This window comes from Hydra vulgaris, chromosome 05 (genome assembly GCF_038396675.1).
Source record: "Hydra vulgaris chromosome 05, alternate assembly HydraT2T_AEP".
NCBI lineage: Eukaryota > Metazoa > Cnidaria > Hydrozoa > Anthoathecata > Hydridae > Hydra > Hydra vulgaris.
The window spans coordinates 25,674,365-25,746,453 of record NC_088924.1 but is presented as its reverse complement, the minus strand read 5'-3'; the positions used below and the strand labels follow the sequence as shown (position 1 = coordinate 25,746,453).

At 28.9% G+C, this 72,089-nt stretch overlaps 5 protein-coding genes across 5 annotated transcripts in view; 1 reads left to right on the top strand and 4 right to left on the bottom strand.

The window, feature by feature from the left end:
- LOC136080720 (glutamine--fructose-6-phosphate aminotransferase [isomerizing] 2-like) overlaps positions 1 to 4,540 on the bottom strand; it is a 4,687-nt gene extending 147 nt beyond the window's left edge. Inside the window, exons 1-12 of the mRNA XM_065797736.1 lie at positions 4,209 to 4,540; positions 3,900 to 4,086; positions 3,696 to 3,798; positions 3,287 to 3,357; positions 2,994 to 3,080; positions 2,481 to 2,674; positions 2,251 to 2,371; positions 953 to 1,225; positions 737 to 864; positions 456 to 584; positions 175 to 375; positions 1 to 65 (exon numbers count right to left, since the gene is read on the bottom strand). The exon at positions 1 to 65 is cut by the window's left edge and continues 147 nt beyond it. Coding sequence (XP_065653808.1) covers positions 21 to 65; positions 175 to 375; positions 456 to 584; positions 737 to 864; positions 953 to 1,225; positions 2,251 to 2,371; positions 2,481 to 2,674; positions 2,994 to 3,080; positions 3,287 to 3,357; positions 3,696 to 3,724 — 1,278 coding nt within the window. The 5' untranslated portion in view covers positions 3,725 to 3,798; positions 3,900 to 4,086; positions 4,209 to 4,540 and the 3' untranslated portion in view covers positions 1 to 20. The remainder of the gene's footprint in view (positions 66 to 174; positions 376 to 455; positions 585 to 736; positions 865 to 952; positions 1,226 to 2,250; positions 2,372 to 2,480; positions 2,675 to 2,993; positions 3,081 to 3,286; positions 3,358 to 3,695; positions 3,799 to 3,899; positions 4,087 to 4,208) is intronic.
- A 10,580-nt stretch (positions 4,541 to 15,120) lies between these two features.
- On the bottom strand, positions 15,121 to 15,582 carry LOC136080291 (uncharacterized). Its single transcript, XM_065796909.1, has one exon. It carries the CDS (start codon positions 15,580 to 15,582, stop codon positions 15,121 to 15,123), a length of 462 nt encoding a protein of 153 aa, XP_065652981.1.
- A 13,892-nt stretch (positions 15,583 to 29,474) lies between these two features.
- LOC136080290 (endoglucanase-like) lies at positions 29,475 to 29,846 on the bottom strand. The gene has a single exon (XM_065796908.1). It carries the CDS (start codon positions 29,844 to 29,846, stop codon positions 29,475 to 29,477), a length of 372 nt encoding a protein of 123 aa, XP_065652980.1.
- A 26,931-nt stretch (positions 29,847 to 56,777) lies between these two features.
- On the bottom strand, positions 56,778 to 63,038 carry LOC136071919 (glutamine--fructose-6-phosphate aminotransferase [isomerizing] 2-like). The gene is made up of 18 exons (XM_065797735.1): positions 62,874 to 63,038; positions 62,540 to 62,647; positions 62,419 to 62,461; positions 62,282 to 62,328; positions 61,985 to 62,110; positions 61,746 to 61,804; positions 60,405 to 60,551; positions 60,098 to 60,281; positions 59,911 to 60,013; positions 59,719 to 59,789; positions 59,476 to 59,562; positions 59,032 to 59,225; positions 58,810 to 58,930; positions 57,927 to 58,199; positions 57,714 to 57,841; positions 57,450 to 57,578; positions 57,168 to 57,368; positions 56,778 to 57,067 (listed from the first exon to the last, which is right to left on the bottom strand). Exons 1-18 carry the CDS (start codon positions 62,878 to 62,880, stop codon positions 57,023 to 57,025), a joined length of 2,073 nt encoding a protein of 690 aa, XP_065653807.1. The 5' UTR covers positions 62,881 to 63,038; the 3' UTR covers positions 56,778 to 57,022.
- Positions 63,039 to 68,389: 5,351 nt separating this feature from the next.
- On the top strand, positions 68,390 to 70,727 carry LOC136080289 (uncharacterized). Its single transcript, XM_065796906.1, has 3 exons — positions 68,390 to 68,529; positions 69,018 to 69,333; positions 70,632 to 70,727. Exons 1-3 carry the CDS (start codon positions 68,390 to 68,392, stop codon positions 70,725 to 70,727), a joined length of 552 nt encoding a protein of 183 aa, XP_065652978.1.
- The last annotated feature ends 1,362 nt before the right edge of the window (positions 70,728 to 72,089 follow it).

Genomic DNA, 72,089 nt, shown 5'->3' with positions numbered 1-72,089 from the left:
AGAACAATCTGGATGATAACCTATTCCACGGTGACAGACTTTGCTAAATTACGTGGACAATCAACCTAAAAATTAATATAATATTCAAAACTGAGGGGATAATTACATAAACAAAAACAAAAAACAATAAATAGTTTGAGTCAAAAAGCAAAATATAAACATTAAAAAACATACGTCATAACCACGTAAAACGGCAAGATGAAATGAAAGTAGTTGCAAAGGAATAACTGTTAGAATACCAGACAAACAATCAGGCACTTGCGGTATTTCTAAACTGTTGTAACCCAGAATACTCGTTTCCTTGTCATTCTTTGAACAAATAATAATTGGACGCCCTTTCCTTGCAAGAACTTGTTGCAGGGCATTCATGCATTTCTAAAACACGAAATATTAGTCTAACATTAAAGCAAAAACATTTTTGTAAAAAACTAAAACAAAGAAAGAAAAAAAACTACATCATGAGTTTTGTCTTTAAGAGCAATCATAATCACAGGCATATCTTTATCAACAAGAGCTAATGGACCATGTTTTAATTCTCCAGCAAGAATGCCTTCGGAATGCATATATGTAATTTCTTTAATTTTCTATAAGAAATATATATATATATATATATATATATATATATATATATATATATATATATATATATATATATATATACATACATAATACATAAAATAAAAGACAAAGAATATTAAATAAAGAAGGCCAAAGAATGTTTAAAAGTTGATCCTACCAATGCTCCTTCCAAACAAGTCGCAAACTGAAAGCCTTTACCCATTACTAATAAACTTTTTTCATCTTTAATTGTCTTAGCAATTTCTTCTATTTTATGATCAAGTTTGAGTACTTCCGAAATATATTCTAAACAATAGTAAACTTGTTTTATGTAATCTTAATGAATTTTAAATGAAAAAATCTGCTTTGAAAGTACCGCCATACCAAAAAGTACTTGGAAAGACTTTTAATGCTTGAATTATTTCTTTACAACGGTCCTGCTTTGATGTTCTATCTTCAGCCATCATCACAGCAAACAAAACAAGTGCCAAAAATTGACTAGTATAAGCTTTAGTGCTAGCAACCCCTATCTCTGGACCAGCATTGATGTGGACACCACACATAGTTTCTCGTGATATACTACTTCCAACTGTATTGGTTATACCAACAACTAATGCACCACGACTTTTACAGTAATGAAGTGCCATAAGTGTATCTGCAGTTTCACCTAACAAGAACAAGTAACAACAAAATTGTTAAATTCCATTTATTATCACTATTTAAGAATTTTGATACAACAGTAGAATTAAGTTAAGTAAAGCCTCATAGGCAATAGACATATTGTCCAACATAGAAAATGCCCTAACTAAACAAAGTTCTTGGTATGTCAAACGTTTCGAAAACATCAGATTAATAAAGATTTTGAGACTTTTAAAATTTTTTTAATATAATACAATATAGTATAGAACTACAAAATCTTATGTTAAATAGAATATTACTACATATTATATACAGAAAAAGTTTCAAATTAATTTTTGTTTTATTGACTCGCAAAACTTTCTTTATATAAACATCAAAAAATTGACAACGATATCAATTGTCTTGTAAAGTTCATCAGTTGTTGGTTTTGTCACCTTTAAGTAACTAAAACACCATTGTCAACTGTTCTTTGTAAGTAAAATTCCACTTTTTAATGCTCTGATTTGTTCTTTTTTTCCATCGATCAATACACCTCAATAATTGTTACATCAAATTCTTTAGCAAAATACAAAGCTTTGACTTTAAAACCGGTTTTAAACACAAGAATAATTTGATTTCAAACATTTAAAAGCCACATCTAACATACTTTGAATAAATCCAAAAAGACCTAATAGTATTGTTACAGAGCACCACAAAAGGGTAATTAATTAGGAGGTTCATACTTTCTTCCTTACTAGTTAGAGCTGGCATTGAACCTCATAAATAGGGTCAGAACCGGTATCTGACCTCTGAACTCTTAATTTTGAAGCAAGTCATTATTATTACATAAACGTTTCGAAGGGAAGAAAAATAGTAAATACTAGCAGATGGATTATATTAACCGGCATTATAGAAGATAACAGGACAGACAAAATTTAAGTTAATGAAAATCTGTCCATCTTAGTAAATACCAGACTAATACCAGGTTTGAGTTAGGTAGATTCTACTGTATTTAAAATTCATATGACCATATACTTTTTTATATGACTAAAATACAATTTTTTTAATTTTTACCTGACTGACTTATGAAAAAGCAGACATCGTCACGAAATATTGGTGTATTTCGATCTAAGAAATCGCTAGCTAGCTCAACCATAACTGGAAGTTCTGTTAACTCCTCCATCAACTGACGAGTCTAAACAAAGATCCAAAGTTTAAAAATGTGGTCATTTGTTACTATATGAAGATGAACAAAACAATTATAACTCAATTAAAAATTATAATCAAAAGAAAAAAGATCATACAGCAACAGCACTATGATAACTTGTTCCACATGCAATGAATATAAGTCGTCTGCATCTTTTAATGTAACCCATGTGTGATACCAATCCACCAAGTAAAACACTGTTATTTTGAAAGTTTACTCTTCCTCTCATTGTGTTGTAGACACTTTCTGGTTGCTCCATTATTTCCTTTTGCATAAAAGATGAATAACTACCTAAAAAAATTTAAATATTATTTAAATGCATTGACAAGCTGTTTGTATTTAAATAAAGCAGACAATATTAGTATCAAAAATTAAACAAGAAATTTTTTCAATTAAAAACTTATATTTATCAATGTTTATAATAAATTTCAAACCAAAAAATTCCAAAATGTTAAAAACAGACAATTAGAAATGAAAAAATTATACATAGTGCTAATAAAATGATGAATATACATTTGAAAATGAATACATATGAATATACTAATGAAAAAAATATACATAGTGCTAATAAAAAAATAAAAAACAAACATAGACCTAAATCTGCAGTTACCTCTCATTATTTCTTGGATCTCTAGTTGTAATGTTTGCACATCTCTTGTTGATGAAGTTTTATTGTTCATGCGTGCAATTTGTAAATCTAAAACAAAACTTTAAAGAAATAAAAAAAAATAGGCTCCAAAACAAGGTAGGAATAAGGCTCCATGCTCCAAGACCTTCCCTATGATTTCTAATTCCTTAAATGAACCAAAAATGGTCCCTTAATAAACTCAAACAACTAAAATAAGCAACTTTCAAATTGAAAACTTAAATATTTTTTTGCAAGAAAATAGAGAAATCCAATACTTCCATCTTTGACCCAAGCCAAATCTTCATCTTCCAAAAAAATAACTCTTTTTGTATGTTCTATTATTGCACTAGAATAAATGAGAACAATCAAAAAAGAATACATTGCCAATACTTGAGTTAATAATAGTATAAACAAAAAAATACATATATATATATATATATATATATATATATATATATATATATATATATATATATATATACACACACACATATATATATATATATATATATATATATATATATTTATATATATATATATATATATATATATATATATATATATATATACACACACATATATATATATATATATATATATATATATATATATATATATATATATATATAAACACACATATATATATATACACACATATATATATATATATAATTTTAATTATACCTTGCGTCTGATGCAAAAAAATACTCCATTGCTGCATTTTCAGCAACAAAAAAGTGCTCACCCTCTGGGTAAGAGATGTATGAGGTGTTGTCACCAACAGAACCTAAATAGTTTTAATTTGTAAGATATTTCTTCAGAAACTATATCAGTAAATACGATAGATTAAACTCTATGTACTATATTAGATTGTATTATTTTACTTACCATTACACTGCTTTTCAGTGTAATTAGCCTTTTCACTATTAAATTGTCGTGTTGACAAGACAGGAATTTGATCAACGTTTATTGGTTTATCACTTTTCACACCAATAAGAAGTGGGCTCCCACGACGAGTTGCTATGCATTGGTTCGGAAAGATAGAGCTTTTGAAGACAAGAGCATACGCTCCTTCCTGAATGGTAATTCAGGTCAATATTTTAAACAACAACAATAACTGTTGAAAACATTAGTACTAAGGTCTTTTAAATAACAGTACTATCGGTTTGAATTAACAAAAAACTAAACAACAAATACCAGTTGGCGTACAGTCCTCTCTACAAGTTCAGGAAAGCTAAGCTTTATTGATGTATGTGATTCTTGATCACGATCAAATAAATATTTTATTAATTTAGCAATAACTTCTGTATCGGTTTGAGATTCAAGAGTGTAACCTTTTTTAGCCTGAATCAGAAGATATTATTCAATATAACTTACAAAATATCTATAAATATCTGTATCTACTAATAGTAGTAAAAACCGTGTGCAATTTGGTAAGCAAATAAGGTTACCAAAAAGTTGTGAATATACGATATAGTGGTCTACTATAGCGTATATACGTCTACTATAGCGTATATACGCTATAGTAGACCACTATATCGTATATTCATGAATATACGTATATTGATATCATTTTGGTAACGTGTTTTGCTTACCAAGTTTCACTCGGTTTTCTCGAAAACAGAAGAAATAAACAAAATATAATAAAAACGATTGCTGCCCTAACTAAAACCCTTAGTAAATGTAGCTGCACTTCTTTGCATGTTCTACCTATTTAGTCAGTTGATATATGACCTGTTTATCTTTCATGAAAATTTTTACATAACAATAAAAAAAAATGTAAATAAAAGTTTTTAATATAGCATTTTTTAATTTTCTAGCTAGTATTATGGAGTACATTTACATTGTTAAAACGTAACTCTTTATTTCAGCAGCTGTCCACAGATTGCATCATGCGATAGGGGGTGGGGTTTTTTTAACCGGAATGGGGTTGGTTACTTTGTAACGATTTGTTTCATGGCAAGGGTGACACTCGATTTAGTGACGCAACTCTTTTTTTAGGTTCAATCCTAGAAAAACTCTTCCTTTGATCAAAAGCCAAACAAAAACCCTCAGTCGATGCATGTACACTCGACTGTTGCTATTCAATTTAACTTAGTTAGAATTGACTTTTTTAATTGACTTAAATTTTAGTAGAATAATGTAGACTCCGCTGCGTCTTCGGTATAATCATTCGATGATACAGCCGATTTATCTTCGACGAAGAAGTAATTAATGATAATATAATTATTAAATAAAAACAGTTAATACGCAACGACATAAAATTTTATAATGTTAATATAACCCACTGTGCCTATACCTATTTAAGTCCGTCGATTTATGTATCTACATTGATGCACTTATTCTGTGAAATTTAAAAAACAAAAGCCATAATCAATATAATTTTTAATAAAGCGCAATAATACTTAAAGCACAATTAACTAATTTGAAATAAAACATCAAATGTAAAAGTAAGGTTTTTTCAAGTCTAATTAAAACATCAAAAGTAAGGTTTTTTTAAGTCTCTTAAGGTCTCTTAAGGTTTTTTGAAACAGCTCCCTTGCAAGGCGCACCTCAAAATTTAAAAGTATTTACGTCCTCGGCTCTACGCCATATTATGTTAAATTATTAGATAAAATATTTTTGAGTTTCTCGCGTACAAATAAAATTTTTCATTGTGGATTCGTTATTAGTATGCGCGTAAAAATAATGTCTTTCAAAATAAAAGAAAATAATAATAACTCAAAGAAACTAAAAAAAATTAATATATTATTGCGCATAAAACCGCAAAATAAATTTTAAAGAGGATAGGGGGTTAAAAAATTGTTGAGTAATTTAAAAAGGGGTAAAGTTCAGTAGGGGAAGAAGGATTTAAAAAACTGTCTAAAATTGCGTGACGTTTTTTAAGGACAACCCTTTTTTATCTGAAGGATTTTCCCCTATTTACTTACATGGAAAAACCCTTCATTTTTAATTAAAAAATTAACGATATGAATAAAATTCACTCTTAAATTTTAACTAGCATATTCTCACCAAAAATTGGCTAATTTCTTTATAATTAGTAATAATTCCATTGTGAACCAGAACAAATTCTAAACGAAAAGCAATAGTTAATAACTTTACTATACTGCCACATCTTTTGTATGCTTTTTATACGTCTATTTAGTATAAAGTAATAACAACATTTTTGTTCTAGAACTTATATTGTTCTATTATTAGATAAACGTTGCTGAATTTTTTTCGTCTTACCGTTATTAGAGTCAGAACGATGAGGATGAGCATTAAGAGGACTTGGCACACCATGTGTCGCCCATCTAGTGTGGGAAATACCCAAATGTGTTGAAAACTCTTTTTCAAAATGCAGATTTTCATTGCCTAAAAAGTGTATCTGTTTAATCTATAAATAATTCTAATTTTTTCATAAAAGTTCAGTGTAAAACAAACAGTTATATTAAAAAAAAAAAAAAAAATAGATCCGCTTGAACACTGAGTAGTCCACGTACTAAATTTGTGCATTAAAAAAAAAGTAGTTTTAATTATTACCATATATATGTATTTAATTTTTTTTGTATATTCCTTATTATGAAGGTTGTATACCTATCTTATCAGCAAGATTTTGAACTTTGCCTTTAGTTTTGAATATTCTAAACATAAAGAAATTGTGTAAATTTAAAAAACACTAACATTTTGCAAACAAAACCACCAAAAATCAAAGCATGTTAACATTTTAAAAACTTTAACTTACAAAACTTTACAAATTGTGGTTTGATCAGAGTCTACTGCTATACCTAATAGAAGTATGAATATTGTTAAAACATCTCTATAACTAATATTTATTCCTTTGTTGAAAAATTATACAGAGCTTATATTCTATCGAAATATGTCAAGGTAAATTAAACTAATGTAACGTAGCCATAAAACAATTGAACACAAACAGAATGCTAATTATGAAGATAACATAAGATATTACAAAAAGTAACTTAATCTGCTGAATCTTATCCTCTATATTCAAGTCGGTGAAGCCCATTCACTAATATGTCCAAAATATACTTTCTATTTCGTGGCACGCCATAGTTGAGGTAAGCAAATATTCCTTAAATACTAAAATAAAAAGAAATGTCGAAAAGTTTATAGAGTTTAATTTCTTATTTAATCTTCTCTTATATTATCAATCTCATCATAATAATAAAATATTGTTTCATTTAGATACTTCAACAAGAAACGACAAAATAATCATTCTTTCTGTATGTAAATTAAACTTACAACTACGTAAATTACATGACACAATTATTAAAAGGTGCACTATTAAAAAAAAAAAAAAAATTAAAAATGACAAACATAATGACTTAATTCACACTCAAATGTACAAGCCTTAATGTTTACTCAATGTAATAAGTAATTGGAAGATAAGTTCAGTGTTAGACTTACCACACATTCTTAAGATCGCACTATCCTTTCGAATGCTGTTCACGTTTTGAGTAATTGTCAGCGCGCAACTTTATAATCGTTTTTACTGAAAGGCGTTAAAACAATTATTTAAAAAATTTCAAGTTGTGAAAATATTACGTGAGAAAAGTAACAGTAAGAATAGTAAGAAAATCAATAAAAAGTTCGCAAAGGAAATAATAATTTGAACAAAAGTGAAAGTATTTCGTAATATAGTAAATAGCGTAAACCACTTCAAATTAATTTGAAGTGGTTTACGCGTTTAAATAAAATTCAAATTTTTCAAGCTAAAAAATAGCGTTATGTTGTATATAAGCAAAAAGCTAACCATCAAAATATGATTGTTAAGGAAAAAAAAAGAAAAATTTTATGAAACTATCAAATATTTATAAAAATTTTTAATCTCTTTTTTTAGATAGGGGAAAGCCGGGAAGCCTTGGACAGCGGGTACCTCCTGTTACTTGATTTACAGGTTTAACTATAAAAGCTATGTGATTTTAAAACTATAATAACATTGTATGAGTAAAAATTTTATTTACTGGTTTAAAAATTGGTATTTGTGAATGAGGTACGATATGGTACCATACTATCATACCACATTGTTTGATGGGATGGGATGTTTTGAGGGTGGTTCCGAACAATTTAATTTATTTACATAGTAAAAATAAGCAATTTTTTGTATATAAATAATAATAAAACAACTTAATTCATGAACATATTAAAAATGAGCAATTTTTTATATATAAATAATAATAAAGCAACTTAATTCATTTACATATTAAAAATGAGTAATTTTTTATATATAAATAATAATACTCTTTATATTATACACAAACCCATAATAGTAACTAATTAAATATCAATAAAAAGACCTAAGATTTAAAAAATGTGTTTTTAAATGTTTTATGTGTATTAACTTACAAAGTATTTTTAATTGTAAAATGCTAATGTTTATCTTTTTAAAAAATGACTTTTTTTTTCTTTATATATCAGGGGCCGTCTTTAAAAGCAATTTTTTTTAGATGTGTTGAGAATAGTCCAATGCTAATTAATGATATATTATAATTGTGTCACGCGGGTAAAAAAGAGGTAAAACTATGGTTAAACTATGTGTACGGGGCTACCCTCCAATTTTGAAGCATGCCTTTTTTCCAAAAGTTTTTTTGTTATGTTTTGTTTGTTATTAAGGTATACAATATATATATATTTTTTTCCAATTTGATCTTTTGGCACTTTGTTTACTGTTAGTACATGTGTACAATCTTTTTTTTCCTTATGTGTCCGGGGCTACCCGACTTTCCCCAATGCATGTTTTATAGAAGAAAAGTTTGATAAAATCCTGTATAGTGTAAGCATTTTGAACGAGTTATAGTGTTTGTATGATAAAGTGCGTTCTTCCCTTTTTTAGGGTAACGTCATAAAGTATTTTGTCCTAATTAGGACATTTCCAATCGCCGCCAAAAGTGCCTTGTCAATGATTAACCACTATTAAAATGTCGGGAAGTTATCGGCTTGCCATATATAGCGGATGTCACTAATGATCCACTTAGTAACCGGGGAGCAAAACTCTAATGAACCGCTAAAAAATGTCTATATAGTTTCACTGCAAATCAACTAAAACAATAATTGCTGGGTTGCTATCTCAAACATTAAAAAATGTTGGATCCGTCACTCTATATATATATATATATATATATATATATATATATATATATATATATATATATATATATATATATATATATATATATATATATATATATATATATATATATATATATATATATATATACAGTATTGGACAAAACATTTGCAACCAACATCGAACAATGATAAAAAGTAATCCTAATATTACATGTCTTAAAAACGAAACGAACTATACTACCACAGCAAACAGTTCAGGAGTCTGGAGTCATAGCATGCCATGACATGAGCAATCAGCTGACAGGTGACAGCACACAGACAGAAATTCGTTGACAAGTGCCTTTTGCAGCGGACAAAGCAAGTGCAACTTTTTTGGTTTGTTTCATATTCTTAAGTCTGGTCCGTTTCAACGTCACGGAAATTTTTTAATAATTAAAGGAAGTATCCAAAAGTTTCCAGAAGTTTCCAGAAGCATGCAGAAGCTTCCAGAAGTTTCCAGCAGAAACATCTGGAAGCATCTAGTAGCATCCAGAAATATCCAGAAACATTTAGAAGCATCCAGACGCATCCAGAAGCTTTCAGAAGCATCGAAAAGAAGAATCTAGAATCTTCCAGAACAGGTTTACACAGGTTCATTTTACTATATAAGAGAAGTGTAAATCGACATGTAATTCAGTCAGTATATGAAAGTCAATCAGTCAGTATTATCAAGACAGTTTATCGAAGTGAGTTTTATCAAAGTGTTTTATCGAAGAACATCAATGCAAGAAGTGAAATACAACAAGTGTTTCATTATATCAATACAGTCCACATCCAACCAAGATGTTGTGTTCCACAGAGCATTATTGTATCATCACAAGGTAAATGTAACACGGTAAGCCTTGAGAAGCGTGATTATTTATTTTTATTATTTTTATGACTTCAAGTGCAAAAATGGCTCACAACAGTCTTTCAAGAAAGAAAATTATTAGCGATTACGTAAGTGGAATGTCACAAAAAAGTATTTGTGATAAATTTTGCGTGTAAAAATGGACCGTATCAAGACTATGTTCCAAATATCGTTCTACGGGGAAGTTGGCAGCAAATAACAAAGGTGGAAGACCGCGTTCCACCACTTCTAGAGAGGATTCTATGATCATCAGATCCGTCAAGAAGGATCCCAGGATATCACCAGTCGAGATACAAAATCAATTAGAGCTGCCTGTATCGGACCAAATAATCAGACAACGTACTGTTGAATCCGGATTGTTTTCTCGACGTCCTGCAAAGAAACCGCTGAATTCACTAAAAAACCAGAAGAAAAGACTCCTGTTTGCTACATCTCATATTGAATGGAATGTGCAGAAATAGCGAACTGTCCTGTTCAGTGATGAATCGAAGTTCAACATCATTGGGAGCGATGCTGGAGGTAATGTAATGGTCTGAGGGTGTTTTTCTGCAAACGGTCTAGGTCCAATACATCGAAACGATAGAATAATGCACCGTTTCATGTATAAAAATATCCTGAAAGATGTTATGTTACCTCATGCTGAATGGAATATGCCAATAAAATGGGTTTTTCAGCAAGACAACGATCCGAAATACACTGCAAAAGCAGTAAAGCAGTGGTTTCAAGACAACCACCTATTGGTGATGGATTGGCCGCCTCAATCTCTGGATCTCAACCCTATCGAGAACTTGTGGGAGATCGTCAATCGCAGAATTAATCGTGAAGTTGTTCGTAATAAGGATCAACTGTTTGAACACATTTAAAGGCCTGGGCAGCGATTCCACAAAGTTTCATTGATCACCTGATCGAATCTATGCCTCGAAGATGCAAGGCTGTGATCGACAACAAAGGATTCGCCACGAAATATTGATAGCGAAATACAGCTTGGTCAACATTTTGTCGAGTTGCACTTGTTTTGTCCTGAAAGAAATCAACTTTTTTTAATACTTTTGATTAATTTATTAATTTTCGTGTACAAATAATGAACTTTGTTATGAATAAAACTCGAAGAACTTTGTCTCTAAACACTTACATAGTTATTTCTCTAAGTTGAAAAAATGCAGCACTTATTTGGTTGCACTCGTTTTGTCCGATACTGTATATATATATATATATATATATATATATATATATATATATATATATATATATATATATATATATATATATATATATATATATATATATATATATATATATATATATATATATATATATATATATATATATATATATATATATATATATATATATACAGTTGCGGACAAAACTACGTGAACGATTGCAGATAGTTTTTTGAAACAAAAGTTTCCACACCTTAAAAAAAGTTTTTTCTCTAATACTATATATGATTGGATAGAGCGTTTTTTGCTCTATAAGATTGTGTAAACTGTATTCTTTAATAATACGTATAAAATCATACATGTATAAACGGTAAAATAATTTCGAAAATTTTGAGCAACAAAACCACGTGAACGATTTATAAAAGCGTCATTTTTGATGCAAATTATATTATATTCACATCGAAATCAGTGCTTTTAAAAATCGGTCATGTGGTTTTGGTATTCTAAGAACTTACAATCATTTAAATTTCTCAAGATTATTCTGTTTAACATCAAAAAATTAAAAAAATTAAACTATAATGGTTCGTCAAACTGATTCAAAAATTGAAAGCTTGGTTTTGCGTTTGCGCAAAGAAGAAAAATGGTCCATTGGGCAAATTGCAGCTCATGTGAAGATGTCAAAAGGTGGAATACATAAAATTATACACCGAGAAAAGAGCAAAAAGATCGTTAAGAAAGGTGGTCGTCCACGTATTACGGATAAGCGATAATATTCCTTTAATTTTATTTTTTTTTAATATTTAATCTTAATAATATTAATGTTAATGTTAATTTTAATGTTTAACATTTTATTTTTTAGTACTGATCGAAAAATTGTGCGAAAATCTCTTGAGAATCCACATTTGACAGCCCCTGAAATTCGTCTGCAAACAGCCATGGAAAACGTAAGCACACGAACGATTCAAAGGCGTTTAAACGAAGGAGGTCTTTATGGGCGCAGACCTGCAAAGAAACCATTCCTTAAGCCCAGGCACGTCAAAGATCGCCTACAGTTCGCTAAAGATCACTTAAACTGGACGGTTGAAAATTGGAAAACAATTTTGTGGTCGGATGAAAGTAAATTTAACATGGTTTGCAGCAACGGTCGAGGTTATTATAGGGGTCCAGTAGGTAAAAGATTTGCAAAAGAGTATACAATAGGAACTGTAAAATTTGGGGGTGGCAATATAATGGTTTGGGGGTGTTTCTCCTGGGCTGGAATTGGTCCGTTGTACCGTGTAAACGGTATAATGGACCAACTACAGTACAGGGAAATATCATCTAATCAAATGTTGCCACACGCCTTAGAAAAAATGCCTCACAATTGGGTTTATCAACATGATAATGACCCTAAACATACAGCTTTGACTGTAAAAAATTGGCTCATAAATAATAGCATAACGGTTTTGAAGTGGCCTGCCCAATCTCCCGACTTAAATCCAATCGAAAATTTATGGATTGAAGTTGAGCGACGCTTGGGAGGTCGCAAATTTCAAAAACCGGATGAACTTTTTCGAGCCGTACAGTATGAATGGGAGGCATTACCAAAACAGTTACTAGAAACTCTTGTAGAATCTAAGCCAAGACGGTGCAAGGCCGTTATCGATTCTAAAGGCTATGCAACTAAATATTAATGTTTGTTTTTTTTAGAATCTATTATTTGTTGATGTTAGTAAAATTATTCTTTTACGTTTGTATAATCGTTCACGTGGTTTTGTCGCGCAAAATATTTGATGCTTTTTGAACATTTAGATATGTTTAATTTTAAACAAATTATTAGAGAATACACTTTACACAGTCTTATAGAGCAAAAAACGCTCTATCCAACCATATATAGTATTAAACTATAAACTTATTTTAAGACATTGAAAATTTCATTAAAAAAACTGTTTGCAATCGTTCACGTAGTTTTGTCCGCAGCTGTATATATATATGTATATATATATATATATATATATATATATATATATATATATATATATATATATATATATATATATATATATATATATATATATATATATATATATATATATATATATATATATATATATATATATATATATATATATATATATATATATATATATATATATATGTGGCTTGCTTAAATTACACGGCCTGATTTGTTTCATTTTCCGTAAAAATCTAAGAAGCCAGTTTTTTACGGCTTATGTATAAAAGCTTGAGTTCTTGTTGTGGTTAAGAGTCGTATTTTCATTCTAAATGTTTTATTGTTGTAAAATAAAAACATTAAAACGTTGATATAACTGATTTTCTGCTTCAGTTTATTCCAATAACACAGAATACTGAGATAGCTATATAATACTTCAGATAGCTATATCAATATATATCAACATGTTACTAAAAATAACCTTACATTTTGCTAGAACTACCCACAACTCTCCATTTGTTTTACAAATCTTGCATTTTGGAAAATTTACTTCGTAAATTTTATAAAATTAAAAAAAAAATGCATTGTACATATTGTTTGGTTCAGAAGTACTAATAAGACACCAATTTATTAAAGATAATTGCTCTTTAAATAAGAGAAAGTTTTTATCGTTAATGAGTAGTTTTATAATAACTTGTTTTTGTAAAGGTAATAATTCAGTAGTTCTCTATTAATAGAGAAAAAAATGGAAAAATGATCAGATGAATCACTTTTACTCATTTTTTTTTTGAGCAACTTATTTGAGATATCGGTTGTAAAAATATTGTCTATTAGTGAAGCTGTTTTTATTGTTACCCTTGTAGGTTTATTTATTAAAAGAACTACTCCATTTTCAAAAAAATCGCAACAAATTTTGTTGTTGTTATTTATGTAATAGTCATAAAATTTTTAAGTTTAGATTTTTTCGCGAAGACCTATTTTTATGATATAATTAATTAAAGAATTATTAAAACCTTTAACTGGGCCTGATGGTGGGCAATAGCAGCAGCTTAAAATTATACTCCATCTGTTCTGAAATACTGTTCCAACTTGCATTTAACGAAAAGAATTATTGAAAATAAATTATGTTGTTAATTTTATTGATTTTTTACTATAAAATATATTTTATATATATTTTGTTAATATATTTTATATATTTATATTATATAAAATAATATACAGCGGTGGCCAAAAATTAAAGACCACTCATTTTTTTTTCAAAATTTATTTTTAACCTTAGTATAATTTTATTTGGGAAAAAGGTATCAAAAAAAGGAAAACATTTTTAGAAAGAATTTTTATTGTATTTTATATTTATTATAAAAGAACTTATAATTTTTTTACAAAATAATGTTAAAAAATTAAAAAACCGACTAGTAAAAAATTAAATGGGAAAAAAAATTGGACAAAATTTTAAGACCAGTTTCAAAAATATTTCAAAAAGCAATAAAAAAATAATTTAGAAACGTGTTGTTCCTCCATTTGTTTTCAAGCACTCTTGTACTTGTTCTGGCATTGAATTCATTAAAATTTTGATTACTTCATTAGGCACATTTTTCAAATGATGAGAGATAGAAGATTTCAAATCTTCCAAATTGTAAAGTTGTTCTTTACCAAGCTTGTGATCAAGCCACGACCATAAATTCTCTATTGGATTCAAGTCTGGACTATTGGCAGGCCATGGAAGCACTTGAATTTTATTAAAATTGAACCAATCGCTAACAACATGCGCTTTATGACACGGCGCATTATCTTGCGGGAAAATAAATCCATCTTGCAACTGCCATAAATCAATGCTAGAAATAAGCGAGTTTTCCAAAATTTCGATGTACCTTTCTTTGTTGAATCTACTATCGAATAAATGAAAAACGCCAACTCCACAGGCACTCATACAGGCCCAAATGCCTATTGAACCACTCCCATGTTTTGTTCGTTTCAAAATGCATGATTCATCGAACCGTTAGCTTGGAAGTCTACGCAACATTACGCGACTTTTTCTGTTGTCTACCTCAACGTTCATTTTATCACTAAAAACCACACGGCTCCACTGATCTGTTGACCAATTTTATGTAGTTTGCACCACTCTTTCCTGGCAAATTTTTGTTTTTTATTTAAGCGTGGTTTTTTTACAGCAGCACGCCATAAATAGTTTAAATTGTGGAGGACCCTTCGCACAGTTCTAGGGCTTGCTTTCAGACCATTTGACAGTGTCCATTTCGTAGACAAGTCTGTAGATGATGCTTGTCTGTTTTCTTTCATTAATCTCACTAACAAGCGAACATCACGGTCATTTGAAATTTTATTGCGTCCAGTACTATGACGATCATTAATTGACCGGGTCTCTTTGTATCGTTGAATTATGTTAATAATGCAAGAGTAAGACCTTCCAAGCTTTTCTGCTATTTGTCTGATGCTATAGCCTTCTTCTTTTAATACAAGAGCCGCGTATCTGTCTTTTTCTTCGATCTTTGCAAACATTTTTGCAGTATTTTTATATCCTTATTGCAATTCAAAAAATAAATGTTTATTTGATATCGAAACTCAGGTTTCGACATTTTATTTTATAGCCAACGTAATAAGCATTTAAGACAGTTAAAAAAAATAATGGATTATTATTTTTAATAAGTGCAAATTAAAGATTTGAAAGTGGTCGTTAAATTTTGTCCAATTTAGTTAAAGAAGATTTATAAGTACTCATCAGTTTTTTAATAAGTTAAACGATATTTAATTAGAATTAGATTAAAAAAATTATACCACTTTAATCCGTATGTTTTAATTAACAAGATATTAAAAAAAAAAAATTTAATATGTGAAATATTCAAAATTTTTGATTGTATGGAATTATTTAAAAATGTATACATAAATATACTCGCATAAATATTCTTAAATAAAAACGTATTGGTATTTAACTTGTTAATGGATAAAAATAATAAAATAGATAAAAATAAAAATACTGATAAAAACGAAATGCAATCAAATACAGAAGCTACAGAAATATCTGTGAAATTAGTTCGTGAAATATTCTCTGAGATGTTTAAGAAACAACAAAAAGACATTCTTAAACTTATAAGTGGAAATTTAAAAATTGCAAATGACAGAATCGATGGACTTTTGAAAGAAATTAAAGAAATTAAAGAAACGTGCAAAGCTTTGCAAGCTGAAAGTAATTTGAGGAAATTTGAAATGGGAAAAATAAATGACAGACTCTCAAAATTAGAACAGACTCAAAAAGATATTGAAAACAGTATCACTTTTACACAAGATACACAGGAAGAAAAAATTAATAAAATTGAAGAAAAAATTGTTACAAAAGTAGCATTTAATGCGGAAGAAAAAAATAAGCTGCGACAATTGGAAGATCGACTGAGAAGAAATAATTTGCGTCTCGAAGGAATAGCAGAAAGTGAAAATGAAAGTTGGAATGTATCTGAAGAAAAAGTTCTTAATATCTTTGAAAACAATCTAAATGTAAGTGGCGTAGTTATTGAAAGGGCACATAGAACCGGAAAAACTGGGCTAAGCAAACCAAGATCAATCGTGATAAAACTCCTGAACTATAAAGATAAAATTAGCATATTAAAGAATTCAAAAAAGTTAAAAGGAACAGGAATATTTATAAATGAGGACTACTCCTTTGATACCCTAACCATACGGAAAAATCTCTTTGAAGAAATGCGAACTCACAGGAACAACGGTAAATATTCTGTTGTTATTTATGATAAATTAGTAGTTAAAGATTTTAAAAAATCACATAAGAATGCTTAAAGTATATTTATTTATTATATTTTTATGTCTTAAATAATATTCTTAGTTTTTAATGTTAAAATGACGGAAGCCAACAGTTTTAATGTTTTTGACATATCAGAAAGGAAAAACGCACTAAACCGAATTAATGACAATGATAAAAACATGAACTTTTATGACGAAATTTCAGTAGATACGACTTATTACAATGTTGACGATGTTAAACATGTTCTTAATTCTTCATCATCTTATTTTTCATTATTACATATAAACATCAGAAGCATAAATAAAAACTTTGAAAATTTAAAATTGATGTTAAATAATATAAGTAACAAGTTTAGTATTATCTGTCTGACAGAAACTTGGTGTCATCGAGACGCGATAAATTCTAACTTTCAATTATCAGGGTATAAACCTATTCCTCAACCGAGAGAAAACGGCAATGGCGGGGGCGTATCTATTTTCGTCCAAAACTCATTGGTTTTTAAACATGTTGAAAACCTCAAAGTAAATGACGCTAATTGTGAGTCATTAACTATTGAAATAATTAATAAAACAAATAAAAATACATTTATAACTGCAATATATAGACCGCCAAACGGTAATTACAATCAATTTGAAAACCACTTAAACTATTTGCTACCAAAGCTTATTAAAAAAAATGTGTAGGGGAGATGGGGGCGCATTGATCGCCGGGCAGTATGATCTTTTGGCTTTTACTCGTTCATTTTTGCCTTACTAGAAGTGAGGTTGCAATTTAATTAACCATTATGCTTCCCTAATTGATTATTCGTAATATTTTTTCATAAGGTTATCAGCGTCAAAAAAAATAAAGAATATTTTGTTTTTCGTCATAAAAAGTGATTTTTTTAAATCGTACTATAATTCAAATATATTTTTATTTAGATGTCTGTATGGGTTAACAACAATTTTATTTTAAATTTGTAAGTGTTAGGTGTATAATATAATATATAATTTTTATTTGGCTGCAATTTATACAGTAGATATTGGTATCAATATGTTACCTATACCTATTGGGGTACATTGATCTTTGACTATGCGGGGCCCATTGATCGGAGGATCAAAGTGCCCCATAGAAGACGAAGTGCCCCATGTTTTTGTTTATAAGCAATACAGTTAAACGAATGGAATTGTATTTATAATTTAAAAAAAAACTATATATAAACAAACAATAGCTTTTAGCATTTCATTTTTTAAATCTACTTATGTTAAAGCTAGTAATAATAATACTATTATTTTATAATATCAAAAGAATAATATTTAACATAACAATTAAAAAATATTTAACATAATATTATTATGTTAAATATTAGCATTTATTAAAAACATATGTTTTTATTGATATATTTTTTTAGAGATCTTAAAATGGTTAGAAATAGAATTAAAAAAACAAATAAAGTTGCTATACCAAGTGAAACAATGAAAGTAGCTGTTAATAAAGTTTTAGAAGGAACACAACTGAATGTTGTAGCACGTCAGTTTAACATAGATAGAATGACTTTAAAAAGATATTGTCGTAAAAAGAGGCTTAATCCAAATGAAGCTTTCAAGCCTAACTACAACAATAGACAAGTTTTTACAGCAGAAGATGAAAAAAGTTTATCAAGTTATTTACTAATTGCATCAAAAATGAACTGTGGCCTTTCAACTAGGTCAACGCGATTATTGGCATATGAATTTGCTTTAAAAAACAATAAGATATGCCCATCATCATGGATCAAAAATAAAATTGCAGGCATTGATTGGTTGCAAGGTTTTATGAAAAGACAACCAGAGTTGTCTCTACGAACACCTGAAGCAACGAGCTTCGCTCGATCAACAGCTTTTAACAAACACACTGTAAGAGAGTTTTTTCAAAATCTTAAAACGGTAAGAAATCGATATAAATATAATCCTAACTGTATATATAATGTTGATGAAACTGGTTTAACAACCGTTCAAAAGCCGGTAAAGGTTTTAGCTGGTAGAGGAAGCAAACAAGTTGGAAGAATCACATCTGCAGAACGAGGAACATTGGTAACTGCATGTTGTGCCTCTAATGCTATCGGAAATTCCATTCCTCCATTATTTATTTTTCCTAGGGTAAAGTTTCATGATTACATGATAAAGGAAGGACCTCCTGGATGTGTGGGATTTGCAAATCCTTCTGGTTGGATGAACTCAGAAATTTTCATAGAATGGATTAAACATTTTGTTAAATATTCAAACTGTTCTCAGGAATCTCCAGTTTTGTTACTTCTCGACAGTCATGAAAGTCATATTTCTGTTAAAGGCTTGGAGCTTGCAATTCAACACGGAATTACAATGATAAGTTTTCCTCCCCATTGCAGCCATAAATTGCAGCCATTAGATAGAACTGTTTTTGGACCATCGAAAAGGTTTTACAATTCTGCATGTGATAATTGGATGGTTTCAAACCCAAGACCAATGACCATTTATGATATTGTTTCAATAGTTCGAGAACCGTATACAAAAGCTTTCTCACCATCTAATATACAGACAGGATTTAGAGTAGCTGGCATTGAGCCATTCAATTCTGAAATTTTCAAAGATGACGAATATTTACCATCATCAGTTACAGATAGAGCTGCTCCAGATACAGTTACTATCACTCCTGTCAACAACATGGAATCTGAAATGATACCAGCACATGTTAATCACATAGAGTCTGAAATATCTATAGTAAATATTGAAACAAGTATTTTAAACAAAGTGTCAACAAGTGTTGCTTCTATAATCTCACCTGAGGTTTTAAAACCTTACCCAAAAGTATCTGCCAGAAAAAAAAATGTTAAAAGTAGGCAGTTAAAAACAAAGATCTTGACTGATACTCCTGTCAGAAATGAAATTCGTTTGTCAAAAGAAAAGAAAATTTTGAAGCAAACCAAAAATCAACAAAAAGTCTCCACAAAAGATAAGAAAGAAACTAAGAATTACTTGCTTAGGAATAAAAAACAATGTAAACCAAAAGCTGCTTCACAACTTGACTTTCACAAATGATGAAATATTCTTAATCAAAATATTGTACTTTTAACAAGTTTTGTAAACTTAAAAGTTGTATTCTTATTTCAGTCTTTATATTTCAGTTCTTATAAATTTCAAGTTGTTGTAAAGTTTTAAACGTATATAAAGCGGGTAGCTTATAGCTGCTGTGATTTATACATTTTTTAATTAAAAATTAGACTAGTGGGTTTAACTGCTATATTTAAAAAATAATTAAAAAATTTAGATGTATTATATGTTATACAATATTACCCTTTGACTAAATTATTTACAAGATTTAGTTATAGAAGTGTTAAACGTTTAGATAATATTACGCATATAAGATCAATGTGCCTCAAGTCGGAGATCATAGTACTCAACGCCGTTAATGCAAGTTCTCAAACTTTTTTGTCTTGTTTATTCTCGGTGATAACAAACATATTTTTTTTCCGGTCTGCAACATTTGTTTATAAACAATATGATATGTTAAGTTTTAAAAGATATGTTAAGTTTAAACAATATCTATATATATTGTTTAAAACTTAACATATCTTTTGCGATGGAATATGAAAATATGTATATATATTTTCTACAAAAAAATATATATATATTCAAATAAAAAATATATATTAATCTATGATAATTTAAAGACCGGAATTTTCGTAAAATAGTTTTATGGCATTATAAAATAGGGATGGCTCATATCACAGTAATGTTTGAATTTTGAGCTTAGACTTTTAAATAAACCTTAAGAGGTTTAACTTTAAAGGTCTAACTACTCGTATGTCAATTTTTGTGTTCTTCACACTCATATTAATAAAAACTTTCATATAAAATGGAAAAAACAGATTTTAAACTTGAAATAACTAATTTTTTTCGACCTTTAATATGTTTGCAGACATATGACTGGTTAGAAATTAAACAAATAACTTAAAACTTGTTTGAAAAAGTTATTTTCTCAGTTTAATGTTTTATCTTCATTGAGAGCAGCACTATTTTATACCAAAATATGGTCCATCAACTATAAAGCAAAATTTTATATCTAAACTTGAGTAATTTAAAAAAAATTTAACTTTATTTGATTTTAGACAAACTAAAGCGCTAGGAGAAAAAAAAAAAAATTTTTCTAAAAATTATTCGGGTTAAATAAATGCAGTGAAACATAATCTTTTTATAAAAACGCAAAATTCGTGTATTTTCCAGTACATGCATTAACCGCGTTGAGTACCCCATAGTTTGGGGTACATTGATCTTTTGAGAGGGTTGTTTAAAAGTTAAAATTATTCATGTTTATCATTTTTTTTAATCAAAATACTTATATATTCCAAAAGCCAGATAGTTCTACATGTGTTTCGTAGTTAATAAGTTTTTACATCTCTTTCAGGTTCTGCGCAATTTTCAAAACACTGCTACGGCGATCAATGCGCCCCCATCTCCCCTACTTATTAGGTGATTTTAATTTGAATTTATTGAATAATAAAGCTAATAACCAAGTCGTGAATTTTATAAATACACTTTTGCAATACAGCGTTTTTCCCATGATTAATAAGCCAACACGTGTGACTAAAACAACTGCATCTATTATCGATAATATTATTACTAATAATTACACAAGGACTAAAATCCAAAGTGGTATTATTAAAACAGATTTAACTGATCACTTTCCAGTTTTTCTGATAATAAATTCTGCAACCCTTGAGAATAAAATAAAAACAAAAACGGTATACGTAAGGAAAATAAATAATGAATCAATCGCCACGTTTCGTGATCTCTTACATGAAGTAAACTGGGAACTTTTAACTGATTGCAATGACGTTAATGATGGCTACAAATTTTTTATTCACATGTTTACAAGACAATACGAAAAGGCCTTTCCAAAAATAAAAAAAATTGTTAATTCTAAAAATTTGTTAAGTCCGTGGATGACGAGAGGACTCATTAAGTCGTCAAAAAGGAAACAAAAACTTTACCAAAAATTTTTTAAAAAAAAGAACTACAAAAATGAAATCAAATACAAAAAATATAAAAATTCTTTTGAAAAATTAAAAAAGCAATCCAAAAAAAATTACTACTCTTCGTCACTTAATAAAACATTTGGAAATGCAAGGAAAACATGGAATGTAATTAAAGAAATAACAGGAGTGGGAATTGTGAAAAGTGATAATCTTCCAAAAAGATTGCGAAGAGATGATAATAGAGGAGATGCTTTTGTTAATAAAGAAATTGCTGAAACATTTAATAGCTTTTTTATAAACATAGGAAAAAAGCTTGCCGGTGCAATTCCTGAGGGAAAAAAATCATTTAAATTTTTTTTGAAAAAATCTGATTCCTTCATGGAGGAGTCGGAGCTTTTAATTGATGAACTTCGACTAGCAATTAGTATGCTGAAAACAAATAAAAGTGCGGGTCTGGATGAAGTTAACCCTGATGTTGTAAAAGCGGTCTCAGATATTATAGAGAAACCTCTTTTTAAAATTTTTAATCTTTCCCTAAAAAACGGCATTTTTCCTGACCAACTAAAATTAGCAAAAATAGTTCCGATATACAAAGGCGGTGATGACTCAATAAAATCTAACTACAGACCAATTTCCATACTTTCTTGTTTTTCCAAAATACTAGAGCGTATTATGCACAACAGACTGTACAATTATCTTGAAAAAAAAACATTCTTTATCATAAACAGTTTGGATTTCGCAACAACCATTCCACGGAACATGCAGTAATTGATCTTGCCAACCAAATTTTAAATGGTTTTGATAACGATAGTTACACACTCGGAATTTTTCTAGATCTATCAAAAGCATTTGATACTGTCAACCACAAGATTCTAATTTATAAACTACACAATTATGGAGTAGTTCACTCCAATTTAAAGTGGCTGCAATGTTATTTACAAAATCGTAAACAAGAAGTACCATATGACTTAACATGTTCCCCATTTGAATCAATAAATTGCGGAGTTCCCCAAGGATCAATACTTGGACCCCTGTTGTTTTTAATTTATATTAATGATATTTATTTGTCTTCAAAAATACTTAATTATATTATTTTTGCTGATGGCACAAATGTTTTCTTTTCTGACTCAAATTTAAAAAATATTTTTTATATTGTAAACACAGAATTAATATATCTTAATGAGTGGTTTGAAGCAAATAAACTTTTATTAAATATTGAAAAAACGAAATATATTTTGTTTGCTAAGTCATCTAAATCCGAGAACCTTCCACTCAAATTACCTGAACTAACAATTAACAATATTAAAATAAAAAGAGTTTTTTCAATGAAAATACTAGGAATAATTTTCGATGAGAATTTAAATTGGAAAAGCCAAATAAAACTAGTCGAGAACAAAGTTTCAAAGACCCTGGGGATTATGTACAAGACAAAACATCTTTTAAATAATTTATGTTTAAAAAATTTATACTTTTCATTTATACATAGTCATATTAACTATTGTAATATTGCCTGGGCAAACAATCATTTATCTTTCCTAAAAATTATTTATACAAAACAAAAGCAAGCAAGTAGATTATTTTTGGGCGCATGTAGATACGAAAGTGCCGAGCCTTTACTCAAGGAAATAAATGCTCTAAATGTATACAAACTAAATATATACCATAACTTGTTATTTATGTTTAAACTTCAAAATGAAATGATTCCAAAATATTTTTTTAAAAGTTTCACTCGAATTAATCATAAATATGAAACAAGACATTCAATGAGTAATTACTACATCCCACTAACATCACTCAAAAAATCTGACTTCTCGACTATATGCCGGGGACCACGCTTGTGGAATTCGGTTCTTGACGAAAATATGAAAAAAATAAAATCTATTGCTACATTTAAAAGAACTATAAAAAAACACTTACTAAATTTAAACATTACGAACATTCTCTCATTTTTTTGAAAAAAAAATCGAAATAGTTTTGTATTTTTAATTTTTTATGTACTTTATTTAATTTTAATATTGTATTGAGTATGTATATGCATGTGAAGCGAATTAAATTTTTTTTTGTTTTTTTTTTTGTTTATTGTCTTTAATATGCATACGAATATGTACAGATTTGTAATTTTTTTATTTGTTATTTTATATTTTAACTTTATCTTAAATTTCTTCTTTTTTTAACTTTAAGTTCTTTTTTTAACTTTAAGTTCTTCTTTAATCTTCTAAAATTTCTAACCAATTTTTTTTTTTTTAAACTTATTAATTTCACTCTTTTATGTAATATTGGAAAATGTAAAATTTAATTGTATTTTTTTTTTGTATTTCACAAAGGGGCTTGATGATAAGTCATTTTGACTTCTACTTGCCCCCGTCAGCTTGTAATTATATATATTTGTTTAAATTTATAGATAACATTGTAAAATGTGTAAAATGACGAAATAAATAGAAAAAAAAAAAAAAAAATTAGAATCTTCTTAATTTTAATTTAAAGATTAAGAAACCAACTAAAAAATGAGTGGTCTTTAATTTTTGGCCACCGCTGTATGCTTTATATTAAAAAAAAAGAATTAACATAATTTATTTTCAGTAATTCTTTACGTTGAAAGAGTATTTTTATTTTTTGCGGTAATAATTTTAATAGTTAAAACGCCGGGTGAATAAAAATGAGCAATTGCTTTTACTCAGTAATTGGTCAGCTTTACGTGAATAAAAACTTTAGCAATTTAGGTTGTTTTTATTCACGTAAAGCTGAACATTTACTGAGTAAATTGCTTAACTTTACGTGAATAAAAATTCGAACAAAACTGCTTAAGTAAAAACTTTAGCACTTTCAAGTAACCCATTAAAAAACGCATTTATCACAAAAGTAACTTTGTAAAGATATCCGAATATTTTAACTATATTGACTATCAGATGGAATTCAATGGAGGCAATGCTGATGACTGTTATAACATCTTCTTAAACCACCACGAGAATATGCAAAACTTATGTCCCAGTGACTTATTCAAAATGGATTCGTCAAAATAGCAAATGTATGGATGATGATAAAATAAAAGCTAAAAATAAACTATGGTTTTGATGTAGAGCAAGCGGATGTAAAAATCTTCAACTGGTCAACCAATACACAGCTTGTCACATTCAATTGAAGAAGCTCGTATATCAAGCTCATCGTGAGTTTGAACTTGATTTAACGATAAAATTGAAGCACAACCCAAAGATCCTGTTCAACTAAGTTAATAGCAAACAAAATGTTAGAACTACAATAACAACCTTAAATGGAATCAATGGCGGCATTATCACAAATCCAATAGAAATTGTAAATCGGCTGAACAAGCACTTTCAAAGCGTTTTCAACAAAAACGAAGACGATGAACTGCCATATTTTATTAAACGAACAGAAGCCATCAGCAAATACTTGCAAATAACACAAAATCTGGTTAAAAACAAGCTAAGCAATTTATTAGTTGATAAAACCGTTGGTGTGGATGGTGTAAGCGCATATGTACTGAAAAACTGTTCTCACAGCTTCTCAATACCTTTAAGCACAATTTTTTAGAAGTTGCTAGATATTGGGTGTTGTGTTCAAAAAAGGAAGTAGATTTGATCTAGGCAATTACCGGCCTATATCTCCATCACTTTACATCAATTGTATGTAAAGTGATGGAGAAAATATTACGTGACATTATGGTCAATCACTTTGTCGAAGATAGCCTTATTTCATAAAATCAACATGGTTTCGTCAATATAAAAGCGTGTGTGACTAATTTGTTGGAGTTGATTGACGTGATTTCAAAAGCATTATCTGACAAGGTAGCTGTTAAAGATTTTTGTAAAGCGTTTGATATGGTTCCCCGCAAGAGACTAATTCACAAACTCGAGGCATACGGTTTTACTGGAAATCTCCTGAATTGAATAAAATGGTTTTTACACCAGCAGTTTTAACGAATCGTGATGGGCAATTATGTATCCTTGTGTCTTGAGGTGTTTAGTGGTGCCCCTCAAGGATCAGTCTTAGGTCTAATACTTTTTATTATTTTCGTGAACGATATTTTTAATATAGTTAACCATCCGTATAAAATGTATGCTGATGACACAAAACTGCTGGTCCGCTTAGACCACCCATTAGTTTCACAAAAACTTCAACTGATATCTACAACATAGCCGAATGGTGTAAAACCTAGGAAATAAAACTCAATACCGATAAATGTAAAATCATGCACATAGGTAAAACAAACAATTTTTATGTCTATTCGATACCAGCTAATAACAATAATAGTGTCGAACTAATCATCAACTTTAGTCGAACATGATTTGGGCATCATGATTACGCCAGACTTGAAATGGCATAACAATTCAGCTTATGCAACCAATAAAGCCAACCGTGTATTAGGCATGTTGTATCGTACTTTCAGTCACACGACTCCGCAACTACTTAAAATTTTATACACAGCCTTTGTACGAACTCATCTAAAATTCGCGGTAGCAGCCAGCAATCCAACATCAAGAATAGATATTAATAAAATTGAGAAAATACAAAAAAGTGCTACCCGTTTAATACCTTCGTACCGTCATGTCATACAAAGATTGCCTGTTTATACTGAACTTAACTTCCTTTAAAACGCGTCGCATTAGGGGAAATCTGATACAGGCGTATAAAATTGATAACAATATGGACATTGTCTCATGGAGTGAACCCACTGTTTTTCGTGATAGGGTGTTTATTAAAATAAAAACTAGAGGACATCATCTAAAAATGACTAGAGAATTTGTTCAAAATTGTAAGCAAAGGCAGCAGTTTTTTACAAATCGAATAGTGAATCATTGGGGTGCATTGCCGTCAGAAGTTTTATGCACCTCATCTGTTAAGAGTTTCAAGGCTCAACTCGATGCGGAAACTTCAAACAATCCGCATAAGTATCGAGGTTATAACAAAAAAAAAAAAAAAGGAAAAACAATAAAGTACAAACTTATACTTCATACTAATTGTCTATGTAAATTTTAATATATTGATATAAATAAAATTAGAGTATGAAGTAGATAAGGCTGCAATAACCTGTAGGTTATACAGGAAAACCTGTTGCAGCATTTTTCTACTACTACTATTACTACTACTACTACTACTACTACTACTACTACTACTACTACTACTACTACTACTACTACTACTACTACTACTACTACTACTACTACTACTACTACTACTACTACTACTACTACTACTACTACTACTACTACTACTACTACTACTACTGCTACTAATATTAAAATGAATAACTTTAATTTAATCCCGCTGAAGAAATTCCTTCATTTTATTATTATAAAAATGAGAGATTTAAATTTGAATGAATAAATCAATTTAAATTTAAATCAAGATCAAAATTTTCGTTAAATTAAAAATTATTATTTTGAAAAAAACTTTGTGAATTCAATTTTAGGTTATATTTTTGAATTGAATTCATTTTAGAATTTTTATATTTTGATAATTTTATAATAAATGAACTTTGCTTAGTTAATCGCGTTTTATTAATTTATTATAATCTACTTTTGCATACTTGCCTTTTAATCGTAACACCTTTGCTTCTACATACATACATACATACATACATACATACATACATACATACATACATACATACATACATACATACATACATACATACATACATACATACATACATACATACATACATACATAAATACATACTTACATACATACATACATACATACATACATACATACATACATACATACATACATACATACATACATACATACATACATACATACATACATACATACATACATACATACATACATACATACCTACATACATACATACATACATACATACATACATACATACATACATACATACATACATACATACATACATACATACATACATACATACATACATACATACATACATACATACATACATACATACATACATACATACATACATACATACATACATACATACATACATACATACATACATGAGCCCCATGCGCTAGCAAAAGTGAGATCCTTTTCAAGCTCAAATGTTCTCTCCAAGCAATCAGAGAGTGTTGGTTTCTTATCACGACAGGAATAAAAAGTAGTATCATCAGCAAACAATGCCACCTTAGATGTGAAAATGTTTGGAAGATCGTTAATTTAAATTAAAAAGAGTATAGGGCCAAGGATAGAACCTTGAGGAACCCTGAAGTTACAGAATAAGAAGAAGAGTGCTATCCATCGAGGACAACTTTTATACAACGATTGGAAAGAAAGGATTCAATAATCTTAAAGATGTTGCCAGATATACCATAAGAAGAAAGCTTATGGAGAAGACCAGCATGAAAAACTTTATCAAAAGCTTTAGAAGTGTCAAGAGCAATAGCCTTAACTGCTCCACCTTTATCTAATGCACAATAAAACCTATCAGTTATTACTGTTAGCAAATCAGCTGTAGAACGAGAAGATCCATATTGATGTTCAGAAAGTTAGTTATTAGATTCAAGATGAGAAATTAGGTGTTTTTTAATTAAAGATTCAAAACCTTGCTTATGATTGGAAGAAGACTAACGGGACGGTAGTTAGACAAATCAGATTGCTCTCCAGAATTTTTGAAGATAGGGATAACAGATGCCGCTTTCCATCAGGCTGGAAAACAAGACTCTGATAAGCACTTGTTGAATAGTTTTGAGAGTATAGACGACAGCTCCGGAGAACACTTCTGCAAGACAATAACAGGTATGTTGTCCGGGCCACAAGCTGTATAAGAGTCTAGGCAGGAAATCACTTTGTGTATATATATATACATATATATATATATATATATATATATATATATATATATATATATATATATATATATATATATATATATATATATATATATACATATATATATATATATATATATATATATATATATATATATATATATATATATATATATATATATATATATATATATATATATATATATATATATATCTGTGTGTGTTCGTGTGTCTGTAGATGTGAGTGGGTGGGTGTGTGCTTGTGTCGGTGTTGTGTGTGTGTTTTTTTTAATGTTTTTGAGATTTATAGGATATTAAAAAACAGTTTATTAAAATTAACTATATTGTAACATGCATACAACTTATGATTTTAAAATGATTGTACATTTTCGTTATAACACAGCTAAAATAAATGTGAAAAACAAAAATATAATGATATGATGAATGATCTTCCAACAATTTTGCGGTACACGGGACAAATAAAGAAAGAGATAAAGAGGAAGGAAACAGTTGACGGAAAACTTGAATATTTGTAATTGTATGTGTCAGGAAAACATGAAGATAGGAGAGAGTTCCAAAGAGTTGAAGTGTGGGGAAAATAACTTTCCTAATAAAATATTTTAGAGCATGCATGGAAAAATACAGTAAAAGAATGAGACTTTACTGAATGACGAGTCAAGCAAGAATAAGTTTTAGTTGATGAAACTAGAGATTATTGCTCCTTTGAGCAGTGAGAGTATTTATTGAAAAGAAAAAGAGATGTAAGTTTATGTCTATGGGAGATAAATTTATATCTCTTTTTTTTAAGGCTTGAGCTTGGCATATCAAGCAGGTCCGACAACGTTTACAATACGTTTAGAACTTTCAGAACTTCAAGAAAAAAAACATCAAAAGAGTAACTAGTTTAAATATGACCGGAGTATTCCAGGAGTATTCCAGGAGTATATACAGGAGTATATACAGGAGTATATACAGGAGTATATACAGGAGTATATACAGGAGTATATACAGGAGTATATACAGGAGTATATGCAGGAGTATATACAGGAGTATATACAGGAGTATATACAGGAGTATATGCAGGAGTATATACAGGAGTATATACAGGAGTATATACAGGAGTATATACAGGAGTATATGCAGGAGTATATACAGGAGTATATACAGGAGTATATACAGGAGTATATACAGGAGTGAATAAGAGATTTGTAGAGGTAAAGAAAGGAATCAGGAGTAAGTAGACAGCAAGCACAATAAAGAAACGCAACTTTAGCATATGCTAATTTAGTAATCGATTGTTTATATGTTTTCCATGAGAGGTCAATAGTGAACAATAATTCAAGAAGACGCAAAGAAGAGGACTCAGTGAGAGAGTTGACATTATTTGATATAAGAATGTCGGCAGTGCTGCAATAGAGGTAACCCAGAAGTTACTGGAAATAAAGAAGAGTGTTGTAGTCTCCATCTAATGCACGATAAAACCTTTCAGTCACAGAAGTTAATAAGTCAGCCGTAGAGCAAGAGGATCGAAAACCGTATTGATTGTCTGACTGTGAGTTATTTGACTTAAGGTGAGATATTAGAAATTTGTTAATCAAAGACTATGACAGGAATAATGTCTGGACCACAAGCCGTCAAAGAGTTTAATTGAGATATGAGTTAAGTAACGGAAGCTGGAGTGATTTGAATGTCTAACAATGGGTTAGCCTATTTAATTGGAACGGAAGGAAGAGCATGGCCAAAACATTCAAAAGTTGAATTAGAAGAAATGTTTTTTGCAAATAGTTCTGTCTTAATCTTGGCAGAGGTAATAAGACTAGTCCTACCTTAGACCTTCCCCTATTAATGACGCTGTTTTTTTCCACAAGTTTCAGGAGTCTAACTTCTGAGATGAGATATGAGATTTAGTGAACTGATAATAATGGAGCTTAGCATCGTGCACCTTTTTTCATTGATTTCTTGCAGCAGTAAATAGCCGTTTATTCTCAAGAGATTTGTTCTTTTTAAAAAAATGATAAAATAATTTTGATTAGATATAGTAGCTGCACAAGAAGGTGAAAAGGAGTAGAATGAGGTTTGATTTGGAACCGACGAGAAAGAACAAAAAACTTTCATTTCTGCCTTGATCCATAAAGTTACGTAAGAGGCGCATTTTCCAGCAGAGAGAAAAGATATTTGCCCAAGGGCTGTTAAAAATAAAATCATAAAAAATCCCAATCAGCTTTAGGGTAATAATAAGTAGTGCGATGGTTTATAGAGGTCATTGCACAGTTGGAACCACCAAATGATAAGGGTTGTTTGGAATACGAATCACAATGTTAACTATCTGAGTAAGAAATTGATAAATGCAGAAGTTATGGTGGTGATGTTAAAGCCATGCCATTCAGTGTAATAAGCATTAAAGTTGCCAATAACAACAATATTGTCAGAGGAGTAAAGAGGTAGGGGATTCTAAACTTAATCTGAAATTCCATCTAAAAGATGTGCAGTCTTGAGAAGAAGGAGAATAATAAGAAACAAAGAAAAAGCTGATAGAGTGAAAAGGTACTTAGCAGAAGCACAAAAAGTAGTTGAAGGATTCAAACCTGGTTTATTGACAATTAAATGAATTGATGCGTAATTGTACGTCTTAGCCATGAATTTGATAATTAGAGTCTTTGCAAATCAAATGATCGTTTCCATCAATAATGATATCTGAAGGCAAAACAGCCGAATTTAAATTAGTCTCACAAAGAGCAAGCAAGTCTGGTAAATTTGCAATTGGTAAGATTCAACAGATAGAAAGTTACTTGAAAGACCACAAATTTTTGAAACAGTTAGGTGGTGTGGATGGTTTTTTATGCTTCTTATTTTGGTTTACTTTGGGTATGATTTAAGTTTAAGGAGAACTCAACTCATTCATAGATAAAGCACAGAAATAAGCTTCGCATTTGGGTTAGTGCCGCGAGTTAACTTAAATTTGTAACTTAGGACTCCTAATGTGCCATCGACAATGCACATCAAAAGCATTACCGTTCATGCGCAACATGGCAATGCTAACATTTAGATATTTTACAGCTGTTTATGGAATCAGCCTCTCTGAGAGCTATGTTTATACAATTAGCTATATATGCATCTTACATACGCAATGATTATGATATAACAAAACTTCAGAATCATCTTATTTTACCTTGTACAGTAACAAGCGGAAGACGGGAGCCACATACCTACAGCCGCAGCCACACGGAAATTTCCCGGTTTCCCGGTGGGCTAATTAAACCGTGGTTGTAGCATCAATTTTATGCAACATGGAAGAACAACTTTTTTTTTAATGATAAAATATATATCAAAGATCTATTTTAAAGCATACATAAAGTTTTAAAGGTATTTTAATTTTTTTAATAAATTGTAAGGAGTCTGTTAGAAAACCCTTACATTGGAATGTAAGGGTTTTCTAACAGTTTTTCTATCTTTTGATTGTAAAGAAATCATGATTCTAAATTTCTAAATTTGAAATTTACTTAATAAATAGAATGACTTTGAGTATTAATATTTCTTAAAATCATTACTTGCACATAGTTACCCTAAATGATTTTTGAAAGCCACTAAAAATATAAATTGGTTATTTGAAAAATATTATGCGCAATCTTTCCCAAGGGCCTGGAATCGATTGTGCTGTCAAAAATTAGTTTTTGCGGTCAATCCGTTTTGTTAGATTACCAAAAATAACCATGGCCTTACGTCTGTCATAAAAAGTTTAAGTTTTTTGGTTTCCTTTGTCATGCATTTTTCAATATTTCAAAAATAATCCATGTGCGCAGGTGGTAAAAAGCCTATAAAAGTCTTAGAAACAGTCTTATCACGCCTCATCTTTAACTTAAAAATACCCTGACAACGGTATAATATGCTTATCAACGACAACTCTACAGGCTCAATAGTTTGTTAAGTAAATATAACTTTTTATATCATAAATTTTTGCAATGAAACTGTACAAGAATAGTTGTAAAAACTTGTTTTTAGGCATTGACAAATAAAGAACTTCAAACTAAACTGTTTTTCCAATAAAAAATCGATTGTAAATACGGTTTTCTAAGAATTGTCATGTAATCAGGGAAAACTAAAAAGAACCATAACGGCTCATGTTGGAGATTAAATTTATTTTTGATAAAATAGAAACTTTAAAGTCTATAGCAACACCAGTATATCATTACCATTATGAATTTATTTATCATTATAATAGCCTCATAATGATCTTCTCTAGTCAAATATTATTTATAGCATCAACAAAACATCTAATGATACATTTTACTCGTATTTTAAGAAAAAATTTGATTTGCTTTGCAAATTTTGAAAAAGGATTTTAAGAAGAAGTTACCGTGACAAGATGTTTCACTATTTGACTTAGTAAAAAAAAATTTTAACAAGAAAGCTCATACTTAACTTTGACCAAAACAACATAAAGTAATCAAATCTCTTTAAGTAGCAGTCAAACAGCACCTATTTAACCAAAGTGACGTCAACATACTCTCATGTTTTTAAAGATCAAATTAATAATAACTAACTAAAACGAATTTACTCCATTTGGATGACCACAAACGATGATTATATCACAATGCAAATAGTTTTTTTTCTTTTCTATACTCATCTATCAGATCGTCACGTAAAAGGCTTTGTTTTGTTATATTTTTTTTACGTACAAGGCTAAAGTTTTTGGTTTATTTCTACTTATTAATTTTTAATGTCACGTTAATCTCACGTGAAACTTATTGTAAAGCTGAAAATGAAAAGGGGTTGATGATAAGACTACAGTCTTCTACTTGCTCCTGTCATCATTTTAATTTTTATCTTATTTATAAATTTATACATATAAATATAATTGTATTTATAAATGTATTAAAGTTAGTTGTATGTAAAATAAATAGTGACGAAATAAATAACAAAAAAAAAAAAAAAAACATCAGCAAGAAATAGTAGATCAGCAAAGCTTAAATGATTTATACAGAGCAGTAAAGTAGTTTATAGGATATTATTAGTTTCTAGGCAATTTTCTTTACAAAGTTGTTGTATGGCTAAACTTTATCAATAAAATTACACAAATCATTTTCTATTCTTCTCCAAAGTCAAAATTTATTATATTTACATTATAAACTACATCAAAAAATATTTTATTTTTTTGTTTTATATTTTAATATGAGGTTTTAGATTTTCACGATTCTTCTTGCTTTCTGTTTTGATGCTGAGGTCTTGTATTTGCTTTTGCTTTATCTAAAAAGTGAGCTGACTTGCTCCAAGTGCTTTACACAAAAAGTTAGCTGTTTTTTCTTTGTCTTCAATAGCTTTTTTGTGATAAGATTTATCTGGAACATAAATGTTTTCAAAAGAGTCAGACTCTCAGCAGCAAGGGTGTTCAATGGGATGGATTTATATTTTGATTTGCTTTTGACAACTTGAAGTTCATGTTTTGGGTATGACAACTGTTTGGCTGCTGCAAAAAATACTAGCACATTGTTCTTACCTTTAAAGTTTGTTAAAATTCTATTTTAGTTCTAACCTATAAAAGAGTCACAAGAGGTATTATTTTTTATTTTTTATCACACAAATTCGTTTCTTATAGGGACTGGGACTGAATTTATTCTTGTTCTCTAAATGACTTTTTTTTAACTATTTTTTTTATTAAATATTTATTGACTCAAATTTAACAAACGAAGTTTTTTACTAACAAATTTTCATTCGTTGATTGTAAACTGCTTCAGTTAATAATTTGTCGTCTAAACAATTTTTATGAAAAAAATTAGTTTATTGCGACTGAATTATGGTATGTATCAAGTAGCCATTAACACAAACATTACACAAAACTTGCAATCGTTTCAACTAAATGATATTTTTAGCTAAAAAAATTGGAAAGAATTATTTTTCAACTTTCAAGGAGTCATAGCGCATTGGTTAAAGCATTATACTCGTAAAGCACTACACTTGTGGCGCAGTAGTGAAAGCACTATACTTGTAATCCAAGGGTTTTGAGCTTAAAACCCCTTCTAGTGCATAAGCGTTGTCCGTTCAGTTGGAAAAGGATACCAATCAAATAAACGCTAATTGCTATGTGGCAGTGCTCTGTAATAAGGTTTTCTTATAGTTTTCTTAAAAAAACTATTTAGAAAAGTTTGAACGACGAAGTGAGAAAAAAAGTTTATACTCTTTTTTAATTTTACAGAGTTTTAAACACAATTAATCAATCTCAATGTTGAATGCATATGGTTGATGGGGTTCATTCTTTGATGATCGATTAAATCACAGCCAGTGATTGTGCTCAAAGAACAATTGTCCAAAAATCCAACTTGCTCTTTTTTTATGTCCCCGTTTCTTTGCTAAAACAAATTTTGGCTTAATCTTGCATTAAGACTTCAGTTTTTTTTTGTCTCCAAGAACAATTTTCTTATCAGCATCAACTTCTTTGCTTCTGGCGCACTAGGGAACTCCTGATAATGCTTTCTACACCATTTTAGCATATCAACGTTAGCTGGGGGAGGATCTTTTAAGTTAAGGTAACCGTTTGATTTTAACATCATGGGGTTAATATTTGAATTAAAAAGTGACTGAGTTGGCTCGCCCGACTGAGTAGATCTCATTTTAGCCCTGAAGAGAGACAATTATCTTAAAATATTTTTTTTAAAAAAGGCCAATATACTACAACTTTTTTATTTATCTTATTTTTTCTTCAATACTATAATCTTCCTTACCAACTTCCTCAAGTATTTTTTAATTCTAACCTCGGACTGGCCCGACTTCATTCTCTTTGAAATTTAGCTCAATTATTTCTCTGTATGTTGCATTTTCACGTTGGGAAAGTGTGAGTCCTTTGTAAAATGGTTGAAGAGTCTCTCTAACATTATTAAATTTTGAATTATTAAGAAAAAATATTTTTTATAATTTTTAGTTTGTAAAAATCAATTTTAATCAAAATTATCTGTTTAAGTTTACCTTATGTAGTGATTAGCTTGACATTAGTTTTCTTCATGAAATTTTTTCTATTCCTCTAAAGTTCTAGTCACAACTTTAGTATAGACCTTATTATCAACAAGTCAGAATTCGAGGATCTCAACAGGTGCAATGGTTTTTAGAAACTTAACTGAAAGAGATATTAGTAAATTTAGGTTTAAAAATACTGTCAAACTGGATTTTTAAAAAAGGCTTCGAACTTGTACAAAGGTTTTATTTAAACCAATCTTATAAACAGGTTTGACTGTATATTGCATATATAATGTTAAAAACTTTTTCGTGATTTCAATATCACCTTAAAAAAACTATGTGCAATTAATGACCTTTAGAAATGCTCAAAGTTATAGTAAAATTTTAAATTCAGTGGTTTCGGATCATAATTTTTAGACAACCGAAACTGTAACCTTGTTGAATTTTTTTACTTTTACTGTAAAAATTTAACCAAATTAGCAAAAAAATATAAAAGAATATGTCTGTTAGATTTATGTTAATAAAATTATTTTACAAAGTGCCAACTGCACTATATGCACAAATATTTTCACCAAATGGACCAAAGATTGGGATCCAGTATTTCCGTTAAACTCCGGAACCAATGGTGTTTTTCAAAAAAAATTTACAAATGGCCTTATTTAATCGGTTTTTTTTTTAAATTTGAAAATGAAAACACGTTGAAGATATCAAGACTTTGCCTACATTGTTCAGACAATTACTTTAAAACACGTGGAAACCATTTTATTTTGTTGATTACAATTAACCGCTCAGAGATCAATCACCTGAGCAATTATATATTACAATTTTTGATTTTGAAGATTAAAGTTAGAAGATTAAAATTAGAAGAACAATCTAAAAAACAAACATTTGAATTCAATTTTTTCCAAAAGTTAAACATATTGCTGTTATTGTATTGCTACTCACTAAAAAAACTAACGCTAAAATAACTAAAAAAATATAACGCCAGAGTTGAGCAAATACAACGCCAGTTATCTTTTATATCGGTGTTATATTACCGCTACATTGGCGTTATATTACTTTTATTTTTATAGGTTATATTTGCTCAACACTCTCGTTATATTGACGTAAAATGGACTAAGGGCAAAATTGTTATATTTGGCGTTATATTTATTATACTGATCCTACTTTTACAAGCACAATATTTAAAAACACAATAAAAAAGTTTTAAGATAGTAGTTACAAAATAAAAACGTTTTATGATAATAGTCACGAAATAAAATGACGTAAAGTAAATAAAGTAAATTTTTTATTTGAATATGTCCAGTTAAATTATGTATAGTTTGAGAACATAGAAAAATGTAATAAAATTATTAAAATAAATTAAAAATAATTAAAACAATGTCTAAAGTTTACTTACACAAAGTTAACCAAGTTGTGTAAACTAATATTTAAGTTAATAAAAACTAATATTTAATTTGATATAAATATTTTCAAAATATATAATTTGTGTCCTTTTCATTGGATACAAGCTGTTGACACCAATAAAGATTACAAAATGAAAAATAATAAACAGCAAAAAAACATCATTGCATCATGTGTGGTTTATAATTTATGATCATTAATTGAGTATTTATAAGTACATTGAAAAAAACCTTACCATTGCTACTAGGTTTCGATGCCACTAATGAATTGTATTCTTCTTCACTAAAGAATTGTATTCTTCTTCACTAAAGAAAATTGTATTCTTCAACACCTAACGGCATAAAAAGGAAAATAAGCAAATGACCCTTTTAAGTTTATGAAATATATACTTGTTTAAAAAATATGTGCAAGTTTATCACCGGTGCATATTGTAGTCGCCACAAAAGATTTTTAAAATAAAAGAATATATGAGAAAGGACAGCTTATAATTCATTTAATCAATTTTGAAAAGATAAAATATATAACATGAACATTGGCATAAGATGTTGCTGCCACTGAAGAGTACAAAATAAATAGAGTGTAATACATAATATTAAGATTAGTCATTTATAAGTATTTTCAAAAGACTCAACCAATGGTACTTTTGCTAACCAACTGGCACACATAAGTTGAGCCAACGTATATAAACACATCGCGAACGTCAGCTGTTTTCTCCAATGCAAATACAACGTTGATCCAATGTATATTGATCAAATGTATATGGATCAAATGTATATAACCCCACATTGATCCAATGTGCATGGATTAACGTTGATCCAATGTTTATAACCCAACGTTAATCTAATTTGTTTGAAATAATATGGGATTATATACTGGGTGGATGCTCGAAATCCGGACTTTTTTTGACACAAAATAAAAATTACAATAGAAGTATTAGTTTCAAAGCTATATTTCTGAAATTTTAAACAGTAATGTACACATATAAGAACTTTCATTTTACTCAATCCAGCTGCCTTTAGCTTCAATGACTTGCTCGATACGCTTCCTGAACCTGGAGCAGGCGTGTTCCACCTCATCGGCCAACATGTTGGCAGCTGCATTAGTAATTGTTCGCTTTAGAGATTCAACAGTGTTGTGACTTGATTTATTGTTTTCACGTTCCAAAGTGCCCCAGACATAATAGTCCAATGGATTGAGATCTGGTGAGTTTGGAGGCCAAAAGTGCTTCAACCAGAACATAGGGAGATTCTCTTCAAGCCAACCCTGTACCAAATTGGAGGTATGAGCAGGAGCTGAGTCTTGCTGAAACACATATGGCCTACCATTGGAACACTTTTCCATCCAAGGTTTCACCACCTTAATCAGAAGGTCCAAGTAGACTTCTTTGTTGACATTTTGGCCCTTCAGGAAGAAGTGTGGTGGCATGACATGGCCTTTGCTGGAAACAGACATAAAGACATGGACAGAGGCTGGAAATTTTGTCTGACCAATCACTAAGACATCTTCTGGGTCTTGAGCCAACCATCTGTCATTTCTTTTGTTCACTTTGGCATCCACAGTAAAAATTTTCTCATCTCTGAAAAAACGAAGTTTACCGGCAGCTTCATGTTTTATTGATGCTAAAAGAACGGAACACTTAGCCACTCTCTTCTCCTTCATTGAAGCAGACAGCATCTGCCTGACTTTTAGGACATAGGACTTGTACCTAAGGTCATAACAGATCACTCTTCTTATGGTGTAATGAGACACATTCATATCTTTGCTCAGTTTCCTGATGGAGGTGCTGGGGTTTTTGTTGATCGACTTCTGTACTCTACTGATGAAGGCCTTATTCCTGATTTGTTTGTGAGAAGTCTTTTCTTTTCGTTCTACAGACTCTGCACCATCATTAAACCTCTTTGCAATATCATAAACTGTGCTTTTTGGGAAGCCAAACCATTTTATAATCTCTGGGACAGAGTGCCCGGCGCGGAGGGACTCAACCACTGCAACTCTACGGTCATATTCCTTTGACATGTGCTAAATTTGCTATTTTTTTTTTTTTCTCGAGAGTACAATGTTTGTTTTGATTAATGTTTGAATTTCGCAACATAGAATTTAAAAACAAAAAAATGCCGGCAAATTTAAAATTGTCCGGATTTCGAGCATCAACCCTGTATATTGGATCAACGTTGCTTTATATACATTGGAATAACGTTAGATTATATACAGTGGATCAACGTTGTGTTTGAATCGAGAAAAAGCAGATATACAAATATAATTTATAAATAATTTATAAGAATTATTTTTCATTCAACTACTTTAGATTATTATGGAAATATATTTGGCTTTTTTTCTCTTCCTTATATAATGAAGTATCAAGCCATAAACAAAACAAACAAGAATAATGCTTTTTTAATCAGATGCGATCTTGTGACTTATATTAATTAAAATGCAATACTCTATAAGTACAAATACTGATCTCTTCTTGCTATCTTTCTAACTCGACTTATTCTGATTTTTATTCTAATTTCGTTCTTATTAAACTCACCTACTTTTAGCCAGTGAAGCGGGTAATGATGTTTTTTTGTACGCTGAACTTGTCTTCGCGGGCCCGGGTATGTTGCCTCTATATAGCAATCAGCCGGAGGCGGATAAACCACAATATCATATAAGTACATATAATAAATAAACGGAATAAAACACATACTGAAACTCGGCTATGTGTTTCTCGGCTATGTGTTTCTTAAATGACCGGTCTGTCTCCTTTTTCTCAATTCTATCTTTCAAACTCGCTCACTTCTAACATTCTCTTTAATATCTTCTAATTTTTTAATATCTCTTTTCTCAGTCTTGTGTCATTGTCAGAGTGCTCCGAAAAGAGAATGGTGGGCTTGGGTAATTAGGTGACTCCGCAGGCATCGGCTGGAGTAGGATAAACCACAATACCCTATAAGTACATATAAAAAGTATAAACAAATGTCATCACCAATGTTGACCGCGTTTATAATAATGCACTAATCAGGTAATTTAATTAATAGTATAAATTGCACATTCTAACATCTAGTGCAATTATCTTTCTGCTTTCTCTATATTATCTTCCTAACTCGACTTCTTCTGAATTTCCCTCTAACTTTCTTCGTTCTTCCTAAACTCACTTATTCTTGGTCAGAGAAGCGGGTGATGATGCTCTTTAGTAAGCTGAACTTGTCTTTGCTGGCCCGGGTATGTGGCCTCTATATGGAAATTAGCTGGAGGCGGTTATATATAATATGCAATGTGAATTTTTTTTGTGTGTGTGCCGTTGTTGTTATATATAATAAAATATAAAGCAAATAAATTTAACATCGATAAAAGTTAAATGTAACGTTGTGCAAACGTTACAACCTAACGTTGAACTAACTTAAAATAAAACGTTTCGCCAACACAAAATATAGCGTTGTGCCAACGTATAATACAACGTTAAATATTATGCAATGCCGACATAAAACACAACTTTGGGTCAACGTCATTTTAAAGTTGTTGGCGACGTCGCATTTGTAACCAAAATGATATAAAAACAATATTAGCAACAAAGTAAAAAAAAAACTACTAACTACAACAATTCTTTTTAAATTATGTTTTAAATGAAAAAATTGGATAATATTATATATAAGAAAAAAGATTTATACATAATAAGACTACTTAAAAATGAATAAAAACCTAGTCTTCTAAAACATTAGCAACTTTTTCGTAACTACTCTAAAAAATACTAAAACTAATTAGTTAATGACATATCCTTTACTTTTTAAGATCATGGAACATCTTCTCGGCACAGACTCTATGAGTTTACTAACTTTTTCTTGTGTAATTCATTCCACGTGGTTTCAATAGCTTTTTATAGCTCATCAGCGTTTTTGAATGGTCCTTTGTGATTTAGGGAAAGTTCAACTTGGTACCATAAATTTTTGATTGGTTTGAGATCAGGTGATTGAGCTGGCCATTTCATTACTTTAATTTGATTTGTTTCAAACCATTCTTAAATGAATTTAGAGTTGTGTTTGGGGTCGTTGTCTTGTTGAAATGTCTATAAAAGAGGCATATTATTATTAGCATGAGGAACCACTTTTTCATTGAGAGTATCACAATAAATATATTGATCCATAATGCGATTTATTCTGTAAATAGATCCGACTCCACTAAAACCAGAAAAACAACCCCAAACCATAGTACCTTTTCCACTACCATGCTTGATTGTTCCTCTTGTGTATTTAGGATCTAAGCGTTTATCTTTAGGCCTACATATCTATAAATTGCATCAGGACCTTTCAAATTGTACTTTGATTCATTGCTCCACAATACTCTATTCCAATAAATTTATAGTCTAGTCTCTATGAGCATTTTCAAATTCAATTTTAGCATTTCAATTCTTCCAAGAAATGAAAGGTTTTTGTGCTACTCTAAAGCTCAAAAGTCCTGAAAGTTGTAACCTTGTACAAACTGTATTTTGAGACACAGAAATGTTCAGTTTTTTAATGATATCATTAACATTGTCAAAAGGATACTTTTTAACATGACGAATATATTTTCTGTTGGAGAAACGACATGTTTTGCGTGGCCTTTATGTTCTTTTTCTAAAGGACTGCTTTTAATAAATCGTTAGATTATTCGACATACAATTGACTTGTTAATAAAGTATTTTATTACAATATCTTTTTATTTGACTCCTTTCTTATAATCTTTTACAAAACGTTCTCGAAAAGCTAAATTATATTTTTTTCCTACCATTATAAAATCCAAAAGAGCATAAATGCGCGATCTCAAACTAATATTCTAATGATTGCAATACTCCATTTTTTTCTCAAAAAGACAAAAATTCACAATTAGTTGATTCTCATAAGATATGCATTAATGATTACACTACTACAATTTCTTTGGAATTCTTGTGCGGATGTAGTTATAAAAAAGTTGTTTTGGAAGCCACGTTTTTTCGGAAGCCACGTTTTTTGCATTAAAAACCAATAGAAGCAAAAAAACACCTTTATTCATTTTCACGTAGTCTTGTTATGTACAAATCTTTTTTCTTATTTGTAATATTAACCATTTTTTTCATTTAAAACATAATTTAAAAAAAATTGCTCTAAATAGTAATCGAAGTAGAAAAAAAAAAATATTTTATTTAGTTGCTAACGTTTTGGAGGACAGTGTATGTGTGCTACCTGGGTATCAGATATCAATACCATTAAATGCTAAAAAATAAAATTGATAATAAACAAAAAAGTCAACTTCAAACTTTGTCTTCTAATCATTTTGAATAGAAATAATATATCACATTATTATCGGTACCACATACAACTAAAGAACACAAAATAAAAAAGACAATTTAAAAAATAATTTTCTTTTGATTTAATCTTCAAATTTGTAGCATTACCATTGCTAATAAATGTTGATGTCACTGAAAAATATAAAATAAAAAGGATAATAAGCAAATGACTTTTTATAAATTTATGGGATTTAAACTTGTATTGAAAAGATAAGTGTAACTTTACCACTGTCTCTTAAAAGGTGTTGCCACTAAAGATTACAAAAAAGATATCTTCTCATCATTTAATATCATTTTGAAAAGATACAACTTTACTATTGCTACAAGATGTAAATGCTATTAAAGACTAAAAAATAGAAAAGATAACAAGCAAAAAAACATCTTTGAAATGTATGTCATTTATAATGATTTTAAAAAGATATCATTTATAAGATTATCATCGGAAAAAATTGTTGGCATCACTTGAGAACACATCATAAAGAAGGTATATTATAAAATAATTTAATTACAACTATTTTGAAAAGATATAACTTTTCCGTTGCTACTAGATGTTGATGTTTCTAGTAAATATAAAAGAAAAAATTTATGGAATAAATACTTCCAACGAAAAGATAAGTGTAACTTTGTCACTGGTACCAGATATCGATGCTACTAAAGTCTATTGGGTAGATTAGGGTAATATGAGCACCTTGATAATATGAGCATACGTAAAGATTTCTTAAATGTAAGCAGTGAAGTTAAAGTTGCTTTGTATTTTTTGAATCGACTTTATATGGTGATAACAGGAATCAGTGCAATTAGCGTAAATTTATATGCCGTAATTAGCGGCTATCATCTAATTAAAATGCTGTTATATTTTTTGCGCTAATAAAATAAAAACATCACGCATGAATAAATCTGTGGCGCGAAATATTGGTGCTAAAATAATAAAATTAATTTTTTCATTAAGAAAAATGCGTTAGCTAAAATCCAATCCATTTTTGTTTGAAGAACAATGCATAGAAACATTTAATTTTGACTTTATTTTAGCAAACTACCAATGTTTTTCATTGAAATTACCTTGTTTAAAGTCCTAAAATAGCAGTGGTTTTAATTGCTTTTTGAATAAAAACAAAACATTGTATAAAATTTTAATATTTTAACAATACTAAATATTTTTTAAAATTTAAATTCAAAAAATTTGAATTTTTATTGTTCAGAGGTTTGAGTTAAAATTAACAAAAAAATACGAACTTTTTTTTTTTGTTGTTGCGGAAAACATAGTAGTATTGTTTCAACAAAAAGTGGCCTAAAGTTTGATCTTTAAATGATAAGTTTTGTTAATAACGAATCATCATATTCCAATTATTTATCAGGTTAATTTAGTTGTCAGGCTAATTGTCAGGTTAATATTTTTTTACTTAATCAATGTTATTTTTTTGAGCTAATTTAAAGTGCTCATATTACCCAGTGGTCTGGGTAACATAAGCACTTTTGCTACTTTTTTAAAACCTGTGTGTTTTTAAGAAAACATTTTGGGTACCCAAATATCTAAGTGGATCATGAGTAGGGATCCCTAAAAATTGTTTATTGGCAAAAATTTTGCATTCAGCATAATAATTTTTAAAAATACTCCAATTTGTGCTTAAGGTGCTCATATTACTCAAATTTACCCTATAATAAAAAGATTGATAAGTAAATTATACTTTTGTGAAATATTTACTTGTATTGAAAAGATAAATGTAACTTTACCACTGCTACAAAATTGCCACTAAACGATTATTCTTTTATTAGTATTATTTCATAGCTAACTGAGTATAAAAAGGCAGCTATATCTTATATTTCAGGTTTTGTTTTTAAAATGCTAAAAAAAACAATTTCTTTGTATGTTATGCTGTAATGCACTTGGTTCTAAAAACCATGTTCTAGAATCCAATTTTTTTAAAGTAAAAGATAGTGTCGGTATTATAAATCCAAAATAAGATGTTATTATTGTTTGTAAAGAAATTGAAAAAAAAAATTGATTGAATGATAGCAACAATACCTGGAAAACTAACACAATCATAGAACATATCAATAGCTATATCCATATCAGTTTTGAAATATTTAGGTTCTAATATATTTAGAGATTTAGACGAACACGTTTGAGACTGTAAATAATGAAAATTTTGTATTAAAATTAATCAAAATAATTTCTCAATGTTATTGCAAAGTGAGACTATATAATCTTGGAAAAAAAGCCACATAGAAAGTGGCAGGGAAAAATATTTGAAAAAATTTGGTAAATCGTTATTACTTAGTCATCAATACAGACAAATTTTAGATGATATACTCTGTGTGTGGGTGTGGGTGTAGCATTTTAAGTGTCGAATTTTTGATATACGGATTGTTTGAATTGTCGAATTTTTGATATACGGATTGTTGAAGAAACTGTGACCAAGTTTAGAGTTTTCCTTAACTTTAAATGTCATAATTTTATCAATTCAGAACAAAATTCATAAAACTTGGCATCAAAAGAAAGGTGGGTGAATTTGTAAGGTGTTTGGGTGAGCTTTTTTTTTCATGAAATTTGGCAGGTAGCAAGAAATAAGGTTTTAGCAGAAGTTTGAATATATTATAAAATATCTCAGCATTCTTTCAATACATACCTGATGCACAAGCAACAAGGAAGTTTTAAACAACAATTCATTACAAACAAAACTTTACCATAAATATTTCCGTGCAGAATTAAAGTTAAACTATTTTAGTACTTAAAAAAAATCTATGTTGGTACAAATTTTTTAAAAATAACACAGCAATACATGTTCATACTATGCTGCTCTTAAAAATACTGAAAAGAAAACGGCTCTGTAAAGGTTGGATTTCCGCATACCTAATTATAAGATTCTAGAGAAATGGTCTAAAGAATACGTTAGAATTTGTTAGATATTTTCAACAGATTTTTACTATTTTGTTGATATCGCCTTTTTTTCCCTATGTTATTAGTTCCTATCGATCCATTTCTTTCACTTTTTTTCTAGCTTTTTAAATAGTTCATTATTAAATTCCTTACAAATTAGATGTAAAATAAAACTTTCAGCACATCATAGTTTCGGCTTTAATTTTAATATTAGAGATGCCTTATCTAGTCATTATATAGATCAGTGGTTATTGATATATAATATATCAATACAAACTTACTTTGTATCTATGTACTATCAATACATACTTACTTTGAACAAATGCAAACAAATTGGTACTTGTCACGACTATTTTGCTACAATTTTTATAAGTAATTTTTATAGTCTTTATGATTTTCTTACTATATTAAAACGATATTTACTTAAATAGTATAGTTATTAAATTTTATTATTATATTTGTCTAGCAATATATATTGCACTTTGCAGATTATTTTTCAGCGTTTGGAACAGGAAGAGCCTAGAACAAAAAAATGTAACTCAGAATATAACGGTTAAATATAACAGATGAGTACAATAGATGAATATAACAGTTAGATTTCACCATTTTAAAAGAGCGTACACAAATTATGACGCAAACATAATAATATAACGCCAATATGAATTAACGGATAACGTTTACATTTTTCAAAATCATCCGTTATATCGGCGTTAGTTTTTTTAGTGAAATATATTGCTAAACATTTTTCTATTTTTGTATATTAATAAACATATTGCTGCATCATGCTTACAACAAGCAGCCTTGGTGTAGTAATTAGAATTCTGACTTCAGAACTGAAGGTCCGTTATTCAATGACGGTTTATATGCATCATTAGTATGGAAATAAACGTGACTTAACTAGTTAAATACTATTCCACAGCGCACCTAAGTAACTAATAATAATAAAAAAAAAAGGCTATGAAAACAACACTGAATTGCGTAATAATCCAATTTTAGACAATTTAAAATATAGAAAATATTATTTTTAGGTAATGAAATAATCAAACCATTCTAATCGCAAAATCCCGTACTTACCTATGCTTTAGAAAAACAACTTATTAAAAAAATTGTTTGTCTTGCCTTAGAGTCTCCGTAAATAAGTCTTTTTCGCTTCTTTTGAGGTTTTTTATTTTCAAAACATGTCCATTGAGAGCAAGGAAAGAGTGATTCAACGTTTTTTTGGGAGACAGTTTAAACAAATTTGTTTAGAGTTTAGAGGATTTAGTTTTTTACGTTCTAAAATATTTTTCTCAACACTCCAACTATAGAGACACCTGAAGAAAGTAGTTGTACACTATATACACGTGTATCATTTTTTGAGACTTTCACGGAGGGGTGTAACATTTGGTACAGTTCAATTTGATATAGTTAATAGATGCAAAGTTTAATATAGCAAAAGTTAATACGAAAAATATTATAATAACACTAGAGCAAATTTAATTATTTAATTTAAAAAAAAGTGAAACAAGACCAATATGTACCCTAATGTGAACTCTATTTCTGTTGCATCTTGTATTACTAAATTGTTCAAAGTTGCAAGCGTAATTCAATGTTTTATAGATAATCTATTCACAGTCTATTTTATATTTATAAGTTCTATAAAGTTCTTTAAACCAGCACAGCATCAAAAATTACTAAAGTTAGTTTATATAAGTTCAGTTTATATAATTCCCAATGACAGTATAACAATTTCCGCAACCTACTTTTAAAACCTCCGGATGAAAACCTGTTCCATGGTGACAGACTTCGCTAAAATAAACGGACAGTCAACCTATGAATTAATATAATATTCAAAAATGAGGGGATATTTACTGTAAAAAAATAATACACAATAAACTTGAGTTAAAAACCAAAATAAAAAAATAAGAAAACATATGTCATAACCACGTAAAACGACAAGTTGAAAATTTTATCTAACCTCCGTCCAAATAAGGGACAAATTGAAATCTTCTACCAAGGCTCATAAACGTTTTCATCATTGAATGTCGTAGCTAGTTCTTTTATTTTATGCTCTAATATGAGTATTTTAGAAAATACTCACATTAGAGCATAAAATAAAATTCTAAACAATAATTAACGTGTTTTAAATTTTGATGTAATCTTAATAAATTTAAATACTGCTTTGAAATTACCATCTTACCAAAATGTACCAAATGTACCTGGAAAATCTTTTAATACTTGAATTATTTCTTTACAACGGCCATGCTTTGATATTCTGTCTTCAGCCATCATAACAGCAAACAAAATCGGTGCCGAAAATTGACAAGTATATGCTTTAGTTCTAGCAACTCCCATCTCTGGACCAACATTGATGTGGATACCGCACACAGAGTTTATCGTGATACTACCAACTCTATTTGTTAAATCAACAACTAATCCACAGCAACTTTTATTATAATGGAGAGTTCATCAGCAGTTTCACCTAATAAGAACAAGTAACAACAACAAACTTGTTAAATTCCATTTATTAATTTTATTTAAGAGTTTAAATACAAGTCAAAAATCCATTTATATTGGACCTCCAAGGGTATAGTTATATGTGCCAACATATAAAATGTCCTAATTAAACAATGCTCTAGTATGTCAAACGTTTTTGAAAACATCTGATTTCTAAAGATTTTTGTTTAACAAACAAAAGTAATAATTAAAACACATTAAACTAATTTAAAATAAAACATCAAAATTCGAAAAAACGCACTCTTAAGATTTTCCTAAATCACGTCTTGCAAGCTGCGTCTAAAAGTTTAAAACTATTTACATTTTCCATTATATTGTTATCGTATTAGATCTAGCTGTCCGGACCCGTAAAATACGGTTCTTGGTAAGTCTGTTCTACACTGGCCATTTCTATACTTATCCCTTACTTCAATATTTTTTAGTAAGCGGTAGAAAAACTATACATATTGTCTTCCTTTTAAAGTTATGAATAAAATAATAACTTATAATATAAGTAAATAAAATAACTTAAAACGCCTCGGTAGTCGTTGCGCGAACCGCTATTTATCAGCGGTTTGGATATTAGTTCCCAAAGCAGGTATTCTAAATAATACTTAGAATGTGTTGATTAACTACAATTAGTATAAAAATTTTTAAAAACAATTGGGATTAGACTTAAAAGTATGTGAAATAATGATTTTAACACGACACTTACGGGCCATGGTAAGTCATGGTAAGTCATGGTAAGTCATGGTAAGTCATGGTAAGTCATGGTAAGTCATGGTAAGTCATGGTAAGTCGATTCCACACCGACTATTTCTATGCTTGTTCTTTATATAGTTTATTTCAATAACTTTTGTAAGTGGATGAATACAAAAATTCTTTCAAATCTTTGTTTTGAGTTAACAATTAATGTTCAATACTTTATAACTTTGTAAAATTGTCAGCTGTAAAAAAAACAGGTACGGCCCAGTGGGCACAGGACCTAAATAAGACGTCTTTTGAACGTTCAAAAGACGTCCAAAACGTTCAAAAGACGTTTAAAAGACGTCTTTTTTACGTCCTGTGCCCACTGGGGGACTTATTAATTATTTTCTTTACAAAGTTTTTCTTTCGTTTTAGTTAAATTTATTTTCCAGACCATCCGCAGCTTATATTAGGATCTTCGCCCCGTTAATTAATTTTGAAGAAAATAAAAGTTTTAATGTAAAATCCATTTTTGTATAAGAAAAAAAGCTATCATTTTAAGTGTCCTTACGGTCTTATCACAGAGCACCGCGGAAGAGCATTTGAAATGAACTTCACGCCTCCTTCCTTGCCGATGATATAAAACTTACCCAGTTGAACCAGAGATCTTTAGTTACTGAGGCAAGCGCGCCAACTACTGAGCTATAGCTGCTCAAGGGGTGAAATTTCAAGTTTCTCATCTTTTTGTTTGTTATAGAGTATTATATCTTTATATATGCTATGTATACAACAGCAATAGAACTTTAAAAATCTTTTATTTTGTTTTTAAAAAAATTAGAAAAGATTAAAAAAAAAAAAATGCAAGCAACAGGATTTGAACCCTTGCGTTGTACTTCGAAAGCGCAGCAAACTAACTACTAAGGCTACTAAAGCACACTATTTTATCAATTTTTAAAAGTATTTGATAACAGTATAAATAAAAATATTTTTTTAAAACCATTTCACAAACAAATGACTTCACAAAACAGCAATTAAATGCTACAAATTAAAATTAAGAAGATAATGTCACAATGCAATATTCAAGTAAAAGTAAAACTGTAAAAATTTTAATTATTCTTCAAATTACATAATTTGAAATTTACATAAGTTAGACAATTGCATACATTTTCACTCAAAATTTCTTTTTAAAAAAAGGCACTATAACTCTTTCTTGTCAAACACGCACGAATGGATAACAGCAGCGGCAGCAGGACAAGTAGCATTAAATTCGATATAAAAATATTATAGGATTGGATAATATATTTGAAAGTTTCTCGCGTACAAAAGTAAGTTTTACTATGAGACCAAATCCTATAATATTTTAGTATCGAATTTAATGCTGCTACTCCTGCTGCCGCTGCCGTTACCCATTTGTGCGTGTTTAACACGGAAACTTACGGTAGCCATTAAAGCCAAGTTAATAACAAGAAAGAGTTGCAGAACCTTTTTATATAAGAAAATGTGAGCGAAAGTGTAAAAAAATGACTTTTAAAGAAATAGTAAATAATAAAAATAAACATCAATGTATTAAAATTTATCATAGTTAACTGAAAGCATCAAAAAAATTCATGACATTTTCGAACTTTGAAATTAATAAAAAGTTTACAAGGGAAGAAATGAATTAACAAACTTGTAGCTTAAGTTATGATGGAGATTAATAAAACTTAACAATTTATTACAATTAGAAAATTGGTATTTTTCAATTCAAACTTTTCAAACAAAAACTTCGTCATGGGGCTAAAGTCTGGATAAGCTAAATATCCTTGATTTTATTGTATGTTTGATTCCAGACAAAGTCAGCTAGATTATAATTCTATTCACACATGGCAAGCTCGTGTTGATTTTGCTAAATATCCGCTTGAGAAAATTGCATTTCCTGTCCTTCATATAAAGCTGGATCTTTTTTAGAAATTTATATGTCATAATATTAAGAAATCACAAGCAAAGTTAACAAACTAACTGGTCCTGAAATTTTTTTTTTTTTATGAAACAAAAAGAATTTGATGGTACGATGACAGATTTACAGTGTGCAGCTTGCTTCAAATTTTATTCTATTACAGACGCGTTCTCGAAAAGAAATACTTGCTAAGTACATATATTCTTTAAAATGGGACAAGGAACGATTTTTACAAATTTTCAAAACATGTGTTTTGAATTTATATTTTAAGTTCAATAATTTGCATAATTTGTGCTGTGCAAACAAACAAAAAATTCGAAGGTGGACGAAGGAGGGTTAAGTAACAATTTTTGCAATTGCAGAGAAAAACCAATATCTCAGTTTTACATAATATCTAATAATTGTCTTCATGCGAACACAATTCAAAACTAAGTTAACTTGTCTTAAGGTTGTTTTTAGCATATTAACTAATAGAAACTTTAAATACGGTTAAAATTAAGAAACAAATATAAACATAGCCTGACTCAAAAGAAACCAAGCTTACTCTTCTTTTGCTATGAATTGGTAAAACACTGCTGTTATGTTTAGATTTAACAAAACATTTTCAAGTCTTTTTGGAACATTTTAAAGCAAATTTCAAGCCACGCTTTGATGTTAAAATTCAAATAGAGCTTTACATTGTACTTATTATGATTTAACAATAGTTTTTTGAGAACGCGTAAATCGTAACGCGTAACGCGTAAATCGTGACACAACGGCGTATATTTGCAATCAGTTAAATAACTCCTGCAGATGCTGTAAGATATAGTTTACTCAACAGACTTTGTTTTTAAACGAATCAAGTTGCTACTTTTATTAGTGAGGAACTAATTAACTTTTTCAATTTTCTCATTCCCAGCAAAGTATGATTTACATTAAGAAGTTTTGTAAAATAATTTTTTCATCCTCTGCAAAGAATAGCTTTCACCGTCAACTTTCAATTTCAAATTTTTCAATTTCAAATTTTTCAAATTTTCAAACAGAAACAAAAAAATTGGCAGCCTGATAATAGGCGGGTGGCAGACGTCATTGTATCAATATTTGTGTTTATTTATTTTTTACCCCGTCGGTTGCATCACTTGACGGAGTTTAGATCCGCTTCAGTTTGGTGACTTTTTAACGAGCAGTATTTCAGAAACGGAGCGACAGATTTTGGTGCACTTTTTGACAATTTTCACATGTACTGCCTGTATGTTAAATGTGGTAAAAAATTAAGAGTGCAAGAAATTTTATTATTTCTGTTACATCATAATAAAACATTTCCTGGAAAACTTCACGAGCCATATTTATTGAGATAACTGTTATTTTATTTCTTAAAATCGATATTGTTTTTCTTATCCCTTGTAATAGATAAATAAACTTACTAATTTATAATAAATATATTTGTTGCCAAATTTTTTGTTATTGAAAGGTTTATGTTACATTTATAAAAAAGTGAATTTTTTGCCAAATTTTCGCTGTTTATTAGTTCAGATAAGTTTGTTCGCACTGAAAGTTGACACTGTTAGTGAAAAACTATTAAACAAAAATCTTACAAAACTAAACAAGCAGTATTCTGATTTATAGAAAAATGAAAAAAAAAGGTTTTACCAAAGTTTAGCAAACCAGATCAACTGCAAAGATTGCAGTTGATCTGGTTTGCCATGAGGTTAACAAACCATATTCTGAAAAAAATGCCAAAAATAAAAATTTGGGAATTAAAATATTAAAAAAAAATAATAGTAAAACAAGAATCGTCATATGAAAAGAATATAATATTACAATTTTTAATCATGGGCAAGCAGCCTTAAACAAATTTTTACTTGCGGGCATCAGCCTCAAACAAGCTTCTTTCTAGTTAAATTTGTTAAATTTTTTATATTTTTAGCCTCTCAAAAATTTCCTTTGTTTCTTTATAATGTCATTTTATACTTTTCATACATGCTGACTTTTTTCCTGTTCAAGTAATTGCAACCAAAAATGGTATGTAATCCTAGTGTCATATAAGGTTTTATATGATATACTAGACTCAATCCTATATTACAGTCTCGAACTACAGTTAGAGTATAAATCTTAGCAATGTTCGTTTATTTTTACTTTTGCAGTTGATTTACAATGAGGAACTCTATATATGCTTTTTTAAATATAAGGCTTTGAATCATGGCTTTAGAGATAGCAGAACGTACTTTTTTCACAAATGCAAAATAAAAGCAAGAAAGGGGGACCAGAATGAATTTTTATGAATTTTATTCCTGTAACCAGGGACATTACTAGGTAAAAACAACACGCGTATGGTTATAGAAAAATGTATGCACACGCAGTGCCGTGGCGTTTGGGTAAGAACCCACCCCCCTCCTAAAAAAAAACAGCAACCTGCCATTAAAAATAGTTTTAGATTTTGGTGGCGTGGGAAAGCCTAAATACGTCTCTTTCCGTACACTTGCTGTAAAATAAAAATCATACAACTCGTGTATGATCTATTGTAACAATACGTGACGTTAGAATAATAGGGTTTTATCTCCATTTGTACTGTTGAGAGAATTTAACAAAATTTGTTATACCGTCTTAAATTTTTAAAATTAAAAGAAAAAATTTGTTAAATTTGTTAAATTAAAAGATCAAAATATCAAATTTGTTAAATTAATCGCTTAGAATACACACTATTTATTATTTATCAAGTAATATAAATTGGTATAAGACAAAATAGTATATCGGTAGATGAGAATTATAAGGTTCTATCTCCAAATTTTAAATGGTAAAAAATTTAATTTTCTGTTTTTAGTTATAATATTATTTTATGTTCAAAATCATATCATTTTAATATATTAATCTTATTATTATTATTTATTAAATTTTAAAAACTGTTAGTTTTTCTTTTCATTGTCAATTTTAACCTTATTTAATAAAGTTGAAATTAACAATTAATTTGTAAACAAGCAATTTTAAAAATTATGAAATTAATAACGTAAGATTAATTATAAAACATATATAAAATAAAAAACATATATTTTATCAATATAAACAACAAGAACTGTAAAACAATTAAATAATTAAAGTTAAATTTTCACAACGTTCAAAAATGAAGAAAGAACCCTATTATTCTAACGTCACGATAACACGTATATGGAACTAAATAGTAAAATTTTATTTAAAAATCACATTTTTTTGTAAAATAAAAACTATTTTACAAAATATATGATTTTTCAATAAGGTTTTCACCAATGTTTTTAGTGTCAAATTAGCTGGGGAAAATTCTTAAAATCTTATAATTTTGAGAGGTTTTCCCCCTAAAGAGCATATAATTGTACAAATAACTCATCGAACTTTTAATTGAATCGGGAAAATTTATTGGCTCCATCAAATCCCCAATTTACAACAAAAATCAACTCAATTGAGTCATTTTCTTTATTAGTAATTTTAGATATAATTTGCACCTCTTGTGATTCTTTTGTTCTTTGAACAATATGTATTAGAATATTTTGTAATGGCACATTTTCCTCCTTGTCAGAGATGTGTATACTATTTAGTCTACATTTATTTTTAGATTGTAGAATATTGCTGTAAAATGGATAACTATCTGCACCTCTCTCTTTACTTTCCAATCTTATCGCCATGTACTGAGATTTAGTAAAACCATAATTTAATAGAAAAGCAAGTCCCTCTTCGGAAGACATTGTTTTTATTTCTTCGTCAATGTTTTTATTGATATCATATGCCAATTGTTGATCTTGTAGAATGCACATGATAATTTTTCTAAGTCTTTTTACCTATATGTTTGGCTGTGTATCTTGCTGTTTAGAGTATATACTTTGTATCATTTGTATATATTTATACTCAGCATTTTCAGACAGATTAAAAATTGCTATTCTTTTGATTCGTTTTCTTTTGTCTTTAAAAGACAATGTATGCCGCCCTTTCTTTAACTCTGGCGTTTCTAATACGTTTAAGAGTTTTCAGATAAATTCTTCAAATTCGAAATTAAATTCATGTTCTAACCAGGAAATAGACTTTCTATGAAATTTATAGTTGGAGTTTTGAACATCCTTCTTTTTTGTTTGTACGTGGTTTGTAATGTTAATAATTTTTTTTTTTTTAATTCTTTTTCTTGGACACCTTCAATTTTCATTACAATCTTCTTCTCCAAAAATTGTAAACATTCCGACATTTAAATAATATTACCAGTTAAAAAAGAAATAAAATCTTTATTCTTTAACTTCATTTAAGACTATTTGTTCTTTATTATTTATTCACGCAATTTTAAATCAACAAAAAGATTTTTTGTAAATACTTTCAACTTGCAGAAGATTTTGAGGTTATATTAATTTAAAGGAAGTATTTTGACGTTATATTAATATTAGGTCTTAAAGTTACCACAAATATACCTTTTTATGACAATATTTAGCAATTTGATTAAAAATAACTGTCATGTTTTATGTAAAAAAAAAAAAAATTGAGTCGAAACATTTTTAAATTGAAAATAGTTGTTCTTGGGCGGGTCCGGACGGCATTTGCAACAATCTTGCATAATCAGAACTTTTTATATCGGATTTTCGCAAATCAGGAATTAATGCTACTTTTTGATTATTTCAAACCACTGTGCATCCGACAAAGAACCCTTTAAACTAAGGGTAATTTATAGGGTTCCTAATCTAATTTAAATTAACTTTTTCAAATCATTAAAAATAAATTTTGAGATAACTATTTTTAAATGGAGATAAACAGAATAAATATGTTTATTTTCATGCAACACGAACTCGCCAGCTTCAGATGAAAAATAGGAAACATTTAGTTAAAACTGTATAAATTTATAAGGTAAATATACAAAATTAGACAGATGTCTAAATTGAAATTAGGTTTAATTTAACTAAATCAATAATGTAATACAGCAGGTTATAAATTTGAACTTTGTAAGAGATGAAAATAATATCTATATGTTATTTTAATATTCCTCGAACATCAGTTCTTTGGAATTCGCTTCCTTCATCTTGCTTTCCTGATTCATATAATTTGCAATCCTTAAAGTTGTCCATCAATCGTTATCTTACTCTACAATCTTCATCTTTTCTTATCCAGTAACTTCCAACTCTAATTATTGGTTGCTTGCAGCCTTGTTGAAAGCGAAGATGTTTAAAAAAAAAAAACAATTTGCTAATGCATTTAGCTTTATCGCATCTTTTTTTTATACAATAGACGTCTTTCATATAAGCTGAAATATGGTTTTGTAAATAATAAAAATGCAGGCGTTTATCCATTAATCTCAAATCAGCATTCATCTCCAACACACTCGTTTATAAAGAAAAAAAAGTGCCCCCAGTCCTTTATTTAGACCTTTAGGATATAACATATTTATAAACATATTATAACAAAGAGTATAACATATTTAAAAAAAAAATTAGTCTTGAGACCTAGAAGTAAAACAATATTACCAAAGTGGTAAGTCTTAACAGCCTTAGATGTAACAGTAGGAAGCCAATACTAAAGCAAAAGTTGAAAATTAGGATAAAACAAAGTATGCTAAAGTATGCAAACTTAGCGATAGAAGTTTGAAAAAAAATTTAAATGTTCATGTCATTTATTTACATTGCAAGTGCTGAACTCAAAATGTTCTTAACAAAAAATCTAAAAAATACCAGGATTAGCTGTATCCTGAAAACTGTAAAGATTTATTCTTATTATTTTACTATTTGGTTTGTGACAACTGGAAAAGATTTGGATTAATTTTACGTTTTAAAAGAAATTATGAAGCAAGATCAATATTTTTAGGTTTTGTAACTTCAGTTACTTACTTCGAGCTTGAAAATGGTAAGAAGATTACCTTGGATGGTAATCTTCTTAGCGATGGTCTTATACTAATACTTAGACCTGTTTTATAATAACAGTTTAGATTTGGGCGAGTGTCTTGAATTGGTTTCGAGTTTCTCATTTTGATAAATATAATTTATCTTTGATAAATAAAAATTTAACGGAAAAACAGTCAAAACCGTAAAAGTGTAGAACCATGAAAGTAAAACTGCAATATAGGCGTATATACGCGTAATATATATTTCAGTTTATATTACGCGTATATACGCCTATATTGAATATTTTGGGTGTTAAGAAAAGATTTGACAATATAAGAAGACATGGTGAATTTTTTTTCTCTTCAAATAACTAAAAAAGGTTTTATGTTTGTTTTAAATAAAATTTTTTGTTTCAAAAATTTTACTTTTAATCCAGTCCAAAAACTTATCACCGTTAATAATTTTTTTCTCCCCTTAAAAAAGGAGAGAAAAAAAATTACATCTTTTAAAATTAAGGAAAAGTTTTGGGTTTTTATCTATGCTCAATAAAAACAACATATTAAAAAAATTTGTTTGCCTTGCCCTAAAAAGTCTTTATTGGTCATTTTGAGGTGTTTTTTTCCAATTATGTTTGTTGAGAGTAAGATAAGAGTGAATCACTCTTATTAATACAGCAAATGCTTACTAAAAAAAAAAAAAAAATTTTAATATGGGTTATATATACCCTCTATGTAAACTCTTAAATCCACCCATATGTTAACTCATATATGTGGCTAAAACAAGCGCATTTAAAACGTCAATGATTAATAGATATTATATTCACAGTCTATTTTATATTTATAAATTCTATAAACCAGCACAAAATCAAAAATTACTTAAGTTAGTTTTCAAAAACGTATAAAACTTAATCACAATAATAAATAATATAAAATAACTAATTTTACAATTAAAATACCATTTTTAAAAAGTAAATCTAATTTCACTTTATATAACAACCAATTTCTTACCGATCACAATCTCATCTACCTATAAAAATTCTGATGAAAACCTATTCCACGGTGACAGACTTTGCTAAATTGCGTGGACAATCAACCTAAAATTTAATAAAAGATTCAAAAAATGAGGGGATATTTCTAAATAAAAAAAATTCATAATTTAAGTTAAAAACCAAAATAAAAGAATAAAAAACATACGTCATAACCACGTAAAACGGCAAGGTGAAAAGATAGCAATTGCAATGGGATAACTGTAAGAATACCAGATAAACAATCTGGCACTTGTGGTATTTCTAAACTGTTGTAACCTAGCTTACTTGTTTCCTTATCATCCTTTGAACAAATGATAATTGGACGTCCTTTCCTTGCGAGAACTTGTTGCAGGGCATTCATGCATTTCTAAAACACAAAATATTTGTCTAACATTAAAGAAAAAATATTTTTGCAAAAAACTAAAACAAAAAACTAAAAAAAAATTACATCATGAGTTTTGTCTTTAAGAGCAATCATAATCACAGGCATATCTTTATCAACAAGAGCTAACGGACCATGTTTTAATTCTCCAGCAAGAATGCCTTCGGAATGCATATATGTAATTTCTTTAATTTTCTATAAGAAATATATATATATATATATATATATATATATATATATATATATATATATATATATATATATATATATATATATTAGACATAAAATTAAATACAAAAAACTAAAAGAAAGTTTAAAAGTTGACCCTACCAACGCTCCTTCCAAACAAGTAGCAAACTGATATCCTCTACCCATAACTAATAAACTTTTTTCATCTTTGATAGTCTTAGCAATTTCCTCTATTTTATTATCAAGTTTGAGTACTTCCGAAATAAACTCTAAACAATAGAAAACACATAAATTCTGATGTAACCTTAATAAGTTTAAATACTGCTTCGAAAGTACCATTATACCAAAAAGTACCTGGAAAGACTTTTAAAGCTTGAATTATTTCTTTAATACGATCCTGCTTAGATATTCTGTCTTCAGCCATCATAATGGCAAACAAAACAAGTGCCAAAAATTGACTAGTATAAGCTTTAGTGCTTGCAACTCCTATCTCTGGACCAGCATTGATATGGACACCACACATAGTTTCTCGTGATATACTACTTCCAACTGTATTGGTTATACCAACAACTAATGCACCACGACTTTTACAATAATGAAGAGCCATAAGTGTATCAGCAGTTTCACCTAACAAGAACAACAAAATTGTTAAATTCCATTTATTATTACTATTTAAGAATATAAATACAACAATAGAATCAGATGAAACTCCAAGGAAATAGATTTATTGTCCAACATAGAAAATGTTTTAATTGAGCATTTTCATAAAGATAACATGAAGATTAACTTTTTAATGCTGCTTTGTTCTTTTCTTCTATCTATTTATACACCTATTAGATGCTAAAAAATTGTTACATCCAGGTTCTTTTGCAAAAGACAAAATTTGACTTTAAAAATTGATTTCAAATACATAAATATTATGATAGCAATCCACATATTTAAAAGCGACATATAAAAAATAGTTTGAGCAAACCCAAAATGACCCAATAGTATTGTAACAGAACACCACAAAAGAGCATATAATTGGGAAGTTCATAATGCTAGACTACCAATTGGTACAACTGGGGTTACGGAAGATAACAGGATAGACAAAATTCAAGTTAATACAAATATGTCCATCTTAGTAAATGACAGACTAATCTAAGGTTTGTTTTTGGATGATTCTACTATATTTAAAAGTTATATAACCATATACTTTTTTTCATATTTGACTAAAATACAATTTTTAAATTCTTACCTGACTGACTTATGAAAAAGCAGACATCGTCACGAAATATTGGTGTATTTCGATCTAAGAAATCACTAGCTAGCTCAACCATAACTGGAAGTTCTGTCAGCTCTTCCATTAACTGACGAGTCTGAATAAAGTTTTAAAATGTGGTTATTTGTTACTATATGAAGATGAACAAAAAAATTATAACTCAGTTAAAAATTATAATCAAAAGAAAATAGATCATACAGCAACAGTACTATGATAACTTGTTCCACATGCAATGAATATGAGTCGTCTGCATCTTTTAATGTAATCCATGTGTGATACCAATCCACCAAGTAAAACTGTATTGTCTTGAAAGTTAACTCTTCCTCTCATTGTGTTGTAAACGCTTTCTGGTTGCTCCATTATTTCCTTTTGCATAAAAGATGAATAACTACCTAAAAAATTTTAGGTGTTATTTAAACATATTGACAAGTTGTTTGTATGAAAATAAAGCAGATAATATTAGCATTAAAAACCAAATAAAATACTTTTTCAAACAAAAACTCATGTTTAATAATGTTTATGAATAAATTTCAAATCAATAAACTCGAAAATTTTAAGAACAGACAACTAGAAATAAAAAAAAAATGAAGAAAATTTTTTTTTTTTTTGATTAGAACTCTGTAAACCTAAATCTGCAATTACCTTTCATTATTTCTTGGATCTCTAGTTGTAATGTTTGAACGTCTCTTGTTAGGGAAGTTTTATTGTTCATGCGTGCAATTTGTAAATCTAAAGTTTTAGAGAAATAAATAAAATTAAGCTCCAAAATTAGATAAGGATAAGGTTCCATGCTCTGAGCCCTTCTGTATAATTTCCAATTCCTTAAAGGAAATGAAATGAGGTATAAATGGTCCCTTATTTTAAAAAAATTTAAATATCCATTACTTCCATCTTTCACCCAAGCCAAATCTTCATCTTCCAAAAAAATAACTCTTTTCGTATGTTCTATTATTGCACTAAAATAAATAAGAATAATCAAAAAAGAATACATTACTTATACATGAAAGCTAATAATAATATAAACAAAAAAAAAAACTATAAATAAATACGTATATATAAACAAAATATTATCTATACCTTGCATCTGATGCAAAAAAATACTCCATTGCTGCATTTTCAGCAATAAGAAAGTGCTCACCCTCTGGGTAAGAGTTAACTGAGGTGTCATCACCAACAAAACCTAAATAGTTTTGATTTGTAATATAATTCTTCATACAATAGATTAAACTCTATATACTATATTAGATTGTATTAATTTACTCACCATTACACTGTCGTTCAGCATTAGCCTTTTCACCATTTAACTGACGTGTTGACAAGACAGGAATTTGATCGACTGTTATTGGTTTATCACTTTTCACACCAATAAGAAGTGGGCTTCCACGACGAGTTGCGATGCATTGGTTTGGGAATTTGCTGCTTTTAAAGACAAGAGCATATGCTCCTTCCTGTATGTGTTAATTCAGGTCAATATTTAAATAACAACAATAACTGTTTAAAATATTAGTACTAAGGTCAATAAAATAACAGTACTATCATTTTAATTTAACAAAAAACTAAATAACAAATACCAGTTGGCGTACAGTCCTCTCCACAAGTTCAGGAAAGCTAAGTTTCATTGGTTTATCTGATTCCTGATCACGGTCATATATATATTTTAACAGCTTCGCAATAACTTCTGTATCAGTTTGAGATTCAAGAGTGTAACCTTTTTTAGCCTGAATCAGAAGATACTATTATTATATTTTAACCTTAAAAAATGTCTATAAACATCATTCTGTGTATATCTACCATAGCTGTTTTTTTTTTTGTGGTAAAAGAAGAAGTAAACAAAGAATAATAAAGAAAAACTGCTGCCCTTCTCAAACTCTTAGTCAAGTGCAACTGCACTCCCTTGCATGCTCTACTTATATAGTAAGCTGATATTTGTACTGACGCCCCTAGCTGCTCATTATTTTTGTATAATGTCAGAATGCTTAACTAATTAAACATGCAATAAAAAAAAAATTATATGTAAAAAATTCGTTTTATATGGTGTATTTTAGGTGATTTTTATATGATGGAGTTATTTCTCACCTTTATAATTTTTGTTCTTAACAAAACAATGTAAAATTTTAATTATAGCTAAATAACTTATATATGCAGATTTGTAAATCATTAATGATAAAATATTTATATTGTCTATTGATAAAATATGCAGTACCAAAGTTTTAAAAAAATTGCATTTTTTGAAAAAATTCCAATATGAATTATTCTATAATGAATTTTCAGAAAAAGAAGAAAAAAGCAAAGAATAATGAAAGAAAAGATTCCTGTCCCATCCCTAAGTCAAGCTATTTGTCATTTGATGTATGTACTGAAACCCTCGGCAGCAGGCTATTTCAGTATGATGTCAGACTTCTCACCTAAACTAGCAGTATAAGATGTCTATTGGATTGTTTGGATTGTTTTTGGATGTTTTATAAAATTTCACTTTGTTTGAGACCCAACATAATATGCTTTTAAAGAACTTTTTTTTTCAAAATATTAAGGACCTGTCTGATGTTTAAGGGTCTTGAGCAACCCCTAAAAATTTTAAAATGTAGTATTATTTTATTACATAGAACACATTTAGAAGGTGCCATCAGACATTTTCAAAAAATGTTACTTTTAGAACCACCCTAATATATATATATATATATATATATATATATATATATATATATATATATATATATATATATATATATATATATATATATATATATATATATATATATATATATATATATATATATATATATATATATATATATATATATATATATATATATATATATATATATATATATATATATATATATATATATATATATATATATATATAAATAATATATATACATGTGTGTGTATATAGTATAAAGCATACTCACTAAATATTGGCTGATATCTTTATAATTAGTAATAATTCCATTGTGAACTAGAACAAATTCTAAATGCAATAATAAATACTATTACATCGCAACAATTTTTATGTACTTTTTTGCATTTATATGTGTACATTTATTTACTATAATATTATTTATTTTTCATAAGTAATAAAAAAATTTTATTATAGATTTGTATATATTTTTTTTTTATTAGATATATTGTTAAATATTTTTTTTCTTACCATTATTAGGGTCAGAACGATGAGGATGAGCATTAAGAGGACTTGGAACACCATGTGTAGCCCATCGAGTGTGAGATATACCCAAATGTGTTGAAAACTCTTTTTCAAATTGGAAATTTTCACTCTCTAAAGTGTATGTTTGCTTTTCAAGCTATTAATTCAAATTTTTTCACAAAAATTTATTAGTGTATAACACTATGTACTATTTGTGTGTATTGAATAAAAAAAAAAATTTTAACGCAATTTGTTTTTATAAAAATTATATTTCAATTTCTGTATACTCATTATTATGTATACCTATCTCATCAGCAAGATTTTGAACTTTGCCCTTGGTTTTGATTATTCTAAACATAAAAAAAATAATATAAAATATGTAAATTTAAATACATTAATACTTTGCAATTAAAACTACCTAACATATTTTAAGAACTTACGAAACTTTACAACTTGTTGTTTGATCAGAGTCTATTGCTAAACCTAATATAAATATAACATAAACAGAATGCAATTTTTGAAGAAGATAACATAAGATATTTAAAAAAATAGTAACTTAACCTGCTGAATCATATCCTCTATATTCAAGTCGGTGAAGTCCATTTACTAATGTATCCAAAATATACTTTCTATTTCGTGGTACACCATAGTTGAGGTAAGCAAATATTCCTTAAATATTAAAATAAAAAGAAATCATACTAAAAAATTTATAGAATTAGAAACTGCTGCTTTTATATTTATAATGCTTTTATAAATATAAATATAAAAATACATATAAAAATATAACATGATAAACTTGTAAAATAATGACTTAATGTGTATATTCAAATGTATAAGCATTAATGTATATTCAAATCAAGAATAATTTAGAAGATAAGTTCAGTGTTAGACTTACCACACATTTTAACGATCACACTATTCTTTACAATGCTGTTAACGTTTTAAATAATTGTTAATGTGCAGTGTTATATATTTATTCTCACTAAAAGGCGTTAAAACAATTATTAAAAAATTTTACGTTGTGAAAATATTACGTCAGAAAAACAACAATAAAAATATTAAGAAAATCAATAAAAATTCCCAACGGAAACAATCGTTTGAAAAAAGTGAAAGTATGACGCATTTCGTATCACAGTAAATAACGCAATATAAATTTAAAGAGCTGGAAACAAAGTTAAAAAGGATATATTCTTATTTTCAATTAAAAACATTTATAACTCCTAAATAATTATAAAAAAACTGACAAATTACAAGTTATAATAAAATTGTTAATTAACTTATAATAGGTTAGAGCGGGGCATATAGGAGGCACTTAAGAAACAAATCGCCAGTCACTTAAGAAACAAATCGCCAGTCGAGAACCAAGACGCCGTATGTTCATTTTTTGTGTTTCCGAGAAAATCAAGTTTTAAAACTTAATTTGTAAAGACTTTCTGTCAGAATGTCCAAATTATTTCTTAAAAATTTTTAAAAGTTGCATCATTCTTGAGGCTAGATTTATTGGACACATACTCTATTGATGGTTGAATATTTTTTTTGGTAATAAACAGATTAAACACAAAATGTGGACATATGGCCTCTTAATTCTCGGTTGACAAAATGCTATTTGTGGATAAACTAATCATGATTAAAACTTTTTTTATATATTTACTAAAATTAATTATAATATAAGTAAACGAAAAAACAAAAAAACAGTTTCTTAAAATAAGCTACGAAGCCCAAAGTAACGAAGCTCTTGACTAGAAAAGTTTTTAAATTTTGTTAGTGGGTGGGGCGAAACGGGGCAGTTTAAAAGCAGCAGTTGATCGTTAATTTTAAAAGCTTTAAAGTGATTTTAAAAGAAATGAAGGCTGTCTATCATTTAAACGTGTTCAGACATTATATTCTTAAAAAATTTATATACCTATAGAAACTACACGTCTTAAAAGTTTTTAAATTTTGTTAGTGGGTGGGGCGAAACAGGGCAGTTTAAAAGCAGCAGTTGATCGTTAATTTTAAAGCTTTAAAGTGATTTTAAAAGAAATGAAGGCTGTCTATCATTTAAACGTGTTCAGACATTATATTCTTAAAATACTTATATACCTATAGAAACTACACGTCTATAAACCACAAAAAAGATTTGTATTTTATTATAAAATACTCTTAAACAAAAAAACTTAAGAAATTGTTCTAAAAACTAAGTATGGAAAAACTGGTATATTTTATAAAATTGGTAACTACTACTAAATTTAGAATAAAACAAAAAATATTCGGAACCACATAAATCACGCAAAAAGTATCATGAAACTATTTTTTATGAGCTGGCTTATTAGCAAAATCCTAATGTAGAGCAATTTTAAACAAGTCATATGTCTCAGCATCTTTTCGAATTCTAAGTTCCTTTTAATTCACAGCTAAAACTGCGTTTCATCCCATTTTGGATGATTGATCTTTCTTATATAATTTCTAATTATGGTTATTTACAATAAACACTATTAATAGTCGAAGTTAAGTTGTAAAAATTTTAATTTATAACTAATTTTGCTTTTCTAAATAAGGAAAATGGTATTTTAAATTAAAAATAAAATGTAAACAGCATCACGAAACGGTAGTATTATATTCAATTATAAAAATAACTTGTTGTCCCGATATTCCAACAAAAGTCATTTTACTGAAATTAATACTATCCAAAAAGTTCAATTTCAGATATAGGGTTTAAATTCTAAATTTCAAGTTCAATTTCAGGTATAAGGGTTTAAATTCTAAATTTGATTGTTGTTTTAATGAATACATACCTAATCTTTAATTTTAATTTTTTGTTTTTTTGTTTTTGCTTTTTTGGTCTACCTACGAAGACCTAAACGCTTGTAGCAACTTAAATTTCTACTGGGATTGCGGTAAAATTGTTTCAGTTTTACCCCAATACCTAGCCATATTATTATTTTATGGTGGTAGTCATTTTTTGAATCTTTGCTAAACTTGATTTTTGATTAAATAATTCAATTAGCTCAAATCACAATACCTTTGTTAATTATTAAAGCAAGTTTCACCGTTACATCTTCACCGTTGTATTTTCTTAGCATAAAAAACTCTGGTTCATTATATAACCCCTGTTTATTATTCTCACAAAACCGACGTATAATCAGGTTGGAATTCGTTAAATATTCTTTTATGAGGTTATTATTTTTTTTTTTTTTTGCATCACATCATTCAATCACCTTTCACTTTGTTCTTTATTATTATTCTTCTTCCCAAAACTGGACTCTTATTCATGTCATTTTTGAAAAAAATTACCGAGTCGTTTTTTATTATCTGCTGACTTTATGTTCTACAAACTGAATGGCTTGGTTCTAGTACCAAACTATCTATCTAGTGATAATCTAAAGTTTAAAGTCTAATTCTCTCGTTTTTTAAATGTTATACATTTTCAGATAAGATGTAAAATATTGAGAGAACAGATTTACAAAATTAACTTTGATTAATTTAGTGAAAATAGAAATAACATCACTGATCTTCCTGAATTTCAAATAAAATCAACAAGGAGCTTTCCCAGTGGGCACAGTGCGTTTTTTAAACGTTCTTTGGACGTTTTTATTAAATTTAAACCTTATAAAAACGACCAAAAACCGTTTTAAAAACCTTGCCCACTGGGTTAAGTATACCGGACTTGGTTATGCTGTTTCATTGTTTATAAAGAAAGACAACAACAAAGACGATATATTAAAGGTATTATCATTAACTTGTGCAACAAACATAGTGATTCATATGGAGTTAACGAATGATCTTCAGACTCATTTATTTCTAAAAGCTTTGTGAAGGTTCATATCTAAAAGGGTAAGTCCTAATTTTGGATGAGCGATAAAGCAAAAATTTTTAAAGCATGCTCTGTTTATGTTTACAGCCAAACCTGTTTGTGAAAAATAAACAACAGTTCGACCTTTACAAACAGGAAGGATCCACCCCACCAGGGTCCTGGTGGGGTTGATTTTATAAACGATAAGTACTTTCTGTAAAACTTTGTCTCGAGAAAGTATTACAAGAGAAAATACTTTGATGAGCATGCAAGGAAACATTTGATGAGTTGTCGTCAGTTTTATGTCAAATACGCAATAAACCAGCGGTTAGTTTATGTTAGCAATGCGAGTTTTTAACTTCATTTTATTTAATTTTTGGTGCTGGCATTTCTCATAGAAATAGTATAATATCTGAAAATTATCCAATTTGTTTATATCCGAAAAACTGTCTGAATTATAGAGGAAAATTTGCGAATGTTCGAGTTGTATGAGGAGCAGAGTTAGCAGTTAATTCTAACTAAAAAAAGTGTACGAAAACTGACACTGACCGCATTCTCATCTTTCTGATGGTGATGGTGGACTACGATAGCGTGGTCGACGGGAAAAGTAAGGAAAGTCTGACACGAATGAGAGTTTTTTCGTTAAGGTGCTCCTCTTTGCCGGACGGCATAATTTTTGTAGTAAAGTATTTTTGTAGTACATATAGTATATATATTTGTATATTTTTTATTTTTTGTAGAGTTCAAAAAGAGTTCGAGCTGGACGCGAATTAATTAGTTGTTGTTATTAATTTGTTATTATTAACGTCTTATCCCTTTCTTAAAAACAAACAAGTTTTCAAAACAATAATATAAGAGGATAAAATTTTTCTAAGAAATAAGTTTTTTCCTGTGGGTATCTTATAAGTTTTAGAACTTTGTTTTCCTTTGGTGATAGTAGTGATCGACCGAAGCAGAAAAATAGCCGAAACCGAAATAAACTAAAATTTCGGGTGCTGTAATTCGGTGTCGAAAACCGACATTTCGACAAATATTTTACCGAAACCGATTCTTACATTTCGGCTAGTCAAAATTAATTTCATTAGAAAGTTTTATTTAAAAATCCAATTTTACATTTGTTATTTTTTTAACGCGTATAATGTTAGAGTTGATTACACGTGTTTCACAAATTAAGATTGAAGATATAAGTTGGCAATATAATTTAATAGCTAAAGTTAAAAATTTGCAGATTTTCTCTGCAAAACAAGATTTTTTCGAGGTATTTTGTAAAAATTCTCAAAATATTTTGTGAAATTCTCAAAAGTAACTATTTTTCTAAATTAGATGAAAATTTAAAATGCTACAAAGTTTTCGGTGTTCGGTATGTATTTCAACCGAAATTTTGGTTTTTACCAAAATTATAAAAAGTACCGAAAACGAAATTATCGGTTCAAATTAAAATTTCGGTCGAAACCGATACCGGAACAGAATTTCGGTCAATCACTAGGTGATACACATAAACTTGCGCACAAATTAACAATCAAAACCATTCAATGCATTTTTAAATGACATTTTAAATTTTTCAAATCTTTAATATTTTTGCAAAATTTTTTTTGCTTTACTCATTTTTCATTTGATAATTTTCATGCTTAATTCATTTTTCATTTAATAATTTTCATCTACTTTTTAACTCTCAATTCTCGTTTAAAAGGTGAACTGTGTGGTGAACTGTGTGGTGAACTGTGTGGTGAACTGTGTGGTGAACTGTGTGGTGAACTGTGTGGTGTGATGAATTGTGTGGTGTGGTGGTGTGGTGTGGTGGTGTGGTGAACTGTGTGATGTAGTGTGGTGTGGTGGTGAACTGTGTGGTGTGGTGAACTGTGTGGTGTGGTGAACTGTGTGGTGAAGGGTGAACCTTTTTTTTCCCCGTGTACCGGCATAGTAGAGGTAAGATGGCGTAAATTTTTAAAACCAGCTAAAGCCACGTGTCAAATAATATCCAAATAAATCTTTCCAATATATTACCGCTATGAAATAAAAATAAAAAAAAGTGAATCGAAGTCAATTAATCAATCTATCTATATAAAAATTAAAATTCACAATGTCGATTAATCAAGAAATATCGATGAAAAACATTAAAGCACTATTAGATGCACAAAAAAAAGAAATCCTACAAGCAATAAACACAAGTCTTTCTAAAATAACAAGCGATATAGCTGAACTAAAAATTGCATATACTAATATTAAATCTACAGTACAAAAAATACTGATGATATTAATGAAATACGACAGCAACTGCTCAATCTGACCTTAGATAATAAAACATTTTCGGAAGACATAATTAAGCTTAGTGCGGCATTAGATGACCAAGTAAACAGAAATTTAAGAAAGACACTGATTTTTAAAAACATTCCTATTAACACAAACAAATCCAAGGAATCCTGGTCTGATACCAAACTAACTATTGCAGATACCATCGCAAAAGCGGCTAACATAGACCCGAAAAATGCCCATGACATGATCGAACGCTGTCATCGAGGAAAAGTTAACGAAAACAGCACTAAGTCAAGCCACATTTTTGTTAAATTTCATAAATGGGCTGATAGTGAACACACAAAAATATCTTTTTTATGTCCAAAAACAATATACGGGTTGAACAAATGTATTCACCATCACTAACTCGACGCCGCAATGAGGCCATGAAAAAACGTCGTCGCCTAATAGAAAACAAGTCAATAGTAAGCGGGTACCTCGAATATCCAGCCCTACTTAAAGTTAAGAAAAAGAAAGAGGATCCCAGGTATGTTTTACTAAAATCTTTTTGAGTCGACATAAATCGCGTATAGCTTTGGAGTTCGAGCAATGGTACCTTTGATTTGCACGTGTTTTTCATTTTTTTCTTTTATTGGTTTGTTTGTTTTGTTTTATTTTGATTTGCGGCACTATATTTGAACTTTTTCAAGCCTTTTATATTATATAAAATTTAGCGATATAGTAATAATTTTTGTGATGTTTATTATATTTTTACTTTTTATTTTTATTCTGTTTCTGGCGTTTTTAAATTGAAGACGTTGCAAACGATAAATAGCATAAAATTCTTTTGTTAAAAAATGTGCGCTCTGTTGGTTTCGTTGAATAAACAAAAGTCTTAATCCTTGTAATTTTTTTATTTTTGTTTGTTTGTTTGTTTCTATTATTTTTGTGTTTTTTTGTATTGATCAGTACTTTTTTTTATTTTCATTTTTTTATTTTAATTTTTTTTTTAATATTATTATTTTTTGATTGCAGCTTATACAAATTCTTCAATGAAAATAAATTGTTTTGTGAATTACAATTTGGTTTTGGAACAAACTACTCTACATCACTTGCTTTATTAAATCTAACAGAAAAAGTTAAAGATTCTCTGGATGAAGGAATGTTTGGATGTGGCATTTTTATCGACCTTCAAAAGGCTTTTGACACTGTAGATATTGACATTTTACTTTATAAGCTATCGTACTATGGTATTAGAGGAGTCTCAAACTCTTGGTTCAAATCTTTCCTTACTAATAGAAATCAATTAGTATCCATTAGTGGGATGAGCTCAGACCTAAACGATATCAAAGTAGGTGTTCCTCAGGGATCTGTCCTTGGGCCTTTTATTGTTTCTTATTTATATAAATGACATGTCTAAAGCATTAAAACTTTGTAAAGTCCAACACTTTGCAGATGACACAAACCTTCTCTATTTTAATAAGTCCATAAAAAAAATCAACAAATATGTTAACTATGATTTAAAAAAACTATGCCTCTGGCTAAATGCCAACAAAATTTCCCTCAACTCCAAAAAAACTGATTTAATATTATTTAAAAGTCGTCACAAAAAATTAGATCAGCAGCTCAAAATTAAGTTAAATGGGAAAAAACTTTGGTGCAAAAAATTTGTAAACTACTTGGGTATTAAGGTAGACGAAAACTTAGCCTAGACTTACCATTATAACGATTTATCTAATAAGTTGAATAGATCCCTTGCCATCCTGTCAAAGCTAAGACATTTTATACAACAAAAAACTTTAAAATCTATTTACTATGCTTTGTTTCACTCTCATCTCACATATTGCCTTTTATTATGGAGTCAAAACATAAGGACTGTAAATCGCCTATTTATCATGCAGAAAAAAGCAGTCAGGGTTATTGAATTTCTACCAAACAATGCACATACATTCCCATCTTTTAACACACTACAAATTTTAAAACTGCATGATATTATTAAAATTGAAAATTGTTTATTTATTCACAGCTGCCTAAACAAAAAGCTACCTCCTATATTTAATAAATGGTTTACTCTACGCAGTACAATTAGCTGTCAACTTACAAGAAATTCTTGCAGAGGTGCACTGAGTATGCAAAAATATAATACAAAATCCTACGGCAAACATTCCTTTAGATACTCTGCATTAATGGACTGGAATCAAATTCAAAATAAATTAAAATCAATCCCTTTTAGCAATATTAAAAAACATGTTCTCAAAACCAAATTAAAAAACATCAAAATAAATAGAAACAACAGTAGTATCACTGGTGATAATAGATAAATCACCATATAAAATATATAAGATACAAATATGAATGTAGACTAATTGCAACCTTCTGTGAGTGTATTATTTATTTTATTTGCTTCTTTTTTTTCTTTTGTTTTGTTTTGTTTTGTTCATGGTCGCTCTCCTCGATTTAGCCTAGCTATACGAGAGTGAACCATCCAGAATGTAGACTGTACAAATATTTTTTATAACGTAGAACATTCTTATGTAAAACATCTATATTTCTGGTGAATATATTGCTTTTTGTTGTTGTTGTTGTTGTTGTTGTGTGTGAACTGTGGGTGAACTGTTTTGATATCATTTGTTTGTACCATTTGTTTAGATAGGAAGTACCGATGAGGAAATTGAAAATTCTTGTGTAATTACATCGAAATCGAGAGTTTTTCCTTTAACTAAAAATATTATTGCTAAGCTATAATTAAGAGAAATATTGTTATTAGCTAAATTTTTCAATTGTTTATAATGAGTTGTTCTATGTTATGCAACCTTATTGACATCGAACCATTCTAGTTTAAATTTAGATATTATAAATATCTAAATATTCAAAAAGATATAAATATCTAAATATTCAAAAAGATATAAATATCTAAATATTCAAAAAGAAACAATTTTGTCTTTTTTTCATGAAGCATTATCGAACATAAATGAGAGGTTTGATAACTTTCAATCTAGTTTTAAAGAAGTTCGGCGAGAACTCGACGAAATGAAATCTGGATTAAATTTTGTTGGCGATGTATTCAACGATAAAGCTAGAGCAGTTGAGGAAAAAATTAATAAAGTTCACGACGATTTATCAAATGTACGAAAAATGCAGGGTAAAATATCTTCTGACAATATTGAGTTAAAATTAAAAAGCGTTGATATTGAAGACCGTAACAGAAGAAACAATTTAAGAATTGACGGGGTCGTTGAAAATAACGAAGAAAAGAATTGGGAAATCACAAAAAAAAAGGTAAAGCAACTATTTAAAGATAATCTTGGTATTGAAAAAGATATTATAATTGATCGGGCTCATCGAGTGGGAGTAGCTAATGATAAACGAGAGCGAACAATTGTCTTGACGCTCCGGGATTACGAGTACAAAAAACAATTTTGGAATATCTTTCTAAACGAAGATTTTAGTTTTACCACGCGAAAAATTCGAAAGGAACTTTTTGATTTGGCGAAGATACATCGTCAAAATGGCTATTTTGCAAAAGTTGTTTACAACAAACTTATTGTTCACGAATTTCGAGAAAACACCCGCAGCACAGATGTTATTCCGACATGCGTAAACGAGTAAGCGTTTTGAGTATTTTAGTTTTTAATTATATTAAATATTTTTAAATTATACATTTTTAAAAAATGGCAGCGCTTTTTCCACAGAAATTAGATTTTCACAATTTAAATTTAGACTTTTTTGAGGACAACTTTATAAATAACCTATGCGAAGAAAATATAAATATTTTTCAAGAAACTCAAATGAACTTAATTAACACAAAGGATCAATATACGATCCTTTTGAATTTAAAGTAATAGCAGATGATGGCTCATTTTCTGTATTACACATAAACATTAGAAGCATGCAGCAAAATTTTGATAAACTTAAAGAATTTTTAAATATTTTAAACTACACGTTCGACATCATATCTATTTCAGAGACTTGGCATGATACAGAAAGTTCTCTTGAATTAAATTCTAATTATATATTACCATTTTATAAACTAATAAGTCAATCAAGAGGAAATGGGAAAAAAGGAGGAGGATTAGGCATTTATGTCTTAGAAAAATATGCTTTCAA

What these genes read in the sequence shown, in the direction of transcription:
- LOC136080291 (XM_065796909.1), bottom strand. Translation starts at nt 15,582, where the DNA reads ATGTTTGCAAAGATCGAAGAAAAAGACAGATACGCGGCTCTTGTATTA.
- LOC136080290 (XM_065796908.1), bottom strand. Translation starts at nt 29,846, where the DNA reads ATGCTAAAGTTGCGTTTCTTTATTGTGCTTGCTGTCTACTTACTCCTG.
- LOC136071919 (XM_065797735.1), bottom strand. An exon ending in AAGATATCAGCCAATATTTA is followed by an intron (nt 60,552 to 61,745) that starts GTGAGTATGCTT and finishes CTTCTGATTCAG; the next exon opens with GCTAAAAAAGGTTACACTCT. An exon ending in TTTTTTGCATCAGATGCAAG is followed by an intron (nt 59,790 to 59,910) that starts GTATAGATAATA and finishes TATTTATTTTAG; the next exon opens with TGCAATAATAGAACATACGA.
- LOC136080289 (XM_065796906.1), top strand. Translation starts at nt 68,390, where the DNA reads ATGTATTCACCATCACTAACTCGACGCCGCAATGAGGCCATGAAAAAA. An exon ending in AAAAAGAAAGAGGATCCCAG is followed by an intron (nt 68,530 to 69,017) that starts GTATGTTTTACT and finishes TTTTGATTGCAG; the next exon opens with CTTATACAAATTCTTCAATG. An exon ending in CAGACCTAAACGATATCAAA is followed by an intron (nt 69,334 to 70,631) that starts GTAGGTGTTCCT and finishes CCATTTGTTTAG; the next exon opens with ATAGGAAGTACCGATGAGGA.